This window comes from Oncorhynchus nerka, linkage group LG26 (assembly GCF_034236695.1).
Source record: "Oncorhynchus nerka isolate Pitt River linkage group LG26, Oner_Uvic_2.0, whole genome shotgun sequence".
In the NCBI taxonomy this organism is placed as follows: Eukaryota; Metazoa; Chordata; class Actinopteri; order Salmoniformes; family Salmonidae; genus Oncorhynchus; species Oncorhynchus nerka.
The window spans coordinates 8878214-8938408 of NC_088421.1; the positions used below are offsets into that span (position 1 = coordinate 8878214).

The 60195-nt window shown below is 42.6% G+C and overlaps 3 protein-coding genes across 3 annotated transcripts; 1 reads left to right on the forward strand and 2 right to left on the reverse strand.

Moving 5' to 3' along the window:
- Positions 1–3212: 3212 nt before the first annotated feature.
- On the reverse strand, positions 3213–5552 carry LOC115110190 (eukaryotic translation initiation factor 1b). The gene is made up of 4 exons (XM_029635622.2): positions 5368–5552; positions 4225–4388; positions 4043–4144; positions 3213–3850 (listed from the first exon to the last, which is right to left on the reverse strand). The coding sequence occupies exons 1-4, from the start codon at positions 5396–5398 to the stop codon at positions 3806–3808; spliced, it is 342 nt and encodes a 113-aa protein (XP_029491482.1). The 5' UTR covers positions 5399–5552; the 3' UTR covers positions 3213–3805.
- A 14311-nt stretch (positions 5553–19863) lies between these two features.
- On the reverse strand, positions 19864–24392 carry LOC115109863 (eukaryotic translation initiation factor 1b). The gene is made up of 4 exons (XM_029635110.2): positions 24233–24392; positions 23103–23266; positions 22919–23020; positions 19864–22726 (listed from the first exon to the last, which is right to left on the reverse strand). The coding sequence occupies exons 1-4, from the start codon at positions 24261–24263 to the stop codon at positions 22682–22684; spliced, it is 342 nt and encodes a 113-aa protein (XP_029490970.1). The 5' UTR covers positions 24264–24392; the 3' UTR covers positions 19864–22681.
- Positions 24393–48988: 24596 nt separating this feature from the next.
- LOC115110862 (keratin, type I cytoskeletal 19-like) lies at positions 48989–52549 on the forward strand. The gene is made up of 9 exons (XM_065011055.1): positions 48989–49323; positions 49666–49794; positions 50363–50445; positions 50718–50874; positions 51048–51209; positions 51304–51429; positions 51560–51780; positions 51896–52493; positions 52544–52549. The coding sequence occupies exons 1-9, from the start codon at positions 49069–49071 to the stop codon at positions 52547–52549; spliced, it is 1737 nt and encodes a 578-aa protein (XP_064867127.1). The 5' UTR covers positions 48989–49068.
- Positions 52550–60195: the final 7646 nt, after the last annotated feature.

Below are 60195 nucleotides of genomic sequence, written 5' to 3' on the forward strand. Positions count from 1 at the left end.
GCTACACAACATTTTTTTCTTGAGGCAAGTCGAAGTTCTGATTGATTTATCTTAATTCCAACTTTTTTTACCCCCTTTTTCTCCCCAATTTCGTATCCAATTGTTAGTAGTTACTGTCTTGTCTCATCGCTACAACTCCCGTCCCGGAGGGAGGTCATCCTCAGAAACACAACCCAACCAAGCCGCACTGCTTCTTAACACAGCGCGCATCCAACCCGGAAACCAGCCGCACCAATGTGTCGGAGGAAACACTGTACACCAAGCAACCTGGTCAGCATGCACTTAGGCATGCAACCTGGCCTGCCACAGGAGTCGCTAGTGCGCGATGAGGATATCCCTACCGGCCAAACCCTCCCTAACCCGGACGACGCTAGGCCAATTGTGCATCGCCCCATGGACCTCCCGGTTGCGGCCGGCTGCCACAGAGCCTGGGCTCGAATCCAGAGTCTCTTTTTCTTGTTTTTCAAGAGCAGGTCTTTAGGGAATATTCACCAAACTGAGTTCTACTAGGAGCAAACTGAACCTATGTATGCAGGCGCCTTTAGGACTGTGTGCACACATTGCCTTATGCTCATGGGACGAGAGCCGCAAATTATGATATAATACTTCTGACCTGATCCTATTTATTTAACAGATGATTGTTTTTGTTTAATTTTATATATCTTTTTTTTTTTTTACTCATTTGAAAGATTCCCCGTCTGCGGGCTTATGTTGAAAACGTACATGGCTCGAATGCAATGCAATTTTGTCTGCTATTTCTGGAGAAGTGCAAATATGAACTGTAAATTGGTTCCATGACATTTCTCTTTATATTGGATCTTTGTCCAGCTCCTGTGAAATGTTTGGATGTGCGTAAAACCCTCCATAGCCTAAGTTGCCTTGTCTGTATTATACGCCCACAGGGAGCAATTATGGTGCCTGGAACCGTATTTAGACAAGTTGTTTCATTTTTATTCGAATTTGATTAGAATTATACACTCTCTTCTTAGGCCTCATCAATAGCCGAGTGAATGTAATCTTGCTTATTGACTATGTTTATCATGTTCAGACTGCAATTTACATTAGGCCTAGGCCCTATATCAGTGTGAATGCTGTCAGATTAGATTTTGATCCATCAATGCATGTTAAAGGGAGTTCTTCCCCTCGTCTAGCGTCTATGTTTAACAATGTACAGTATGTCCATATTGAAGCAATGCATGGGGAAGGCTAACGAACTAACATTAGAATTGGAGTTGAAGACAACACAATACAGAGAAGACTGTAAATACACAACTGTATTTATCCATGGAGCACGTTCTGATTGGCCACTGAGGTGTCAAGCCTTGACATACCCACAACCACCGCCAGCTACTGAGCCCCTAATTCCGGTTGTGAAAGCAAAAATATTTCAGACACACCCCAAACCTAATCGCAAGATCGCCAGTGCTAATATTTACCATTGCGTTAGATTTGTTAAAACAGAGTCCCCCCATGTTATATCACAGCTGACACCCCATTCTTTCTGCAAACATGGTTGAATCTTAATTCAGATTAGATACTTAACCATTTTTGGAAAACGTGGTCACATAAAAACTGAGGGAGATTCTACAGTCATTCTGTTACCAAACTTTGCATCTGCACCGTTTGTCAAGTTAATGTGTTTTAGTACAATTGTCAGAGGCAATTGTTAAAGGTTTACTTCTGCATATAGGTGTACGGTTTGTTAAACTTGCAATCAATGGTTTTTGCTTGTTTTACATTTTAAAGTGAGTCTCAGCATCACTCTTATCGTGGAATTGCCCTCCTTCTCCTACCCAACGCTGCGTTCGTAACCAAGTGGCAATTTACCACAATATACAACTGGGAAAAATCTACTTGAACAACCCTCCAACTGGCAATTACCAGTGGGAAACTCATCCACCATCCTGAGCATGCTGACCTCACCTACAAAGGAAATAACCTCGATAACAGCATTTTCGGCAAATGCAACAAAACATTTATTAAAAGCAATTCATTAGGTTTTTTAACACTATAATTTGTTTACAAGTGAATAGCTGTACTTTCAGTTCATGGTTTACACAGCTTGTTAGACATTAGCATTTCTCAACGAGTTCAAAGCACATGAATGCATCCAACTGGCATTTATGACTTCCCAACAGTTGAATTCCCACCTGGTTACGAATGCAGCATAACACACTGGAAAGGCCCTGGAGTCCGCGATTTGACTAAGTGTAGAAAATGTGAAACCCAAAGCAGTTTAAATTATGGATAGGGAAAATTGAAATTACAGCAACAACTATTTGTAACGAGTACTGAAGCTGGCATTGATTAAAGTCTATTTTAAAAACATAAGATTGAAACTCTGCTGTTACAGTGCCCCCAAGTGAGAATGCATAGTATAACAGTACGTTGGTTTGGCGTATTTGAGCTGCGTCATGCAGTCTGGCGCTGTCAGGTCCAAACAGCATCACATGAAGATAAAATATAGCGTTGACTATTTACCAAGCTGTGTGCAGTGTTTGAAACTGCACCATTAGGATTTTTTTCTCATTGTCTTAACCGTTTTCTTTACACATACAATTCTGAGAAAACCAACTGGTCCAAAATGTCTCCCATGAGTCTTCCATTGTATTTTTATTTTTACAAAGGACTGAGAACATGCAGGAAACAAATGGTTGATTTAAAGCAGTGATAACAGAATAACTGGCTTGGTACGCGTTCAAAGAAATTCCCCATATGGTGCGAGGCAAGGACAGATTGGGTAGATGGTAGACCTCGTTAGATACCATCAGATCATTTGATGCTATCTGCACAGCCAGAGAAAAAGTTGTTCCATGCAGCACTAGCATTTCCCACATAAGAAATAGGAGCAGGGGTGGAAACACAGATCGTTCTCCAGACCTAAGTGGAGACACTAGCTGAACCTGTGGCATGTAGCGGTTCACTTCCAGCCCATACCGCTTTTCCTTTTTACATTTAGCAGAAGTTCTAATTCAGCGAGTGCATTCAAAGGGCGGTAAACGGCAACCCATCAACACTTGTATGCAAAGGCACACCACGTACGGCCCCATTCTCTACAAGACGCCAAGTCCTGTACAATATGCAGTTGGCTTTTTGCAACACGTCAATATTGACCAAATCATCTTGGTATGGTCCCTTCAACTTGTATGCATAGTGGACTGTGTCATTTCAAACCCAGCTATGATTAAATAATTGTACCTCAAAACGAGATGTAAATTTCAAATATTTATTGAATAAAATGTGGAATTGTATAAACAAGTCTCCCCCACTCACTTTTCAGTTGGTAGCCCAGCATCAATCCTAACAATGGCTGACTTTTTTTAAAGGAAGAAGCACAACCTTGTAGATGGGGCTGCGATGATCAGAACTACAACACTCTGCTGTAACATGGACGTATGCAGCCCCACAAAACATTGGAACTGCAGTTAAGTGCTTCTACCCAAACTGAACCACCCTTACCTATTCTAACCACCGCCCCCAAATCCCGCAACCACAACAGGATTCCGCATGAGGTGGCGGTTGATCATTTTATTGAAACTTGTACAAAACAAAAAGAGTTACATGGAATTGTGCCCTTCACACAGCAAACTAAAAAATATAAGGAAAAAACTAAATCACCACTCATCCCACATCTGTCAAGCCGTTTGTCCATGTTTGCACTGGACTGCTCCCGTATGAGGGGGGAGTTAAACTGGTAGTAAAAAGTCTCAATTCAGAGGTAATCATTATCTTAAAGGGGGTGCGGTGATTGCAGCACGGGGGAGAGAAGTATCACAACCAGGGGAGAGAGGGCTGCTGAGAGCTTCTAGAATCCGTGGACCTTGAGCTGCTCCTCTTTCGCCAGGCCAATCTGGAAGTGGGATGAGGGCAGAAGAGACATCACACAAAGGAACTCTGAACTCCAGTCACAGAACATTTACAGACAGGTGTTTTTCTATGAGAGCCATCTGTAGGGGCAATGACAGATGGCCGCTTAGTACACACAAGTGTGGAGTATAAGCTGGGTGCAATGTGCTATAGCAGGGACAAGAGTCAAACCTACCTCAATCAGAAACGTGCAGATATTCTTGCGCTGGTCACCTTGCAGCTGAATCACTTCCCCATACTCTGGGTGCTCAATCACTGTCCCATTGCAGGCAAATTTCTGTTGACAAAGCAGAACTAGTCAAACAAGATATGGAACTTTTTAGTTTACCACCTAGTGTAAACTCTGCCATAACATACCTTCTTAAAGGCCTTGACTAGCTTCTTCTTATCATAGTCGATGGCTATGCCCTGGACCGTGGTCAGAGTCTTCCTGCCGTTACGCTGCTGGATTCTTATGTGGATGTAGTCGTCAGTCCCAGATGGGAGTCTGTCATTACCCTTAGTTGCATCAGCAAATGGGTCTGTGGGGAGAACACCATTTTAAAACTAACCACACTACAGTTCAAAAACAATCAGTCATGTAAGATTACAAGGAAGCAACGTAAAGTGATAGCTAAAATGGCAGTGGTATGTTTGACCTAGCTAACAAAAGATTCAGGCCGATGAACTGGTGACGTAACGTCTTAGCCACGAGGCTCAGGCCCAAGCAAAACCCTGCACAGATGTTTGTTAGCAAATTACATGGAATATGGGATTAACGTTAGAGGGAGAAAAAAAATCCCACACAGAGTGGGCGGCTAATCTGCTCAAACCTAGATTTACTCGGAATATTTAGTGACATATTAGATTAGTGACATGGGAGAAAGTAAAATGCCACAGCCCAGATAGAAAATCAATTCGGGAAAACAAGCAGAAATTTCGAAAGGACGTAATTAAATGGTAGAGAAGCCCACAATTCAGCGGCGCTACATTATTTGATCAGGCCACTTACGTTACACTTAAAATAGTTTACGCTTCACCCAAAAGGCCTTCCCGGCAGGGTCGTATTACATACAGACAAAGGCAAAAATTCTACATCTATACTCGGTCCATTGTTGAGAGCTAGTGCCAGAAAAACAACCGGTAGTAAGAACGAGTTACACTCCCAAATCGGTATTGTACATTGATCAATGTAGCCACAATAGACTAGTTTGATATACCGGCTACAAATCCGCGTTCGGGCATAAAAAAAGGAAGTGAACTTCGGCCTAGTTGAAGTCTGATGGATATTGGCCAACATTTGCAAAAAATAAAAAAAATCTAGAGGTTAATATAACTTATTTTCAATCGAGAGGGAATGTTCTCTATAAATAACCAGGATGTTTCATGAACATTTAAAATCAAAACGATATATTTAGTTGGAACGCCGTCAAAATTCTTACAAATGCTAGCTAACGTTAGCAACAGCCCTTCCCCCACTTTTCCGACCCCGCTTTAGCCGAGACGGTTGAAATGTCTTACCGAAAGTTTGGAGGTTCTGGATAGCGGACATACGATAAGATTTCCTTTCCTTTCGGATAATAACTGGTTAGCGATAGACTGGTCTGCTTAATTTATTTTTCTTTCTTTGACTCTTCCGTTTCACTGGGACGACGTTTTAGTCAGCTGAAAGGCTCTCACAAAATGGAGATTGTTTAGCTTGCAAAGTAGAAAACAACCCTTTATAGCGCCTCCCCGCACGTAAGGACGTGCATCACGCCACACCCTATTTTACTGGAAAAATTACGTAATTATCTTGGTATTTCAGAGGGGAAAATACCTGGAACATAGGCTACATAAAAACTATAGCACACATATATAAATTAAATGTGAAGATTTTTAGTTAATAAAGCAATGTTCTTCGTCGATGAAACAATGGTCAGTGGTACATTATTCCATTTTAGGAAATATATTGAAAACAGATGTTTCTGTTTTTGGTATTTCTACACCTGCATTGCTTGCTGTTTGGGGTTTTAGGCTGGGTTTCTGTACAACACTTTGTGACATCAGCTGAAGTAAGAAGAGCTTTAAAAATAGATTTCATTTTATTTGTTTTTAACTGACTAACTATAGGCTTCTCCTAACGTGTAGTTGATCGAGCCCCCTCGGGAGAGTTGCAGATTACAGTAAAACATTCTTATGCCAACTATACAATGTGTTGGCACCTTTAATTAATGTACCTTTTCTCATAAAATAAGTCAATTTCAGCACCCCTCTTGATGAAGTCAGATTCAGAGGGGTTGGGTTAAATACAGAAGACACATTTCAGTTGAAGGCATTCAGTTGTACAGCTGACTAGGCATCCCCTTTTTAAAATCGTTACATCTCAAATGTAAACACGACCTCACTTGAAAACTAGCTGCTGTTTGTCTGTGTCTGATGGGACAGTGCTATCCGGCATCCTTGGGACGTCCCTACGCCAAACTGTAATCTTAACCCCTAACCCCTAACCATTTAAAATGTCAACTTCAATTGGGTAGGGACGTCCCAAGGATCCCTGAAAGAACGGGCCGTGTGTGATGAACTCCCAATGACTGAAATAGGGAAAATATCTGTTGTAGAGTGTACTTAAAAAATGCAGCATGCAATCTGAATTATCTTGATCGTATGAAGATGTATCCCGTTGACCATATTTAGCCAATTTATAGAAAGCTAGCCAATGCTTAGAGTTTGACTAACCTAGCCTGCTACTGCTGTAAATGTACACTGCTAAAAAAAATAAAGGGAACACTAAAATAACACATCCTAGATCTGAATGAATGAAATATTCTTATTAAATACTTTTTTCTTTACATAGTTGAATGTGCTGACAACAAAATCACACAAAAAGTATCAATGGAAATCAAATTTATCAGGTCTGGATTTGGAGTCACACTCAAAATTAAAGTGGAAAACCACACTACAGGCTGATCCAACTTTGATGTAATGTCCTTAAAACAAGTCTAAATGAGGCTCAGTAGTGTGTGTGGCCTCCACGTGCCTGTATCAAATCAAATCAAATTTATTTATATAGCCCTTCGTACATCAGCTGATATCTCAAAGTGCTGTACAGAAACCCAGCCTAAAACCCCAAACAGCAAGCAATGCAGGTGTAGAAGCACCTGTATGACCTCCCTACAACGCCTGGGCATGCTCCTGATGAGGTGGTGGATGGTCTCCTGAGGGATCTCCTCCCAGACCTGGACTAAAGCATCCGACAACTCCTGGACAGTCTGTGGTGCAACCCAGTTGGTGGATGGAGCGAGACATGATGTCTCAGATGTGCTCAATTGGATTCAGGTCTGGGGAACGGGCGGGCCTGTCAATAGCATCAATGCCTTCCTCTTGCAGGAACTGCTGACACACTCCAGCCACATGAGGTCTAGCATTGTCTTGCATTAGGAGGAACCCAGGGCCAACCGCACCAGCATATGGTCTCACAAGGGGTCTGAGGATCTCATCTCGGTACCTAATGGCAGTCAGGCTACCTTTGGCGAGCACATGGAGGGCTGTGTGGCCCCCCAAAGAAATGCCACCCCACACCATGACTAACCCACCGCCAAACCGGTCATGCTGGAGGATGTTGCAGGCAGCAGAAGTTCTCCACGGTGTCTCCAGACTGTCACGTCTGTCACATGTGCTCAGTGTGAACCTGCTTTCATCTGTGAAGTGCACAGGGTGCCAGTGGCGAATTTGCCAATCTTGGTGTTCTCTGGCAAATGAAAAACGTCTTGCACGGTGTTGGGCTGTAAGCACAACCCCCACCTGTGGACGTCGGGCCCTCATACCACCCTCATGGAGTCTGTTTCTGACCGTTTGAGCAGACACATGCACATTTGTGGCCTGCTGTAGGTCATTTTGCAGGGCTCTGGCAGTGCTCCTCCTGCTCCTCCTTGCACAAAGGCGGAGGTAGAGGTCCTGCTGTTGGGTTGTTGCCCTCCTACGGCCTCCTCCACGTCTCCTGATGTACTGGCCTGTCTCCTGGTAGCGCCTCCATGCTCTGGACACTACGTTGACAGACACAACAAACCTTCTTGCCACAGCTCGCATTGATGTGCCATCCTGGATGTGCTGCACTATCTGAGCCACTTGTGTGGGTTGTAGACTCCGTCTCATGCTACCACTAGAGTGAAAGCACTGCAAGCATTCAAAAGTGACCAAAACATCAGCCAGGAAGCATAGGAACTGAGAAGTGGTCTGTGGTCCCCACCTGCAGAACCACTCCTTTATTGGGGGTGTCTTGCTAATTGCCTATAATTTCCACCTGTTGTCTATTCCATTTGCACAACAGCATGTGAAATTTATTGTCAATCAGTGTTGCTTCCTAAGTGGACAGTTTGATTTCACAGAAGTGTGATTGACTTGGAGTTACATTGTGTTGTTTAAGTGTTCCCTTTATTTTTTTGAGCAGTGTGCATTTGCCTGCTGAGGCTAGTGTTTCATTAGCTATCTCTCTGTCAGTGAACACATTTTTTAAATATGATTTGGCATGATTATGGGGTGGTTTTGCGGACACAGATTAAGCCTAATCCTAGACTAAATTGCACTTTTAAACTGGACTAACTGAAATGGAATTTCTCAGACATGGTTGAATATAGCCTCAGAGTTGCTCTAGTCTAGATTTAAAAATCTGATTTCCAGAAGGACTATTAGAGTAAATCTAGATTTAAGTGAAGGCTTAAATTAAACCTGTCCAGAGTCAGGTTTAACTTCAGATTAATGGATGTTGGCCCCCATGTTGACCTTGGCGATGGAGTAAAATGGATTACCCTGGACTAATTCAATGATGATCAAAGAGCACCACCAAGTCCAGACAAAAGGACAGTTATAGACCGGAGCAACTCACTGAATGATTTTGATTAAATCAAATTTCCGTGACTATTTCCTTACGTACAAAGAAAATGCAGCTAACATCATTTGTTTGCTTGAGCCAAGGCTTTTATCTGACTCTCTTAGGGGAAAGCCCATTCCTCCTTCCCTACTGATCACCTTGAGTTTTTTTGGCATCTGCAACCTTCCTCGTGAAACAGGAGATTTGTGTGGTGTAGGTGAACTGACTGTATGCAGAATAGTACACAAAAGTCTGCAATGATATATGTGAACTGAAAGACAATTACATCAAGTTCCCTGATGCTGCGGCCCAAGCCAACTACAAGGTAGAGTTATATGAATATGGGAACTTGCCTGGAGTCATTGGCTATATAGATTGATGTCATATTCCCATTAAGTGTCCCTCTGCAGCAGATGCTGAAGACTACAGGAATCGTAAATCTGGTTCTCAATAAATGTACAAAGTATGTGCACTCCCACTTTGCAGTTCTCCAACATTGTTGCATATTGGAAAGGTACGATTTATGACTCAAGGATTTTCCAAAACTGTATGCTCAGCTTGAAAGAGGACAACATTGTGGAATCATACTTGGTGACAGTGGGTATGCACAGAACAACTTCTTGTTCATCCCCTATCTTCATGCAATAGGACCTGAACAACAACTGTACAACCCAGCTCATATCCACTCCAGAGGTGTAGTGGAGCACATGTTTGGTGTATGGAAGAGTCCTTTCCAGTTTCTCAGAAACACATTGCGCTTTCAACCAAGAAGATGCTGCATTGTCATAATTTCAACAGCAGTGCTTCACAATTACCTCAAACAGCATGGCTGCCCAGATCCTCACACTGAAGATAAGGATGATCCAAACGTTCCCATGGTTGAGGCAGACACCGACAGAAATGGACAAGCCTACAGAGATGCTTTTGCTACGCAGGACTTCTCACAACAAAGATAGCTCAAGTGATTGAAGCAAACATTAGCCACTATTGGGACCATGAACTGGTGCTGGTTCGAGAATAACATTGGCACTGCTGCTGCTTCCTGTTTCTCTCCTCCATCATAGTACAAGGTTCAAATTGATTACAGGGGTCTTCTAAAGACCCCCACCATTGATGATGTTGTTATTAATTTGCTTATGTGCCATTGTACTTATGCTCACTGTATAGCTGAATATTGAGGCCTCTGTCTGTGTCTAGCTCTCTGCCAAAATCCGCAGCCCCGCCTGTGAGAAAAGGTGTGAAAAGGGACTGAGGGTGATAGCGAGAGAGAGAGAGAGAGACAGTGTCTGTTTTTCTATGAAACAAGAGCAGATTTGCACGCCACTGAAAAAGGTTCTCAGAAACCTTGTGTTAAGAATAACTTGTTCTTTTAGCTGCACGCGCAGGTTTTGACATAGGAGATCACACCATAAGGTGCCATCTTGGGTATATAAGATCGTGTCTTTCTTTTCTTCGGGCAGAACATCAGGAGAGGCATCATTTGTATGTCTGATGTTTGATATTTGACTTCTGTCTACGTCTGTATTCTAATTAAAATCGTTGTGATTTATATATGCACATTTTGAGTGTTCCTTATTTGTTAAGTAAATAACAGAGCCCAGAAAAGTGGAACCAACATTAGCCAACTCAACATGAAGGGTGTGCATCTTCATATCATGCTCTTCTTTTAAATACATTTGTTTTTCGCTCATGAAACTAATGTATTTAGCACCAGTTTCTCATTCATGCTCACAGCCTCTTTGTCTTTGTCCTGCTGCCCATGTTAGTGACACAATCTTCCCTCCTGGCTGCTGCAGATGTAGTGAGCTGACCTTCATCCTGTCTTATCCCCTCCAAGCTATGGTGATCATCTGCCTCTAGAAAATGATTACATTGCTGCATTAGATCATATTATTTCTTCAAGAGTTGCATTCATTACATCATTGTTATTATGGAAGTGCAAGAGATGACTGACAACGTTATATATTCCCTGCAGTCCAGGGATGGCACATGTTGAATGAATGTGGTCTACCAAATGAGGATTGCAACAGTCCCCCATCTGAACTGTCCAAATGGTGATCATTGGGGACACCTTCCAGGGGTTGTTGGCTATCAAATATCCCGTTCAACAAGTCCCCCAGCTCATCTGTCTCTGGTCTTACCAGTCTTAAAACACTCCCCACGAGCAACATTTGTCTTCTTTAAGTTGATTGTTATGTTTTTCCACAGGACCTTAGAAAGACAAGACAATATAGAAATTATATTAGTTATTATGCGTGATTTTGTGTGTTACATTTCTGTCTCACGAATACATTTAGGCCCCACTATGTTGTTACACAAGAACAAATTGACTTTGATTTGTAAAAGTGGGCCAACAATTAACTGAAGTTGTTGTAGCGTCCTTTTGTTAACTTTTTCATTTGTGTTGAATTAATTACAAATGGTAGTCCAGACATTATTATTCTTGTTTTCTGTTGATGAATCATGCTATTTGTTCTCGATAATTGGGTGCTTTGACAAAAATCACTTCAAGAAAGTTTTTTCAAAGTTATCGAAATTCTTTTAACGTTTTCTTTTACCTCCGTCCATTGTTTGGTTTAGGTTATTTGTTCCAATTCAACACAATGCTTATGTATTAGTGTCCCATCCTGGTTTTTGAAGCATCATCAGGTCAGTACTAAGTGCAAATTGTTAATCTAACCAGGCTTCAAGTCAATAAAAGATTGACGGAGGCGAGGGACATGGACTGGAAATGAGGAAGGGAGTTTGGATGGCTAACTAAAAAGCAGCATTCCTCAAGAGAGGATGGCTTTCACTTCAGGAGTGATGAATTCCTTAACTTCTTTGACGAAAAGATCAAGATCATGATCATTAGAAAGCAAATTACGGACCCCTCTTTGAATCTGCGTATTTCTCCAAAGCTCAGTTGTCCTGAGTCTGCACAGAACTGTCAGGACCTAGGATTAATGGAGATAATCAAGTTTTTTAATCCTGTATCTCTTGACACATTCATGAAAATAATCATGGCCTCTAAACCTTCAAGCTGCATACTGGACCCTATTCCAACGAAACTACTGAAAGAGCTACTTCCTGTGCTTTGCCCTCCGATTTTGAAAATAATAAATGACTCCCAATCCTCAGGATGTGTACCAAACACACCAAAAGTAGCATTTATGAAGCCTCTCTTGAAAAAGCTAAACCTTGATCTGGAAAATGTAAAAAACGATCAGCCTTTATCGAATCTCCCATTCCTCTCAAATAAAAATAAAAAAGCTGTTGCACAGCAACTCATTACCTTCCTGAAGACAAATAATGTATACGAAATGCTTCAGTCTAGTTTTAGAGCCCATCATAACACTGCACTCGTGAAGGTGGTAAATTACCTTTTAATGGAATCGGACCAAGGCTCTGCATCTGTTCTCATGATCCTAGACCTTAGTTCTGCTTCGATCACCACATTCTTTTGGAGAGATTGGAAACCCAAATTGGTCTACACGGACAAGTTCTTGCCTGGTTTAGATCTTATCTGTCGGAAAGATATCACTTTGTCTCTGTGGATGGTTTGTCCTCTGACAAGTTAATTGTACGTTTCAGTGTTCCTCAAGGTTCCGTTTAAGGACCAATATTGTTTTCACTATATATTCTACCTCTTGGTGATGTCATCCGGAAACACAAAGTCAACTTTCACTGCTATGTGGATGACACACAATTGGCATAGCGTCGTCCGGGTTAGGGAGGGATTGGCCGGTAGGGATATCCTTGTCTCATCGCGCACCAGCAACTCCTGTGGCGGGCCGGGCGCAGTGCACGCTAACCAAGGTTGCCAGGTGCAAGGTGTTTCCTCCGACACATTGGTGCGGCTTGCTTCCGGGTTGGATGCGCGCTGTGTTAAGAAGCAGTGCGGCTTGGTTGGGTTGTGTATCGGAGGACGCATGACTTTCAACCTTCGTCTCTCCCGAGCCCGTACGGGAGTTGTAGCGATGAGACAAGATAGTAGCTACTAACAATTGGATACCACGAAATTGGGGAGAAGAAGGGGGGAAAATATATATATATATTTTAAGGACAGACTTTTTTGCATCTTCATAAAATCAGAAACTTTTTGTCCAAAATGATGCAGAAAAGCTAATCCACGCTTTTGTCACTTCTAGATTAGACTACTGCAAGGCTCTACTCTCCAGCTACTCATATAAAGCACTAAATAAACTTCAGTTAGTGCTAAACACGGCTGTTTGAAACTTGACTAGAACCAAAGGCTAGGGCTGATTTCAAGGTGTTACTGTTAACCTACAAAGCATTACATGGGCTTGCTCCTACTTATCTCTCCGATTTACACGTACGCTACATCACAAAACGCAGGCCTCCTTATTGTCCCTAGAATTTCTAAGCAAACAGCTGAAGACAGGGCTTTCTCCTATATAAGTACATTTTTATGGAATGTTCTGCCTATCCATTTGAGAGACGTAGACTCGGTCTAGACCTTTAAGTCTTTACTGAAGACTAATTTCTTCAGTAGGTCCTATGATTGAGTGTAGTCTGGTCCAGAGGTGCGAAGGTGAACAGCAAGGCACTGAACCAACGAACCGTCCTTGCTGTCTCTGCCTGGCCGGCTCCCCTCTCTCCACCGGGATTCTCTGCCTCTGACCCTATAACTGGGCCTGAGTCCCTGGCTTACTAGTGTTCTTCCATGCCGTCCCTAGGAGGGGTGCGTCACCTGAGTGGGTTGAGTCACTGGCATGATCTTCCTGTCTGGTTTTGGCCCCCCTATACTCAGCCTTGTCTCAGGGTAGTAAGTTGGCGGTCTTTGACATCTGCTGATGTAAAAAGGGCTTCATAAATACATTTGATTGAATGATTGATTGAGATGACGGAAGCAGAAGTGTTGTTTGAAGATGAAAGTGCGTCGAGTACAGTTAGTGAGGAAGATGAGTGGACAACAGTGAAGTCCAAGAACGAAATGAAAAGGGCTACAATTGTTGTGGGAAATGAGTCTGATGAATCATTGCTTGTTGGAGTACGATTTTTGTTTAAGGATGTTCATTTGAGGAAACCCTTTGGAAGTCACGAGGATGGTGAAGAAGGCATTGGGAAAAGTGGACGCAGTCAAAGAAACCAGGAATGGTATGGTGTTGATATCGTGTGTATCCAAAGAGCAAAAGGAGCGTGCATTGTGGCTTGCAAAAGTATCGACTCATGAAGTGGACAGCTTTGATTTTCAGAGCAGGGCATCGGTAAAAGGTGTTCTCTCTGGCGTCTCGTTGGACATTGATAATCAATATCTTAGGCAAAAAAAATGGAGTAGTCATGCACGTCGCTTGACCCGTATGGAGAATGGGAAAAAGGAGCAAAGTTGTATTAATGTCTGTATTATTGATGTTTGGTAAAGAGTATCTACCACCCTATGTAAAGCTGGGATATAAAATATATGCCGTAAGAGCATTCGTGCAAAACCTAATGCAATGCAAGAAGTGTAAAAGGTTTGGCCACGTGTCAAGTGTTTGCAGATGGAAGGAATATTTGATTGTCTTGGAATGTAATATGTTGCAACTGTGGTGGGGATCATATTTCTGAATTCCCTAAGTGCCCTGTTAGGGTGAAAGGGGTTGAGGTGTCGAGGATCAGCGCTGCACAGCAAATCTCCTATGTGGAGTCGGTGAAGAGAGTTGAAAGGGTAAGAGGCCACAGTTCTGTAGAAGATATGGCTGTGGATGCATCGCAACCAGTTGCAAATGTTATACATCAATCAAGTGATCTGGATACATTTATTGTGAAGAAGATGGATTTCGTAGCTTTATAGCCACAGTTATTAATTATGTCCAAGAAGTCCAAAAGCATTATACATAATTATACATCATTATACATCATTATAGCTGCAGCCGAGAACGTTTTGGGCCTCCAAGACTTAACGGCAGAAGAATTGCAAGGATTACTGTCGCCAGAAAATGTCCTGCCCTCACAATCTTTTAAATAGAGACCTGTTCCGAACAGACCCATGGCAACTAGACCCGGCCCGATCCGAGTGAGGGAAGCAGCAGAAAATCTATTTTTTTAAATCAACTTTATTACAATCCCCTAATGTTGATGTCTGCACCTACGCGGAAATATAATTAGAATAATAAACAAATTCCCATAAAAATGTGTCAGTTTAAACTAGAGATATACATTTTTTGCATTAGATGGCATCCGCCTATGTCGTTGCACTTCAGCATCTGCGGTGAAAGGTGACAGAGCTAGAGCGGTGTTTGTCATACCATGAGACATCCTGAAAAACGTTTTTCTCACAAAATCGTCTGTAGCGTCCGAACGGTTTGTTCTACGACCCCCACAAGCATCTTTGGACTAGTCTGAAGTTGGTGTAGCTAATCTGCCAACTTCTGTCAGTAATGTCCGAAGAGTTCGGGCTACACACTAATATGACCCTCTGTGGAAAAGTGAGTCTCACGATTCTCTTGCTATAGGATGCCCACAGTTGAAATAATGAATGGAAATACAGGTATTTAATGGAGACTGTTTAGTGACAGCATGAATGACATCAGTGAGTCCTGCCTTGATGACTGTATTAGGTTTACAATTGTTCTATAGATTTTTGTCATCTTAAATTATTACTTGGAATAACAATAGCTAAAGCTCCCTGTCCCGGAATGACATGCTAAAGTGATACACATTTTCTGCTCCTGCTAGCTAGCAACAGGTCTACTTGTTGTGGCTAGCTAGCTGCATTGCTAGAGTTGCTGTGTTGTAAGTAAAGTTGGGTGTCAACTCTATAACTAAATAGATTACAAATATAAACTTTACCTGACAGCAGTGCGTCAGACAGAATTGAGGTGTTTTTGATGTAACAGGAACGTTATAGGCCTACTATGCTTGGTTATTATATTCGGTTCTGTTATGTAAACTGCAAATGAATCGGTATGTGATCTTGTGAGACATTGTGAGTAGATGTGCTTGTTTTGAGGTCAAAGCTAGAGCTGTATGGAGCCACCTGTGCACATTTGTTCATATTCTTTGCTAGTTAGTGAGTTATTAGCCCAGTTGTAGCTGATTTCTATTCAACAATGGGGGAGTGGTTGCTTCCTACAAGAGCACAAAATGTGTGCATTTCTAGCCATCTTTGAAAAACAAATCAGGTAAAGAGCTTTTGTTATGTCTTAAAGGGGTAGTGTTGTATTTTGAGACTGTCTTGAATAAGCTAAGTAGCCAATAGGCAGAATATAGCATAATTTGTATGAGTTTCTGTAATAATGGCATGGAATAATAATTATTTTTATTTCGTAAAGTGGTTTCTTGCATCAAACAACACATTTTCAGTCACCTCCTTGTCTGAAGGACAAGTAGATAAACAGGTTCATGTCAAGCCCTGCATGTTTTTTTTTTTCAAGTCTCATGGAATGTAGGCCTACAATGAACCACACATTGGCTGCTACTGTAGGCTGAATGATAGAACAGCTATTTCCATGTTAAAATGTTATGGGATGCATTTTCTCCATTGTTTTTTTATGGTAGGACACTCTAGTAGGCCTACATTATGATCAAATGGCAACAGTAGGCTACTTGGCCACTGTTAAAACTGTAACTTAAAGTGGGTACAGACTCAGAGTTCACAGTAAACACTCAACAAAAGTAGCACTGAATTTTCACAATGTTCAAGTTTGCGCACAGAGACCTGAAATTTGCTCAGTGCTGAATTTTTTTGAGGGAACATTTCCTATGACTATGTGGTATAGCTATTTGTAGGCTATGGCCTAGGGGTATTTAACTCTTACCCTCCAAGGTCCGGAGCCTACTCATTTTCTGTTTTAACTGATAATGAATTGCACCTACCTGATGTCCCGGGTCTAAATCCATCCCTGATTAGACGGGAAGAACGAAAAAAGCACAGTGGAACTGCTTACTATCATTGCAATGGTTGCGAGGAGAGGTTTATTGGGAGTAGGCATTTGTGTACATTGTATTGTGTAGCTTACACGCTGTATCATAAATCAGCTTGATCACATGGTTACAATATTCCTTATTAAAGAATAAAATGAAACAGAGATGAACTATTCATAGAATTTATTTGCATAGATTAAACATGCTATCATATCAATTGACCAATTAGTGAACATAAATCATTACTATGTAGAAATGCAGGAAATTCCTTTTAAAACAGCCATAAAAATCAAGCTTTTGGTGTTGTGTATTCATGCATCGCAATAGACTATAATCTAAATGCATTATGACCTCTAACTTGGCCCAATTCACATTTCCAAATTCCCACCCTGACATACCAAGTTAGAATGGGCCCTGTGTCTCAAACAATAGCCCATGTAGGCTAAATATCCCAAGCAGAGCTACAGCAGCTTTCAGAGAGGATCAGGCTCCTTGAGATTTGTGGTTTGGGTGTCCTCAGCAGAACGGTGTCGTTCTGGGTTGCAATGCGCAAGAGGGGTCCATAGAGTTTTATTTTATAAAGGCAAACACAAAGTCAATTAGGATTTTTTCCCCCATGTTCGAATTGGCCAAAGTGGTCAAGCCTCAGACGGTCTTCAGTAGTGCACACACGTAGCCTATAGTTCTTCATCATTCTCACCAGCGCCAGAGAGAAGACAGGGAAGAAACCACAATTTTATACTTCTAGACTGATATACATATTTATTTGGTTTGTCATTCTATCGCTTTTCATGGAATTTTTGTGGAAATGAAATATCATTTATTTAGATAACATTTTCCAGAAATAGTTTTACCAGCTGTGTATTCTCAAATTGAAAAAAGCACTCCGGCAGCACCACACCTCTGCTGGGTAGTTCACCATGTTTTATTGGTTTACTAGTATTTGGCAGCGTTTGCCTGTCCAGAAAACAGAAATAAAAGTATGTTGAAAAAGGGAAGAATTGACATGGGTAACAAATGGAAATTTGTTCACAATAAATAAATATACACAATATATTATATTATATATACCCTGCTTTGCAAAACGTGCGCACCCAAAGATTTTGGTATCTGCACAGACATTGCTGACACATGCCAGATCTTACAATGCCTGGATGAGTATTTCACGCATCAGCTAAACACATAATATGCTCCAGTAATCTGTTGCCAGACAGTTGATGATGTGGCATGCAAACAATGGTTGATGCATGCAACGTCTGATCAGGGAACACAACCTTTACCTCTCCATTCTCTGGAGGTGCATCATGGGTAAACAAATACCAACTACGATACACCTCCTGATACAGAGTTTGAGACAGCGTTATCATCAGCTGGGATGACCTCAAGGACCTTTTGTATAGTTCACATAGTTTGGTGGGTAGGATTGATATTGTAGCCAGGCCTAAGCCTAGTGTAAATTCACTGGTGGTATGGCTGCCTGACCCTAAGTGAACTCTACAAGCCGCACCTTTTGAATTGTCCTCAATGTAGCACCTTGTCAGAACAGTAAAAACCACAACATGTTACAACTCAAACTAACCTTTTGGCTGTATTTTGGAAATTAGTGGGACATGTGACATTTGATGCGAAAAATCATAGATGAACCTTTCTGCTCGAGGTGGTTATAAACATTTAACGCTGATCCTGTGCATCAACTTGTCTCTCTCTTGCCAGGTGGCTTTCTTTCATACCCTAATGCTTTCTGAACTGAGTAGATTTACATATAATTAAAGCAGAATCTTCATCGCATTTGTTCAAATGTTAAATATTTCCAGATCACTTTGGGAGTGTTAGGTATCTACAGTACTTTATTATGATCTGATTATGCCAGTAGAACAATTGGTAAAACACTAACTAACATGCACAGAAAAGTCAAACTCCTCTGTTATGAAATCCATCACCTGACTTGACTACATTCTTTATAAAGTTGAACCTGATGGGTGAATCTAAAAGCATACAGATGCTGCTAACTGTAATAATTTGTAAGTCGCTCTGGATAAGAGCGTCTGCTAAATGACTTAAATGTAAATGTAATAATACAACACTATTTCATAGCCAGGTTTTGTTCGCTGCTCACAGGGTAATGTTTATGTGCTGCAGGTAACACTGCCTGGCCGCTAGACCAGCCCCATATACAGGCACAACTCCTCTTAAATGTCCAATGCTGCCATTTGTATCTCAATATGACATCACTTCTGGGTAGCAATTTAGCTAGGACTGTCTGGAAGTGATCTGAGTGGGGAGGGGAAAACTGAAGACTACGTAACCCTTTCAAAACAACAGGAAATCAGGCCTTGCTGCTAACCTCTACCTTAAAGGTCATCTTATGAGTGACAAAAAGGGATCATTAAGAGATTACGGTTGTTGTACATCATTGTCACCAACAGATTTGGTGTAGTGCCACCAAAGGAGAAAAAGTATCATGAGTGGCATTCTTGCTGTAAACAACACACCCATTGACACTCAATGATCTTGCAGTTAGCCACTGTTCATCCATGCAGTGGGTCCTACAGTTGTTAGTGTCTTTTGACCCCCACAAAAAAAAAAGGAACTGACCTCAACCCACCAATAGGTCCTGACGCACCACTTGGGAAAAACTGGTGTCGAGATAGGGTGGCATCCACCGAGCCACCAGTGGCCTTTATCGTCATTGTCACTTTTCATATCTTCACTTATAAATAATGTCAAGCTGGTCTGATAACATTTCCCCACAGAATAAACAAGCCATTAATCTTTCTGTGGCAATGGAAATTTATCTCATTATGGAAGAAAAGCTGAAGGTGATCATTTGAACTTCATTAAATTCCAAGATTATATGCCGCCGATAGCTAGAATTTAGCTTGAACAGATTTTGTCAGACATAACATGTAAAAAGTACCTGTCATTTTGGGTGGAAATGATTACCTTTCAACAACAAATTAGCTTTAAGCAATGTGTCAACATTTTGGAAAAGAATATTCTTCTGGTGACTTTAGGAGTGTCCTAATTACACAATTAGGCCCGAGAAGGTGTGGTATATTGGCCACATACTACAAACCCCCGAGGTGCCTTATTGCTATTAAAAACGGGTTACTAACGTTATTAGAGCAGTAAAAAAAAATGTCATACCCATGGTATACAGTCTGCTATACCACAGCTGTCAGCCAATCAGCATTCAGGGCTCGAACCACCCAGTTTATAATAAAGAGCGTAATGTTTTATTCAATTTACCACTTAAAATGTGACTTTTGATGTTGCATTATGTATATTTCACTTAACCAGTTAATGTATTTTCACTGTAGGCAACTTAAAAATGTATTTATTGGTCCACTTCCAGAAAGAAAAAGTTTTACAAGTTATTCTGTCTCCATATAGACCTTTTTTCACTGTGATCCTGCCTTCAGAACCATCCAATTTACATTTGAAAGAGAAGAAAACATAATTCCATCATACATACCCACAACTGTTTTTGTAGATCTGTGGTGGGCAGGGTTTCTTCACACCCACCCTTGCTTTCAATAGACAAAAACATGTAACATTTTTGCACAGTTCAAAAAAGCCCTTTATAGCATCACATCAGACCCCAGGTTGGAGGGACGTTGACAGCAGCCGTGACAGCATCAATGCAGTTGTTCCGTGCCAGTGGCGCTAAGCAGCTCTCCCACGACTGCAGAGGGGGACACTGGAACAGTGTTTGTGGTGGTGCAGGAGGTTATTAGACCTTAATGGGGTATGCATCAAGTGTCTCGGGGAGCATGACAAAATTCTCAGGCTCCCTGTGCATCAGCAAGAGGGAGAACCTGGAAGATCTTAATGGTCGCTTTGCGTCCTACACAGAGAATCTAAATTAGATACCTTTTCGCATCACAATTGTAGGGTTTTCTTTTTTCACTGTTAGCCTAAAGAACTACCATTCACTTTCTCCTATCATTAGGTGTAAAAATCAAATGATATTCTGGTCAGATGCGATAGAACGGCCACCCAGTGCATTCAAGTACTCAGTTGCGATTCCTCTCTTAGTGGCTAAAACAGTGAGAAGTCTACCTAGGATGTGTGTTGTATGAATGTGTGAGGCTCGATGTTGTGTGGCTCAGGTGCACTCACTAGAGGGAACCAACACGCAGCTTGAGCTACAGATCAAAGAACATTGGGAGAGAAGATCCCTTGGTGACCGTAAAGAAATGTGTTGCCACTTGGGGATGATCGATAACCTTCAGAACCAGGTAGGTCTACATGGGGACCTATCACTGAACACCTTCCACAGTCTCATTTTGCTCTTAAGTATCATCTCATGACCAGACGACTTACTCTCGTTCATTTGTGACCTGTCACCAAGTAGAATTCTAGCCCATCCTTTCAGCAAACAGTAGTGGGAGGGAAAGTAGATAAGCAAACGAAAGGACCCCACTGGGCACAGACAAATTCAATACAAACTAAATCTAAAGGGGAAAACATTTAAACAGAGATATTGGCACAGCACCGAACAAAAATATAAATGCAACATTTGAAATGTGGAACCAACATTTTACGAGCTGAAATAGAAGCTCATAAACATTTGCCAAAAGCACAAAAAACATTTTCAAATTTTGTGCACAAATTTGTTTACATCCCTGTAAATGAAAGGTTACTGAGGAGGTTGTCTGTAATAAAGCCCTTTTGTCAGGAAAAATTCATTCTGATTGATTGGGCTTGGCTCCCAAGATGGTAGGCCTATGCCCCCCAGACCCACCCATTGCTGCGGCCCTGCCCATTCATATGAAATCAATAGATTAGGGCCTAATTTATTTATTTAAATTGTCTGATTTCTTTTATGAACTGTAACGCAGTAAAATCATTGAAATTGCTGCAGTTATATTTTTATTCAGTGTACATGACCAAAAGTATGTGGACACCTGCTTGTCAATCTCATGAGAATTAATATGGAGTTGGTCCCCCCTTTGCTGCTATAACAGCCTCCACTCTTCTGGGAAGGCTTTCCACTAAATGTTGGAACATTTCTGCAGGGACTTGCTTCCATTCAGCCACAAGAGCATTAGTGAGGTCGGGCACTGATGTTGGTCGATTAGGCCTGGCTCGCAGTCGGCGTTCCAATTCATCCCAAAGGTGTTCGATGGGGTTGAGGTCAGGGCTCTGTGCAGGCCAGTCAAGTTCTTCCACACCGAGCTCAACAAACCAGTCCTGTACGGACCTCGCTTTGTGCATGGGGGCATTGTCATGCTGAAACAGGAAAGGGCCTTCCCCAAACTGTTGCCACAAAGTTGGAAGCACAGAATCATCTAGAATTTCATTGTATGCTGCAGCGTTAAGATTTCCCTTTACTGGAACTAAGGGGCCTAGCCCAAACCATGAAAAACAGCCCCAGACCATTATTCCTTCCCCACCAAACTTTACAGTTGGCACTATGCATTCGGGCAGGTAGCGTTCTCCTGGCATCCGCCAAACCCAGATTCGCCCATCGGACTGCCAGATGGTGAAGCGTGATTCATCACTCCAGAGAATGCGTTTCCACTGCTCCAGTGTCCAATGGCGGTGAGCTTTACACCACTCCAGCCGACGCTTCGCATTGCGCATGGTGATCTGAGGCGTGTGTGCGGCTGCTCGGCCATGGAAACCCATTTCATGAAGCTCCCGACGAACAGTTATTGTGCTGACGTTGCTTCCAGAGGCAGTTTGGAACTCAGTAGTAAGTGTTGCAACCGAGGACAGACGATCTTTACATGCTACTTGCTTCAGCACTTGGCGATCCCCTTCTGTGAGCTTGTGCGGCCTACCACTTCTCGGCTGAGCCGTTGTTGCTCCTAGACGTTTCCACTTCACAATAACAGCACTTACAGTTGACCGGGGTAGCTCTAGCAAGGCAGAAATTTGGCGAACTGACTTGTTGGAAAGGTGGCATCCTATGACGGTGCCACGTTGAAAGTCACTGAGCTCTTCAGTACGGACCATTCTACTGCCAATGTTTGTCTATGGAGATTGGATGGCGTGTACTCTATTTTATACACCGGTCAGCAATGGGTGTGGCCGAAATAGCCGAATCCACTAATTTGAAGGGGTGTCCACATAATTTTGGCCATGTAGTGTATCAGGACAAGGGGAGATGAATGAGGCTGCTGAGAGCTTCTAGAATCCGTGGACCTTGAGCTGCTCCTCTTTCGCCAGGCCAATCTGGAAGTGGGATGAGGGCAGAAGAGACATCACACAAAGGAACTCTGAACTCCAGTCACAGAACATGTACAGACAGGTGTTTTTCTATGAGAGCCATCTGTAGGGGCCATGACAGATGGCCGCTTAGTACACACAAGTGTGGAGTATAAGCTGGGTGCAATGTGCTATAGCAGGGACAAGAGTCAAACCTACCTCAATCAGAAACGTGCAGATATTCTTGCGCTGGTCACCTTGCAGCTGAATCACTTCCCCATACTCTGGGTGCTCAATCACTGTCCCATTGCAGGCAAATTTCTGTTGACAAAGCAGAACTAGTCAAACAAGACATGGACCTTTTTTTAGTTTACCACCTAGTGTAAACTCTGCCATAACATACCTTCTTAAAGGCCTTGACTAGCTTCTTCTTATCATAGTCGATGGCTATGCCCTGGACCGTGGTCAGAGTCTTCCTGCCGTTACGCTGCTGGATTCTTATGTGGATGTAGTCGTCAGTCCCAGATGGGAGTCTGTCATTACCCTTAGTTGCATCTGCAAATGGGTCTGTGGGAAGAACACCATTAAAAACAAATCAATTTACTTAAGACAAAAATAGAGTTCAAAAACAAGCAACCTAAAGTGATACCTAAAAAGGTCACTATTTTGTTTGACCTAGATAACAAATGCAGGCCGATAAACTGGTGATGTAACGTCCTATCCACAAGTCTCAGGCCCAAGCAAAACGCTGCTCAGATGATGGTTAACAGACTAGTACATGGAAATGTAGGTGTTTGACAAACCCCTCCCAAAAAAAGGGTGACTAATTTACGCAGACCTTAGTTTATTTGGAATACTGGGGGGGTTCGTGACACATGGTGAGAGAAAGCAACATTTCACAGTCCAGACAGCCAATCATTCCGGCAAAACACAACAGGCAGAACTAGCTGAAATGTCGAAATGACAGCATGATTGCAACTACGACAGTAGGGGGAATATCATTAGATCTAGCTATTTGTCTGAACTATTTATAGTTTCACCCTGAAGGCCTTCCTGAAAAAAAATGTATCAGACAGATTGGGCAAATAGTTACATTTATACTCGGGCCATTGTTGACACTGTGCCAGAAAAACAACCGGCAGAAACAATTTGCTAACCGAATAACGTTAGATATTGTACGTTGATTAATGTGTCCACAATACAGCCTTGCTATAACGGCTACAAATCCGTGTTGGGACCAAACGTTAAACAAGGACATTAACTTCGTCTGATGATGTCGATAGGTGTTGGTCAACGTAAAAAAAAAAAAAACACACACCTGGCATTCTATTAATAACTTTTTGCAATCTGAAGGGAATGTTCTCGACATAACTAACCAGATGTTTTATGAAGAGATTTATTTACAATTTATGATTAAAATCAAACGTTATATTTAGTTGTAACGTCGTCAACATGTTTGCAAATGCTAGCTAACATTACCAACAGCCATTTCCCCGGCTAATCACGTTAGCCGAGATGGTTGAAATGTCTTACCGAAAGTTTGGAGGTTCTGGATAGCGGACATACGATAAGATTGACTGCTTTCGGATGATAACTGGCTAGCGATCGACGTGTCTGCCCAAATTCTGTTTTTCTTTGAATCTTCCTTGACACGGGGACGAAGCTTTAGTCGGCTGACCGGCTTTCACAAAATGGACATCGTTCAGATTGCAAAGTGGTACACAACCTTTTACAGCGCCTCCCCGAAACTACCGTCACCGACGTTTTTGACGTACGTATGGACGTGTGCTACGCCACCCTATTTTACTGGAAGAATGACATAATTATTTTCGTATTTCTGGAGGGGAAAATATCCACTAGGCTGCATAAAAAAAATATAGCACAAATATCTAAGTTAAATGTGGAGACCTTAGCTAACTCCAAGGTAGAGTTCTATGAATATGGGAACTTTCCTGGAGTCATTGGCTGTATTTAGGGTGACCAGACGTCCCCTTTTTCCGGGGACAGTCCCCGTTTTTAGTGGCCTGTCCCGGCTGGAGCTGTCCCCGGAAATGTCCCCGTTTTTAACTGTGCTTAAAAACAGACCGCAACGTGAAATAGTTTACTTGGCAAGAAAGACAGGGCAGCAGAGCCTACCGGTTGACGTCTCGATCGCGTTGTGCTTGTTTAGGCCAACAGAGGGGGCTGCTCCCTATAGCAGCTTCATTCATTCTTCTTCTTCTACTAACTACTTGCTCGCGATAGTTTTAGAGAAAAATGCTGTGGCAAACTCAGCCAGAAGCTACCAAGTATCAAGTGAATCCACAACATCACCACAAACGTCTTTTCAAGTCAAACAATCGTTTGAGGTACCAGCTAGTGATGTTATAATCTCACAATGTATTATATAGATAGATGATCTGCTGTATAAGGTTTTAAATAGGTAATGCTAGCTAACACTAGCTCTGTAGACTAAGTTAGTTAGCTACTGTTATGGTAGCTAGGTTAAAAAACATGTAAACATGCAGTGGACGGGCTATTTTGAAAATATGATAATATTAAATGAATGCACAATTAATTCGGAGAATATTTTTGTAGATTACAATTTTAATGGTTTGTCATTATAAGTAGTGTGAAAATATATTTAGAAATGTTCATGGATAACATTAGCAGTGGAGAGGAAGGAGAGGAGGAAGAAGAGTGAAGGAGACAGAGGAGGAAAAGTAAAGATAAGGTTACAGAGCCTCCCAATTTATTATTCCAAACAATGTTTTAGAGATTAAATACAAAAATGAGGAAAGCAATGGGAATCTGTTAACCAAAGTATTTTATCTAATAGTATGCTATTTATTAATACAAATTGGAGAGGAAGGAGAATGAAAAATTAAGGGAGTAAAAAGAGTGAAGCAAGGAGAATGTAGAAGAGTGAGGTGGAAAGGTGAAGAGAAGGAAAGGAAGACGAGTGAAGAAAAGAGGAGGAGAAGAAAAAGTTAAGAGAGTAAGAAGAGTGACACAAGGAGAGTGAAGAACAGACAGGAGATACAATGACTCTTTCCAAGAAACGGAAATGCGCTGTTTATGAAAAACATGAGAGAATTTCCATTTATACGCTCAGGTCAAGACGATAGAATGGTTCACTGCACCCTTTGTAATTCCTCTCTTTCAATTGGCAGCCGGAGAAGAACGGCAGTGGTAGAACATCAGCAGACGAAAAAGCACAAAGCCTCTCTGGTTGCCCGTGTTGGTATGCCCTCTGTCACCACATTCTTCAAGATGGTAGAGCCTTATGGTTTAGCTGTGCAGGGGGTGTCTTTGCATACTACACTATGCAACACAATCATAGTTACAGATCTATGGACTGCACAGCACAACTGACACAGAAGCTTTACGAGCCAAAGTTTACATGTGCTAGGACAAAATGTGACGCCATAGTGAGTAACGTGTTAGCAACATGGGCAACTACTTTGGTAACACAGGACCTAGACCAGGTTGAATTTGTGTCCCTGTCCATTGATGTGTTCATTCATGGACATGTAAAGTTGCTGTCAATAGTAGTCAGATATTGTAAGATATATGGTGGCAACACATCTGTGGAAACAAAACTGCCTGATTTTGTTGAATTGAATGGAAAAACAGCAGAGGAAATTGCAGCTGAGGTCTTGGTGGTCATCCAAAAATGTAACCTGGAAAACATTCTCTGCAACCTCTGTGTGAAGAGATCCAGAAGGCAGCAGTCACACTGCAGGAAAAATGCCCCAATGTGACCATCAATGACGATGCATTGTGTGACGAGGTTACTGGCCAGCAAGAGTTCCTAAAGGGGGGATCGCTTGAAGAATGGAAAACATCTGAGGCACCACTTAGTCAGAGATGGAGCACGGTGGTTACCCACTTCAAAGAGAATGACATCCCACACATAACCTGGCTAGATTAGCGTCTGTTGTCATGTGCTTATCTGGAGGTAATGCACCAGTCGAGAGAGTGTTCTCCCAAATGAATGATCTATGGACAGCAGCAAGAAATAGGTTCACTGTTCCTACCATCAAGGCCATTCTTATTGTGAAGACAAACTTCAACCTCCCCAGCCAGGAGTTCAATGGAGAACCTGGCCAAAGACAGCAATCCTGAAGAAAATACATTCTTCTGAGAAACATACAGATTAGGTTGGAATAAGTATATTATGTAGTTACCAATTTCATCAGCATCTTATTTCTTTATTATGTTGTTAAGTATTTCACATATACTATTGTCTCTTTTTTCAATTTTGCTCATGCTCTCTTCTGCTCTTATTCTAGCAGGACCACTGAATGGCTGTTCAGATCGGACAGTTCTGTCTTGTCTATAGTGTTTCTGTAGTATAGTTTTTTTCTCTGTATCACAATGTGCCTATTAGACTAAATACATGAAACTGGAATTGTCCCCCTTTTTTATTTCATAGATAATAACATTGGATATTTTTTCATTTCAGAAATCTGGTCACCTTAGTATAGATGGATGTCATATTCCCATCAATCAATCAATGAAATGTATTTATAAAGCACTTCTTACATCAGTTGATGTCACAAAGTGCTGTACAGAGACCCAGCCTAAAACCCCAAACAGCAAGCAATGCAGGTGTAGAAGCACGGTGGCTAGGAAAAACTCCCTAGAAAGGCCAGAACCAATTTGTAAGTCGCTCTGGATAAGAGCGTCTGCTAAATGACTTAAATGTAAAAAAATGTAACCTAGGAAGAAACCTAGAGAGGAACCAGGCTATGAGGGGTGGCCAGTCCTCTTCTGGCTGTGCCGGGTGGAGATTATAACAGAACATGGCCAAGATGTTGAAATGTTCATAGACCAGCAAGGTCAAGTAATAATAATCACAGTAGTTGTCGAGGGTGCAACAGGTCAGCACCTCAGGAGTAAATGTCAGTTGGCTTTTCATAGCCGATCATTCAGAGTATCTCTACCGCTCCTGTTGTCTCTGGAGAGTTGAAAACTGCAGGTCTGGGACAAGGTAGCACGTCCGGTGAACAGGTCAGGGTTCCATAGCCGCAGGCAGAATTGTTGAAATTGGAGCAGCAGCACGACCAGGTGGACTGTGGACAGCAATGAGTCATCAGGCCAGGTAGTCCTGGGGCATGGGCCTAGGGCTCAGGTCCTCAGAGAGAGAGAGAGAATTAGAGAGAGCATACTTAAATTCGCACAGGACACCGGATAAGACAGGAGAAATACTCCAGATTTAACAGACTGACCCTAGCGCTTTCAACCAAGAAGATGCTGCATTGTCATAATTTCAACAGCAGTGCTTCATAATTACCTCAAACAGAATGGCTTCCTAGATCTTCGTATTGAAGATGAGGATGGCCCAGATAGATGTTCCCATGGTTGAGGCAGACAACAACACAAATGGACTAGCCTGCAGAGATGCTTTTGCAATGCAGCACTTAGCAAACAATAGCCATGGATTCACAAATGGAAATATCGGGACCCCAAACTCGTGCTGGTTTGAGAGGAACATTGGTACTGCTGCTGCTTCCTGTTTCTCTCCTCCTTCATAGACAACTCAACATGAAGGGTGTGCATCTTCATATCATGCTCTTCTTTTAAATACATTAGTTTTTCACTCATGAAACTAATGTATTTAGCACCAGTTTCTCATTCATGCTCAGCCTCTTTGTCTTTGTCCTGCTGCCCATGTTAGTGACACAATCTTCCCTCCTGGCTGCTGCAGATGTAATGAGCTGAGTGCAAGAGATGACTGACAAAATTGCATATTCCAAGTCCAATGATGACACTTATTGAATGAATATCCTACCAAATGAGGATTGGAATGGTCCCCCATCTGAACTGTCAACGGCTGAGTTTAGACAAGCAATTATGATATTTTTTCCACTAATTGGTCTTTTGGCCAATCTGTCTCTGGTATCTCCAGCCTTGAAAACCCTCCATACAATCAACAGCTTTTGTCTTCTTTAAATAGATTTTTATGTTTTTCCACAGGACCTTAGAAAGACAAAACAATATATACTTAACACAAATATAAAACGCAACATGCAATAATTTCAATGATTTTACTGAGTGACAGTTCATATCAGGATATCAGTCAATTAAAAATAAATTCCATAAACCCTAATCTATGGATTTCACATGACTGGGCAGGGGCGAAGCCATGGGTGGGCCTGGGAGTGCATAGGCCCACCCACTTGGGAGCCAGTCAGGCCCAGCAAATTAAAATGAGTTTTTCACCACAAAATGGCTTTATTACTGACAGAAATACTCCTCAGTTTCATCAGCTATCTGGGTGGCTGGTCTCAGACGATTCCGCATGCGAAAAAGCCAGATGTGGAAGTCCTGGGCTGGCGTGGTTACACGTGGTCTGCGGTTGTTAGGCCGGTTGGACTTAATGCCAAATTCAATGACGTTGGAGGTGGCTTTTAGGAGAGAAATTAACATTACATTCTCTGGCAACAGCTCTGGTGAACATTCCTGCAGTCAGCATGCCAATATGCGAGTTCCGTTAAAACTTGAGGCATATGTGGCATCGTGTTGTGTGACAAAAGTGCACATTTTAGAGTGCATTTTATATTCCTAAGCAAAAAGTGGCCTTTTATTGTCCACAGCACAAGGTGCACCTGTGTAATGATCATTCTGGTTAATCAGCTTCTTGATATGCCTCACCTGTCAGGTGGATGGATTTTCTTGGGAAAGGAGAAATGCTCACTAACAGGGATGTAAACAAGGGGAGGGGGGGATATTTTATTTCAGCTCATGAAACATGGGACCAACACAATATATGTTGCGTTTATATTTTTGTTCAGTGTAGAAATGATTTTAGTAAGTATGTATGATATGGTTGTGTTAAATTTCTGTCACACAGAACATTTACAGAACATTTAGGCCTCACTGTGTTGTGTTACACAAGAAAACTAACATTTCAAAGTGACACTGATTTGTAAAATGGGCCAACAATACAGTATTTTACCTGAAGTTGTTATAGTGTCCTTTTTGTTTACTTTTTTCATTTGAGTTGAATTCATTACAAATGGTAGTCGAGGTATTATTTTTGTTTTCTGTTGATGAATCATGCTGTTTGTTCTCGATAATTGGGTGGTTTGACACAATTCGCTTCAAGAGGATTTTTTTTAAATCACTGAAATCCTTTGAACGTTTTCTTTTACCTCCGTCCATTGTTTGGTTTAGGTTATTTGTTCCAATTCCACACAATGCTTATGTATTAGTGTCCCATCCTGGTTTAAAAAAAATCATCCTCAGGTCAGCACCAAGTACACATTGTTAATCTAATCAGACTTCATAAAGATGACCTGGTTATTCCTTACTTACCTTAGTCTGGGACTCCCTAGTGTAGAACTAATTAAACTGAAGTTAAGCAACGTCTCAGAAAACCATTTATTTTATCTGGGTTAATTTAAGTAGAATTAGCCTAGTCCCAAATTAAACTCTGTCCATGAAACCCCACTATATGTCTAATTTCAAGCAATTAGCTGCAGGCTTAAAGAAACATTCAATCATATACTTTGCATCGAAACCCAAATAAAAGCATGTAGATACTGTATAGAAAGGTGTGTGTGTGTGTGTGTCATGTTCTTTGAGATTGGGTTGACGGAGCGCATCCAACTTTCAGGTGCATACACTGCCACCTACTGTACTGGACTGTGAGGCCATTCACAGCCTGTCTACACTAAATTCCGGTAATACAAATTTGGGAAAAAGGAAAATGACCCTGCCAACAACTAGCCCTCTCTAGAAACCCCCCCACCCCATTCCACTATTTAACCCTGTCTAATCCTACTCCTGACTAACGGTCTGAGAGGACAGTAAAATACCACTCAACACCCCCTGCAAATCTTCTGCAGTAAAATGCCTTCCCAAGAACTTCTCTGCAGCTGCCACCACAACCTCTATTTTCAGTGATTTACGTTCAATTTCTGCAGTACAGTTGACAACCATGGCTATGAATGCTAAGAAACCCACCTTACTGAAGCACATATTATTCCCATCCCTCTATTGGTCTCTGCCTACTCACACAGGAATCCTCTTAGTATCCCTCACCCTGTAACCATCTTCCTCTACCACTCTCTTCACCGCTTCGGCATACAACACTTTCTGTACTACTGTAACCCTGGCAACCTCAACCTGCTTTTCTCTCACCAGACACCTCCGATCTCCAGCCCCATGGGTACCCTCACAGTTTACACACACAACTTTCTCCACCGATACTACACATTCCTTCATCTCATAGCCTCCTGCACACTTCTTACATCTAGGAACCGCTATCCTATACACTACTGCAACATGACCATAAGCTTGGCGCCTAAAACGCCTAACACCCCCCCCCCTGTTATCACTCTTTTCAACGGCGCCCTGCTCACAGTTCTAGTCCATAGCCGCGTGGTCCGGAGAGCCCGCTCCCTCTGGACAGAAGAAACACAATAAATCATCAGGAGTTCATTTCGCGTTACTTTCACCAACTCAACAGTACCCAACCTTCTGGATCAACCAGAATACAAGGATCCATTCTCTCCACAAATTTCACTCCCACTGGGCCAGAATCATCCTTTTCATCATTGGGACAAGGCACGAACTCGGCGATCCTCACCGCAGGTACTTTATCCTCACCTTCGTCAGGTTCCATCTCTGAACTACTGGAGCACGTATCCTTCTTTTTTCACTTTACGCCCGTCGCCAACTGTGTGTCATCCTTGCTAGAATGGAGGTTTAAAAACGACAGCTGCATATTAGAGGTCTTCACAGGTCCAAGTTCTGATATGGACCTGAGGCTTTCCAACCGGGACCCGATATGCATAAATCAAAAATGTAAATATAGAGACCCGTTCCAAATGGACCTATGGACAACTAGACCTGTTCCGTATAGACCTGGTTAGATACAGACCCAATCCCATTCGAGTGAGGGAAGCAGCAGAAAAATCATTTTTTAAGCTACTTTATTAACCAGAGCTGATAAATCGCGAGAGGAGGAAGAGAGAGGTGCCTCCCTCAGGCAGGGGCCATCCTGTCAGCCAGTGATACGGGGAGCAGGGAGGGAGAGATGAGATACAGCAAACAACCAAGCCGACTCACGCTATTTTAGACTAATAGCTGCCATAGTTAGGTTATTTATCATCAAATATGATTAAGTAGTACCTGTCTTGACTGCATCAAACCAGAAGAAGCTTGTTAAGTTAGCTAGCTAGGCTAATTGAGGGTGCAGTGCATCTGCTTTCTCATCGTACAGTTACAAATAACAACAATTCCATTCAGAATATTAAGTAGAAGCCTACCTGTTGGCTCTTGGTCGTTATAGCCTATCCTTATAATTCAACTTTAATTCCATCATTTTAATTCCATCTTCCATTAATTAGATATCTCCTAACTTTTGCCACACACAGAGAATCTGTGACGGTAGCCTTTTGCCACTTTGATTACTTATGATTGGCCAACAACAAGCTACATGCGCCACACTCCACTCTTGTGAAAAGCAAGAGCAGCAGCATAAATTATAAAATGTCTCTCTTTCGCTCTACTGTAGCGGTCGTGTTTGGATCTGTACAGGCCCTTCCCGACAAGTCAGTTAAAATGACATATACCCAAAACCCCTGACAATCATATCAGATCTGACCCAGACCCGTGACATTATTTCCCGATTCGGGTACAGGTGGATCCGTGAAGACCTCTACTGCATATGCATATTAGCCAACACAGCATATCCTACACATATAGCATAACTTGCAATATAATCTTCTCTAAAAACAGCTGAGCAAAATGTATAGCTTACAATGTGCTCTGCAATATGATGACCAGGATTTGATTCTAAACCGGATGAGTTCTCAAATGTCAGCAGTTGCCCAATACCATGGTCGGTATGGAGAAGGTATGGAGAATGATAAAGGGTCTGCAGGATTACAGAAAAAGCATTTGGGAAATGAATGTTGAAGTTTCAAATACAAAATGTTCAGTGAATGTGAATATATTTAGTGGGTTTAAATGATTAGCCCAACTTTCCAACTAACCTAAAAGTTGACAGTGCCAAATTCTTGCCAATCCATTATTCTACTACTATGACAGAGTGTTAGGCATATTGTCCATAATGTGCAAAATAGCAAAGGTGTCTCAGGCAGTATATAAAGTATCTACAGTTGAAGTCGGAAGTTTACATACACCTTAGCCAACTACATTTAAACTCAGTTTTTCACAAATCCTGACATTTAATCAGAGTAAAAATTCCCTGTCTTAGGCCAGTTAGGATCACTTTATTTTAAGAATGTGAAATGTCAGAATAATAGTAGAGAGAATGAGTTATTTCAGCTTTTCTTTATTTCATCACATTCTCAGTGGGTCAGAAGTTTACATACACTCAATTAGTATTTGGTAGCATTGCCTTTAAATTGTTTAACTTGGGTCAAACATTTCAGGTAGCCTTCCACAAGCTTCCCACAATAAGTTGGGTGAATTTTGGCCCATTCCTCTTGACAGAGCTGGTGTAACTGAGTCAGGTTTGTAGGCCTCCTTGCTCGCACACACAAATTTTGAGATCAGTGCTTTGTGATGGCCACTCCAATACCTTTTGCCACAACTTTGGAAGTATGCTTGGGGTCATTGTTCATTTGGAAGACGCATTTGCGACCAAGCTTTAACTTTAACTGACTGATGTCTTGTGATGTTGCTTCAATATAGCCGCATAATTTTCCATCCTCACGATGCCATCTATTTTGTGAAGTGCACCAGTCCCTCCTGCAGCAAAGCACCCCCACAACATGATACTGCCACCCCCCGTGCTTCACAGTTGGGATGGTGTTCTTCGGCTTGCAAGTTTCCCCCTTTTTCCTCCAAACATAACAATGGTCATTATGGCCAAACAGTTCTATTTTTATTTCATCAGACCAGAGGACCTTTCTCCAAAAAGTACAATCTTTGTCCCCATGTGCAGTTACAAACCGTAGTTTGCAACTGCACATTAAAAATGAAATAGATTCACTGTTGCTATAGAAGTCATTCCAAAGGGTAGGTTTAACAGAGCAAATGAAATGTGATCATACTTCATCCCGCATCATCAATGATGCTATTTAGTGCTACATCGCATTTGCAAAGTCATCAACAGCTATTGTTTCAATTCAACCCAGAAGTCAACTAAAAATAGACAATACAATAGGCCAAGGGTTTCATGCTCTGGTTGATTTCCAATGTAATGACATTTAGTGTTATAAACTGAGTGATTCGAGCCCTGAATGCTGATTGGCTGACATCCTTGGTATATCAGACCATATACCAGAGGTATGACAAAACATTTATTTTTACTGCTCTAATTACATTGGTAACCAGTTTATAATAGCAATAAGGCACCTCGGGGGTTTGTGATATTTAAGTGATAATGCCCGAGAAGCCTGTGTTCGGGTGTTATTAGGCCCGAGACAAAGTCGAGTGCCGACAAACCGTGCCAATATATCTTCCAAACACAGGCTTCTCGGCCATTATCACTTAAATACCACAAACCCCCTTGGGTCAATATGAATTGTGTAATACAGTAAATAGCCTAAAGTTTAAGGCTATCTTTCAAACTAATGTATCATTCAACCTTAAAATGAGTAACACATCCATGGACACATTGAGGTTACTGTAACTGTCTTTTTAATATGTAATCATATAAAGTGTGCATGTTCAAGATAGCATGCATAGGTTGTCGCAGGTCTGTGGAGATCTTCACAACTGTTGTAATAATCTGCACAGAATCTAGAATGGCATTAATCACTTGCAACATGTACCTTAAATGTAATCCAAGTCACTTGGTTCTGCTGTGAGCTGAAGCACAGTGATGACACAATCTGTGCATTTAATTTTTTTTATTTATTTCACCTTTATTTAACCAGGTAGGCTAGTTGAGAACAAGTTCTCATTTGCAACTGCGACCTGGCCAAGATAAAGCATAGCAGTGTGAACAGACAACACAGAGTTACACACGGAGTAAACAATTAACAAGTCAATAACACAGTAGAAAAAAAGGGGCAGTCTATATACAATGTGTGCAAAAGGCATGAGGAGGTAGGCAAATAATTACAATTTTGCAGATTAACACTGGAGTGATAAATGATCAGATGGTCATGTACAGGTAGAGATATTGGTGTGCAAAAGAGCAGAAAAGTAAATAAATAAAAACAGTATAAAAACAGTATGGGAATGAGCTAGATGAAAATGGGTGGGCTATTTACCAATAGACTATGTACAGCTGCAGCGATCGGTTAGCTGCTCAGATAGCTGATGTTTGAAGTTGGTGAGGGAGATAAAAGTCTCCAACTTCAGCGATTTTTGCAGTTCGTTCCAGTCACAGGCAGCAGAGTACTGGAACGAAAGGCGGCCAAATGAGGTGCTGGCTTTAGGGATGATCAGTGAGATACACCTGCTGGAGCGCGTGCTACGGATGGGTGTTGCCATCGTGACCAGTGAACTGAGATAAGGCGGAGCTTTACCTAGCATGGACTTGTAGATGACCTGGAGCCAGTGGGTCTGGCGACGAATATGTAGTGAGGGCCAGCCGACTAGAGCATACAAGTCGCAGTGGTGGGTGGTATAAGGTGCTTTAGTGACAAAACGGATGGCACTGTGATAGACTGCATCCAGTTTGCTGAGTAGAGTGTTGGAAGCCATTTTGTAGATGACATCGCCGAAGTCGAGGATTGGTAGGATAGTCAGTTTTACTAGGGTAAGCTTGGCGGCGTGAGTGAAGGAGGCTTTGTTGCGGAATAGAAAGCCGACTCTTGATTTGATTTTCGACTGGAGATGTTTGATATGAGTCTGGAAGGAGAGTTTGCAGTCTAGCCAGACACCTAGGTACTTATAGATGTCCACATATTCAAGGTCGGAACCCTCCAGGGTGGTGATGCTAGTCGGGCATGCGGGTGCAGGCAGCGATCAGTTGAAAAGCATGCATTTGGTTTTACTAGCGTTTAAGAGCAGTTGGAGGCCACGGAAGGAGTGCTGTATGGCATTGAAGCTCGTTTGGAGGTTAGATAGCACAGTGTCCAATGACGGGCCGAAAGTATATAGAATGGTGTCGTCTGCGTAGAGGTGGATCAGGGAATCGCCCGCAGCAAGAGCAACATCATTGATATATACAGAGAAAAGAGTCGGCCCGAGAATTGAACCCTGTGGCACCCCCATAGAGACTGCCAGAGGACCGGACAGCATGCCCTCCGATTTGACACACTGAACTCTGTCTGCAAAGTAATTGGTGAACCAGGCAAGACAGTCATCCGAAAAACCGAGGCTACCGAGTCTGCCGATAAGAATATGGTGATTGACAGAGTCGAAAGCCTTGGCAAGGTCGATGAAGACGGCTGCACAGTACTGTCTTTTATCGATGGCGGTTATGATATCGTTTAGTACCTTGAGTGTGGCTGAGGTGCACCCGTGACCGGCTCGGAAACCAGATTGCACAGCGGAGAAGGTACGGTGGCATCTGACATTTTATTCCCATTTGAACTTTGCTGTTGCTTTTAAATGGTTGAATGCACAGTGATAGACATTTGGGTGACAACTAAACTGAAAATCAGACATTGTTTTTCCATTTGAATTTGGTTGTGCTTTTAGATGTTTGAAAGCATAGTGATAACATATTGGAAATTCAACTTTTGTCTGTTTTTTCGAGTGGGTGATTATAGTGATATTTTCCTGTGGTGTCAGGAAAATAACCTCACACTCAACGTCAACAAAACTAAGGAGATGATTGTGGACTTCAGGAAACAGCAGAGGGAACACCCCCCTATCCACATCGATGGAACAGTAGTGGAGAGGGTAGCAAGTTTTAAGTTCCTCGGCATACACATCACAGACAAACTGAATTGGTCCACTCACACTGACAGCGTCGTGAAGAAGGCGCAGCAGCGCCTCTTCAACCTCAGGAGGCTGAAGAAATTTGGCTTGTCACCAAAAGCACTCACAAACTTCTACAGATGCACAATCGAGAGCATCCTGGCGGGCTGTATCACCGCCTGGTACGGCAACTGCTCCGCCCTCAACCGTAAGGCTCTCCAGAGGGTAGTGAGGTCTGCACAACGCATCACCGGGGGCAAACTACCTGCCCTCCAGGACACCTACACCACCCGATGTTACAGGAAGGCCATAAAGATCATCAAGGACATCAACCACCCGAACCACTGCCTGTTCACCCCGCTATCATCCAGAAGGCGAGGTCAGTACAGGTGCATCAAAGCTGGGACTGAGAGACTGAAAAACAGCTTCTATCTCAAGGCTATCAGACTGTTAAACAGCCACCATTGAGTGGCTGCTGCCAACACACTGTCATTGACACTGACCCAACTCCAGCCACTTTAATAATGGGAATTGATGGGAAATGATGTAAATATATCACTAGCCACTTTAAACAATGCTACCTTATATAATGTTACTTACCCTACATTATTCATCTCATATGCATACGTATATACTGTACTCTACATCATCGACTGCATCCTTATGTAATACATGTATCACTAGCCACTTTAACTATGCCACTTTGTTTACTTTGTCTACATACTCATCTCATATGTATATACTGTACTCGATACCATCTACTGTATGCTGCTCTGTACCATCACTCACTCATATATCCTTATGTACATATTCTTTATCCCCTTACACTGTGTATAAGACAGTAGTTTTAGAATTGTTAGTTAGATTACTTGTTGGTTATTACTGCATTGTCAGAACTAGAAGCACAAGCATTTCGCTACACTCGCATTAACATCTGCTAACCATGTGTATGTGACAAATAAAATTTGATTTGATTTGATTTGATTTATAGGTTGTAATCTCATTGATCAACGTCTCAACTAAATATTAGCCAATTGTCCACGTTGAAATGATGTGATGTGCCCAGTGGGTAGTTTATGCTAGAAATGGACATCCTGACATGTTGCAACTACTAGGCTACTAGGATAAGGACAGAGTCAGGGTAATTTGCATCCTATTCCAACTTAGGTACAGATTGTTACACCAGATAATGTGATTTAACCAAAGATTTTTGGTATCCATTACTGGGAGTTACAGGAAAGGTAATGTTTGGTGTAGCACAGAGACGTTTTTGGACAAACCTTAGCTTGGTGATACTGTTTGTGTCCTCAATTCATGGAAACAGGAGTCTTATAAAAAGTCTGTATAGAGTTGCAGGGTGTCTGCTTGAATGTAGAAAAATGCTCTGTTTATCAGGTTTGAAGGTAAGACCCAGATGCAGACTGGAAACAGGAGACAAAGGGCTGTGAGAAATGGGTTTTACTCTAGACACATGAAAGGTGGGATGTACACTACCGTTCAAAAGTTTGGGGTCAAATAGAAATGTCCTTGTTTTTGAAAGAAAAGCTATTTTTTGTCCATCAAAATAACATCAAATTGATCGGAAATACAGTATAGAAATTGTTAATGTTGTAAAGACTAATGTAGCTGGAAACGGCTGATTTGTAATGGAATATCTACAAAGGCGTACAGAGGCCCATTATCAGCAACCATCACTCCTGTGTTCCAATGGCACATTGTGTTAGCTAATCCAAGTTTATAATTTTAAAGGGCTAATTGATCCTTAGAAAACCCTTTTGCAATTATGTAGCACAGCTGGTAACCATTGTTCTGATTTAAATAATCAATAAAACTGGCCATCTCTAAACTAGTTGAGTATCTGGAGCATCAGCATTTGTGGCTTCGATTACAGGCTCAAAATGGCCAGAAACAAATATCTTTTGCTGTCTACTACTCCCTTCACAGAACAGCGCAAACTGACTCTAACCAGGAGTGGGAAGCCCCGGTGCACAACTGGGCAAGAGGACAAGTACATTAGAGTATCTAGTTTGAGAAACAGACGCCTCACATATCCTCAACTGGCAGCTTCATTAAATAGTACCCGCAAAACACCAGTCTCAACGTCAACCCTGAAGAGGTGACTCCGGGATACTGGCCCAGGATTCGGCTAGGAACGCTGTGCCTCCTGGAACTGTTTCCCTATACCCCAGCTGAGTGCCGCTGCCAGACACGAGGTGGGAAGGATGGTCTCTGGCTCATTATAGCCCCACAGTAATAGCCGTGGGGCTATAATGGCGAGACAGTGCATCCGGCTTGACATTCTTGGATCCAGGCCAATATGAGAGGGAGAAGTTGAACCATGTGAACAGCAGGGCCCAGCTAGCTTTGCCTGGAGTTGAAGCATTTGGCAGTGCGGAGATACTCCCGATTTTTGTGGTCGGTCCATACGATGAACGGATGTTCCGCCCCTTCCAGCCAGTGTCTCCATTCCTCCAACGCCAACTTCACTGCGAGAACTGACCATTTCCCACATCGTCGCTTGTCTCCGTGGCGTTGAGGCGATGGGAGAAGAAGGCACAGGGATGTAGCTTCAGGTCCAGGGTAGAACGCTGGGACAGGACCGCCCCCACTCCTACATCCGACGCATTGGCCTCCACCACGAACTGACGGGAAAGGTGGGGGGGACTGTCACCCATCGATTCAGATGGTCAAAGTGATGGGGGAATCGAGATCCGTAGGTAACTCCTGAGCAGCAAGCACGTCCTTGACCTCCTCTGAGACGCCGTGCAGGAACATATATCGAACAGTGCTTCCTGGTTCCAAGCACTCTCTGCTGCCACTGTTCCTGGTTCCAAGCACTCTCCGCTACCACTGTTCCTGGTTCCAAGCACTCTCCGCTGCCACTGTTCCTGGTTCCAAGCACTCTCCGCAACCGCTGTTCCTGGTTCCAAGCACTCTCCGCTACCACTGTTCCTGGTTCCAAGCACTCTCCGCTGCCACTGTTCCTGGTTCCAAGCACTCTCCGCTACCGCTGTTCCTGGTTCCAAGCACTCTCCGCTACCACTGTTCCTGGTTCCAAGCACTCTCCGCTGCCACTGTTCCTGGTTCCAAGCACTCTCCGCTACCGCTGTTCCTGGTTCCAAGCACTCTCCGCTACCACTGTTCCTGGTTCCAAGCACACTCCGCTGCCACTGTTCCTGGTTCCAAGCACTCTCCGCTACCACTGTTCCTGGTTCCAAGCACTCTCCGCTGCCACTGTTCCTGGTTCCAAGCACTCTCCGCTACCACTGTTCCTGGTTCCAAGCACTCTCCGCTACCACGGTTCCTGGTTCCAAGCACTCTCCGCTACCACTGTTCCTGGTTCCAAGCACTCTCCGCTACCACTGTTCCTGGTTCCAAGCACTCTCCGCTACCACTGTTCCTGGTTCCAAGCACTCTCCGCTACCACTGTTCCTGGTTCCAAGCACACTCCGCTACCACTGTTCCTGGTTCCAAGCACTCTCCGCTACCACTGTTCCTGGTTCCAAGCACTCTCCGCTACCGCTGTTCCTGGTTCCAAGCACTCTCCGCTACCAACGTGCGGAAATCCACAGCGTAGTCAGCCACACTGCAGGAGTCTTGCCGAAGGTGCAGCTTCTCTCCCGGAGAACGGGGCATAAAAAACCTTATTCACTTCTCCCACGAACCCCTCCAGACTAACGCATATGGCCGGCTGCTGTTCCCATACAGCAGTAGCCCAGGTGAGAGCCCTCCCGGACAGCAGCGTATCTTGGAGCGATCTGAGGGGAAGGAGGAGGGCTGAAGCTCGAAAATGAGGGCACACTGAGCTAGAAACGCCCTGCATAGGCCAGCATCCCGGAGTCGCCTCTTCAAATCAAATCAAATCAAATGTATTTATATAGCCCTTCGTACATCAGCTGATATCTCAAAGTGCTGTACAGAAACCCAGCCTAAAACCCCAAACAGCAAACAATGCAGGTGTAAAAGCACGGTGGCTAGGAAAAACTCCCTAGAAAGGCCAAAACCTAGGAAGAAACCTAGAGAGGAACCAGGCTATGTGGGGTGGCCAGTCCTCTTCTGGCTGTGCCGGGTAGAGATTATAACAGAACATGACCAAGATGTTAAAATGTTCATAAATGACCAGCATGGTCGAATAATAATAAGGCAGAACAGTTGAAACTGGAGCAGCAGCACAGTCAGGTGGACTGGGGACAGCAAGGAGTCATCATGTCAGGTAGTCCTGGGGCACGGTCCTAGGGCTCAGGTCCTCCGAGAGAGAGAGAAAGAAAGAGAGAATTAGAGAGAGCATATGTGGGGTGGCCAGTCCTCTTCTGGCTGTGCCGGGTGGAGATTATAACAGAACGTGGCCAAGATGTTCAAATGTTCATAAATGACCAGCATGGTTGAATAATAGTAAGGCAGAACTATTGAACTATTGACGTTGAGACTGGTGTTTTGCGGGTACTATTTAATGAAGCTGCCAGTTGAGGACTTGTGAGACCATATGCATTTCCCTCTTCGCCACCTACTTTAATTTTACTAATCTTACTTTAATCTAATTCATCTTAATCACTTTTGAGACATGCTACTATTTAGCATGTTTTGTCAGTGAGAACTTGAAGCTACCTAAGGGAATAGTCCAGATGCGTAAGTGCTGGAAGTTTAAGAATAATCCTGACTAATTTGTTTTGAGATGTCTGCAATTCATTTTTTTTTTTATCTTGGGGGCACTATTGTACCAGGAAGAGCATGCATAGTCAAAGTGACACTGAACAGGAGCCCCTGCCAATGTCCCCATTGCATTCTTGTCCAGATATTTGGAGGTTCTAGCAAGGAACCTGATTTTATGGTTCACTTTGGTCGATAACATTTTGTGCTATGCTCTCACCTGGTGTAACAATCTTTAGCTAACTCCAATTAGTGGGGATAATGGGCAATGTATTATTTGTCAGCATGAATGAAGTCAGTGAGTCCTGCCTAGATGACTATTAGCTTTACAACACTTGTCCTATAGATTTTGTCTTAAATTATTACTTGAAATAATTATAGCTAAAGCGCTGTCCCGGAATAACATGCTCGTAGTGATAAAACGATGTGCTCCTGTTAGCTAACAACAGGTCAGGAACAAACAAAATACTTTGCAGTAGGCCTATATAGCCTAATAGACCTATGACTATGTGGTATAGCAATTTGTAGGCTATAGCCCAGGGGTATTCAAGCTCCTGTTACCGAGTCTAGTTGATAGGTATTCGACTAGCCGGACTGTTCCCCGGACTCCATGTGTAGGGATTTGTACAATGCACAAACAAGGCTATTGAACTTGACATTGGTGTCTGTCTTTATTCCTTTATCCACCATATCATACCGAAACAGCTCCCTCCGTTTTCTCCGGCACTGCGCACGTCGATACAGAAGTAACCACTCTGGCAGCTTTATGAGACTAGTCCAACTGGTGAGCAATCAGCCCCTTGATTACTCACCAACCACAATCAGCCCCAATTAGTCCTGGTCTGAGAGTCCGTCAAGACCTGGCACATCCAGCAGAGGGAGCCACCGCCGCGTGATGTAGACTCCGTCGGTCACCAGTCTCTCCCTGGTGGCTAACCTGGTGTACGCCACACTGCATAGAAATGCAGGAAATTCATTTTAAAACAGCCATAAAAATCAAGCTTTCGGTGTTGTGTATTCATGCATCGCAATAAACTGTAATCTAAATGCATTATGACCTCTAACTTGGCCCAATTCACATTTCCAATTGCCCACCCTGACATACCAAGCTAGAATGGGCCCTGTGTCTCAAACAATAGCCTATGTAGGCTAAATATCCCAAGCAGAGATACAGCAACTTCCAGAGAGAATCAGGCACCTTTAGATTTGTGGTTTGGGTGTCCTCGTCAGAACAGTGTCGCTGTAAGTAAGTGATCACATATTGTTCTGGGTTCTACAGCACAAGAGGGGTCTGTAGAGTTTTATGAACATCAAGGAAGACACACAGTGCATTTTGTTCTGATTGGCTAAAGTGGTCAAGCCTCAGATGAGCTTCCGTCGTGCACACACACGTAGCCTATAGTTCTTCATCATCTTCACCACCGCCAGAGAGAAGACAGGGGGGAAAAAACACCTTTTACATATTTCTGCACTGCCAAACATATTTATTTGGGTTGTCATTCTAGCGTTTTTCATTGAATTTTTGTAGTAATTAAATATGATTTATTTAGAAATGTACCAGAACAAATTTTCCATAAAAAGTTTGACCAGCTCAAAAAAAGTGAGAGAGTGCCGCTCCTCTTCGCTCCGGCAGCAGTACACACCTGCTGGATAGTACACCATTTTTTATTTCTCTACTATTTAGTACTTGGCAGCATTTGCCTGTCTAGCTAGAGAACATAAAAGTATGTTGAAAACATTTGCTAAAATTGACATTGGCAACAAATAAACTTTTGTTTACAATGAATAAACACACACAATATTTAAAAAAACAGCTCCTACTCGCCAGAGACCGACCATCACGAAAACTAAAGCAGATACGATGCCCCAACCCATCTCCTAATAGTTTTGCATGACCTGGTCCCCCAGCTGTTGCCTGGGTGGTAGGAGTTAGCACTCGATTTGCAATTGAATGCTAAATGCCCCTCTCAAGAAAAAGAGTGAGAAAAACAACAAGGAAATGCATGTGGTGGATACAAATGAACTTCTAATCATTGATTAACAAAAATTTCAACAGCCATTTGCATTTCAACAGCCATTTGAGGCTAATGGAACAATGTCCTGCTGCTGTCTTTTTGATCTGCGTGATCATCTTTCTCTTCTGTTGTTTCATTTAGTTACGACATTCACCACTCCCGGCTGTGTAAAACGTGCACACCCAAAGATTTTAGCCGCTGCTCAGACGTTGCTGACCATGGGGTAAACAAATACCAACTACGATACACCTCCTGATACAGAGTTTGAGACAGCGTTATCATCAGCTGGGATGACCTCAAGGACCTTTTGTATAGTTCACATAGTTTGGGGGGGAGGATTGATATTGTAGCCAGGCCTAAGCCTAGTGTAAATTCACTGGTGGTATGGCTGCCTGACCCTAAGTGAACTCTACAAGCCGCACCTTTTGAATTGTCCTCAATGTAGCACCTTGTCAGAACAGTAAAAACCACAACATGTTACAACTCAACCTAACCTTTTGGCTGTATTTTGGCTGACATTTGATGCGAAAAAAATCATAGATGAACCTTTCTGCTCGAGGTGGTTATAAACATTTAACGCTGATCCTGTGCATCAACTTGTCTCTCTCTTGCCAGGTGGCTTTCTTTCATACCCTGATGCTTTCTGAACTGAGTAGATTTACATATAATTAAAGCAGAATGTTCATCGCATGTGTGTTCAAACGTTAAAGATTTCCAGATCACTTTGGGAGTGTTAGGTATCTACAGTACTTTATTATGATCTGATTATGCCAGTAGAACAATTGGTAAACACACTAACTAACATGCACAGAAAAGTCAAAAGTCAAACTCCTCTGTTATGAAATCCATCACCTGACTTGACTACATTCTTTATAAAGTTGAACCTGATGGGTGAATCTAAAAGCATACAGATGCTGCTAACTGTAATAATACAACACTATTTCATAGCCAGGTTTTGTTCGCTGCTCACAGGGTAATGTTTATGTGCTGCAGGTAACACTGCCTGGCCGCTAGACCAGCCCCATACAGGCACAACTCCTCTTAAATGTCCAATGCTGCCATTTGTATCTCAATATGACATCACTTCTGGGTAGCAATTTTGCTAGGACTGTCTGGAAGTGATCTGACTGGGGAGGGGAAAACTGAAAACTACGTAGCCCTTTCAAAACAACAGGAAATCAGGCCTTGCTGCTAACCTCTACCTTAAAGGTCATCTTACGACAGTGACAAAAAAAGGACAGTAAAAACCACAACCCAACATGTCACAACTCTAACCTTTTGGCTGTTTTTTTGGAAATTAGTGGGATATTTGACATTTGAAGTGAAAAGCTGTAGATGAACCTTTCTGTCCTCTGCATCAACTTGCCTCTCAACGTTAAAGATTGCCAGATTACTTTAGGAGTGTTAGGTATTTACTTTCCTCTGATATCATTATTCCGGTAGCAGAATTCATTGGTAAACATACTGTAACTAACATGCACAGGAAAGGAAAACTAATCTATGTTAGGAGGCTGCATGAGACGATGGACTCCATCACCTGACTTGACAAGACTTGTCTACTTTCTTTATGAAATTTAACATGATGGGTGAATTTAAAAGCATTCATATGCTGCTAACGGCAATAATAATACTCTATTTCCTAGCCCTAAACAGTAATAAGACTTGTAATGGAGAGAGAGACAGACAGACAGACCAGGTTTTGTTCCCAAGCTCACATGTTAATGTTATGTCCTGCCGGTGACAGTACTTGGCCGCTAGACCAGCCCCATGCAGGCATAAATCCTCTTAATGTTATTTTGACCTTTACAAACAACAAGTCTTTCTGCTTACCTGATTTGGCCTCGTTTTAGATTTGGTTCATTATGAAATGCTAGCAGACATAACTGAATTCAAACATGAGTTGGTTTCGGGGTGTGGTTTGATGTGGGTGTCTCTTGTGTGTGTTCGCCGACTTAGACTAATTATTCCGGCAATTAGCTTCAACTGGTTTCAACTCGCATTTCCCCACAGAATAAACAAGTCATTCATCTTTCTGTGGCAGTTTAAATTACTCTTGGAAGAAAAGCAGAAAGTGATCTTTTGAACGTAAAGATTATATGCTGTTGATAGCTAGAATTGTGTTTGTCAGAAATTACAGGCACTGGTGTACCACACACACCCCAGCAAAACGGGGTTGCCCTCAAGCTTTTAGGGGGCCCCCAACTCCCCCCAAAATATAAAAAATTATTGAAAGTCAGGACAGTCCTTGCCCGGTAAGAAAACATATATTTTTTGTATAGTTTAAAGAAATGTATTTTGTTGCATTATTTATGCTTCAAATGTACATTTAGGGAATTTTATAACAGAAAGATTTGATTTGGGAATTTTCAAAATACTTTCAATGTTATTCATTTTCATGCCGGCTCTTTGCCTATAAATGCCCTTGTCCGAAGTGAAGGATCCCAATTTCAAACTCTCCAAAAAAGTGTTTACAATTGGCAAAAATGTATATTAACTGAAAAATGATGGTATGTACACTGAACAAAAATATAAACCTAACATGCAACAATTTCAAAGATTTTACTGACTTAGTTTGAATTTAAATAAATAAATTAGGCCCCAATCTATGGATTTCACACGACTGGGAACACAAATATGCGTCTCTTGGTCACAGGAATTGTGCACAGATCCTTGCGACATGCATTATCATGCTGAAACATGAGGTGATGGTGTGGGTGAATTGCATGACATTGGGCTTCAGGATCTCGTCACAGTATCTTTTTGCATTCAAATTGCCATCGATAAAAGGCAATTGTATTCATTGTCCGTAGCTTATTCCTGCCCGTACCATAACCACACCGCCACCATGGGACATTCTGTTCACAACATTGACATCAGCAAACCGCTCGCCCACACCACGCCATACACTCTGTCTGCCACCTGCCCGGTACAATTGAAACCGGGGTTCATCCATAAAGAGCACATTTCCCCAGTGTGCCAGTGGGCATCAAAGGTGAGCATTTGACCACTGAAGTCGATTACGATGCCGAACTGCAGTCAGCTCAAGACCCTGGTGAGGATGACGAGCACGCAGATGAGCTTCCTTGAGATGGTTTCTTCGGTTGTACAAACCAGCAGTTTCATCAGCTGTCCGAGTGTGAGGCCGGTTGGATGTACTGACAAATTCTCTAAAACGTATGTTGGAGGAGGCTTATGGTAGAGAAATGAACAGCTCTGGTGTATATTCTTGCAGTTAGCATGCCAATGGCACGCTCCCTCAAAAAATGAGACATCTGTGGCATTGTGTTGTATCACAAAACTGCACATTTTAGAGTGGCCTTTTAATGTCAGGTGGGTGGATTATCTTGGCAAAGTAGAAATGCTCATTAAACAGCTCATTATATTTTTTGTTCAGTATAGTTTCTTGCTATATTCCTCTGTGACTTTAAATAATATTTCTCAAAACTTAGATTCCTAAAAAAATGTGTCCGGAGATTTTGTTTACTCCGTCAGATTTGTCTAAAATCCTAAATGAATCAGGAATGGGCAGGGTCAGCTATACCATAAGGACCCCTTATTCATGTCCTCAGTACATGTAGTGCAACAAGACCACTCATGGTTCTGTAAAGTTCTCTACTTTTGATAGATTTAAACAAACAATACTGGAATCATCATGGTCACAACCAGAAACTGTCAACTCCGTCTTCCTTATAGATTAAAATATGCAATATGCATTTTGGTTCAAATATGTTACATCTAATTAGGTTTTAGAGTCATAAATCATCTGAAGAAAAAACAAATTGTTACTGTGTATACCACTTGAATGAAGAAGAAAAATGCAATCTTCGTCATCTCCATAAAATATAAAATATAAAAATAGATTTTTGTCTAACGTCAACTCCGTCAGAGTGCTGAAAGATTTGATAGAATGGTTGTGTTTTTTTGGGCGATTTTCAAATTAATAATTTTCTATATTTTACAAATGTAACTCCGTCAGTGGCTTGTCAACTCCTTCACTGATGGCTAACCCCCTTGTTTTTGTCAATATTATGATTATGATTATTTTGTTGTAATCAACTTATGCTTAAACAATTATTTGTATTATAAGTATTTGCTGTGCTAGACCTAAGGGATAACATGTTTTATACATGTTATTTTAGGTTCTAAATCTTTTTTTAAACATGCCTAAATGCTAAAGAAATTAGCCCTGGAGCATTTAGTGGTGCTATAAAACTAAACAAAAATAAATGTGGAGATTTGTTTTACATATTTGAATAATCTAATGTTAGAATTTAACAGTTAAGGCCTTTAAACAGTTGTTGGACCATGGTAAAAATGAAATTACTTTTATGGTGACTGATAGAGTTGACATAAATCCAGTTAGTTGCAATTTATCAACAAAACAAAATATTGGTTGTTCATTTACATGGTGTGATAGTTAATACTTGGGTCAATCAAAATGTATTTCATTATTATATTTATATTATTAAAACAAATATTTTAGATGGTAATTTCTTTCAAGAATCCCCGAGCTCTAAAACAGCAATATTTTCTCTCAACCTTATTGCAAAAAGGTGCAAAACTGCGCTACGCCGCTGATAATAGGGTAAAAAAAATACCTGTCATTTTGTGTGGAATTTTTTTAACGTTTATTTAACTAGGCAAGTCAGTTAAGAACAAATTCTTATTTACAATGACGGCCTACACTGGCAAAACCCGGATGACGCTGGGCCAATTGTTCGCCGCCCTATGGGACTCCCAATCACGGCCAGGTGTGATACAGCCTGGAATCAAACCAGGGTGTCTGTAGTGACACCTCAAGCACTGAGATGCAGTGCCTTAGACCGCTGCGCCACTCGGGAGCTCCTATTATAACCTTTCAACAACAAAGCTTTGAGCAATGTGTCTACGTTTTTGTCAGGAATATTTTTGGGGTGACTTTGGGACAGTGTCCTAATATTGAATAAAGAGCGTAATGTTTTATTAAAATTACCACTTCAAATGTGACTTTGATGTTGCATTATGTATATTTCACTTAACAGGTAAATGTATCCTACTGCGAACAGACGTCCATTCAATGTCTATTCCACATTGGTTCAATCTAATTTCAACTTTTTTTATTACACATATATATATATATATATATATATATATATATATATTTTGTACCCCCTTTACTCCCCAATGTTGATCTTGTCTCATTGCCACGGGAAGCGTGGTCGAGTCATGCGTCCTCTGAAACATGACCCACCAAACCGCGCTTCTTAACACCCGCCCGCTCAACCTGGAAGCCAGCCGCACCAATGTGTCAGAGGAAACACTGTTCACCTGATGACCGAGGTCAGCCTGCAGGTGCCCGGCCCGCCACAAGGAGTCGCTAGAGCGCGATGAGCCAAGAAAAGCCCCCCAGGCCAAACCCTCCCCTAACCTGGAAGATGCTGTACCAATTGTGCACCGCACTATGGGACTCCCAATCACGGCCGGTTGTGATACAGCCGGGATCGAACCCGGGTCTCTATTGACGCATCGCGATGCAGTGGCTTAGACTGCTGCGCCACTCGGGAGGCCTGCGAATCAACGTAATTTCATTGAAGTGTGTGCCCAAAGGGTATTTTTCACTGTAGGAAACTTAATCCAATTTATTGGTCCACTTCCCAAAAGAAAACTGGTTTTACAAGGGATTCTGTCTCAGTATTGACCTTTTTGACTGTGATCCTGCCTCCAGAACCATCCAATTTACATTTGAAAGACAGAAGAAAACATAATTCCACCCTAGACATGCCCACAAATGTTTTTTTGTAGATCTGTAGGCCTATAGTGGGCAGGGTTTCATCACACCTACAATTGCTTTCAATAGATACAAATATGTAAGCTCTTTGCACATTTAACAAAAGCCCTTCATAGCATCACATCAGATCCCAGGTTGGAGTTGTGTTGACAGTAGTCATGGCAGCATCTGCGCAGGAGATGGCACCCTGGCAGGTGTACCTTGCCAGTGGCGCTAACCGGCTCTCCCATGACCACAGAGGGGGACGCTGGAACAGCGTTTGCAGTGGTGCGGGAGGATATGGAACCCGCATCTCAATGGAATATGCATCAAGTGTCCCTGTGAGCGTCACCAATGTCTCAAACTCCCTGTGCCTCAATGAGAGGGAGAATATGCAAGATCTTAACGATCGCTTCGCCTCCTACCTGGAAAAGGTAAATGAGATACCTTTTCACTTAATATTTGTTTCAAACGCCTCAGGTGAAATAATTTCCTTTAACAAATTTAACAAATGTAGGGTTTTCTTTTTTGTGATGTTAGGAGAAAGTTAGCTGCATATTCGTTGAGGAATTAACTGAAATCGAAGGAAGATATTCTGGTCAGATACGACGGCCACCCACTGCTTTTAAGTACACTCAGCCTTTTAATTTAAGTACACTCGGCCGTCAGTTGCTCTGGTGTGATTCCCCTCTTAGTGGCTAAAACAGTGAGAAGCCTACCTAGGATGTGTGTTGTATGAATGTGTGAGGCTCTATGTTGATGTCTGTGTGGCTCAGGTACACCAACTAGAGGCAGCCAATGCTCAGCTTGAGCTACAGATCAAGGAACATCTGGAGAGAAGCTCCCTTGGTGACCGTAAAGACATGGGTGGACACTTGGGGATGATCGATAACCTTCGGAACCAGGTAGGTCTACATGGGGACCTATCAATGAACACCTTCCCAAGTTCACATTCTCCTCTTAAGCATCATCTTGTGACCAGACTCATTCTCCTGTTCCTTTGTGACCTGTAACCTCTGATTTAGAAAATACTTGCCAGATATAGAATTGTATCCTTTCAAACAAACAGTAACAGGGAAGAAGGGAAAGCAAATAAGCGAAGGAAGGAATCCACTGGGCACAAACGTCAATTCAACATCTATTCCACATTGGTTCAATGTAATTTCATTGAAATGACGCTGAAACAACATTGATTCAGGCAGTGTGTGCCCAGTGGGAAGGAAGGTGTAACAGAGTTGTGGGATACAGCCAACATCTCATGGGGGAAACATTTTAAAAGGCTAAGGTCTTGGCACAGTCCTTTTATGTCAGGTTTTGACTTGAGTCCATGTGCATGTGCTCTTAAAATAAAATGTTAGATGACTCATTTCATTGGAACAGTTTAACTGCATCACTGACTTGCAATGACAAAGACTGATAGTAAACATGCTAATGAAATATATTATCTTCTGCCTATCTGTGTTTCTCCTATAGATTTCTGAATGGTACACAACCCATGCCCAACTCAGGCTGCAGGTCGCCAATGCTCAACTGGAAGTCTATGGCTATAAATACAAGTTAGTTTGTTTATAGTGTATATGTGTGGAACCACTGTGTCCTGTGGGTTCACCGAGAATGATTACGCAAACAAGGGCATGAACTTTGGTCACAAATAAATTGCATTATTTTCCTTGCTCATGTGATCTTTGAAAGGTCACACGTGTATGGGGAAGAATGAAATTCACACACACACACACACACACACACACACACACACACACACACACACACACACACACACACACACACACACACACACACTCTAAAGTTAATCTTATGTCTGGTATAGGTGTGAACAGGAGGAAAGGCGTCTCTTGGCAGCGGAGGCAGAGCTGAGCCACCTGCAGAGTATTCAGCATGAGTTCATCGATAGGGAAGGAGATCTGCACATCCAACTGGATGGAAACCTGGAGGAAATGGACCTCCTCAAGAGCAACCATGAGGAGGTGGGGTCTTTATACTGTTACTGTTTCAATGACATTTTTTATATTGTATGGTTCCATAGGTTTAGTACCATTACGGCACATACTGTTTGCATTGACTTTCTATTGTCAATGTTGTTTCAGAGCTTTTGGAAACAACAATGACATCCACGTTTGTATTTCCTGTGTCTGTATAGGAAGTGCAGGGAGTGATGGCCCAGATGTCTGGGTTGGTTAATGTGGAGATGGACTGTGCTCACTCAGTGGACCTGAATGAGAGTCTCAGTCGCCTAAGGGAGCAGTGTGGGGCGATGGTCCTGAAGAACAAAACAGAGGCTGAGAGCTGGTTTCGGAGCAAGGTGGGCCACTGTCAACACAAACACTGAGTCCTGAAGATGTTATAGATACAGAATTTATGATAAGATATTCTCCACGTTTGTTTTGACCCTTCAGGTGGACAGTATGAAGACCCAGGTGACCGTCTGTTCCGATGGGTCCGAGGTTAGGCAGACAGAGATAGATGACCTAAAGAGAAAAGTCCAGGACCTAACTCTGGAGTTGCAGCTATTGGAGACCCAGGTAACATATACCCAAAAAATGTACACAATGAAGTTTGCAGTCTTTTTTGTTGCACTGAAACTCTGGAGACAGAATCAGAGAGTTACAGGTTTAAAATGGCTGCTCTTTCACTTTACTCACTCGCTTACAGAATCTGTCAATGGAGAGGGACGAGATGGAAGTGAACGAGCGATACAGTATTCACCTCAGTCGGCTTCAGAAGCACTTAGACAGCCTGGAGGTGGAGCTGCTGCAGCTATGTACAGCCACAGAGCAGCAGGCTGTCCAGTACCTGATGCTACTGGACATCAAGACCAGGCTGGAGAGGGAGATTGCTGAGTACAGGAGACTGCTGGATGGAGGGGGAGCCAGGTAAGGCCAAGAAAAGGGTTGTCACTAGTGATTATCCAAGAAAAGGGAGCAACGGGTGTTTTGACAGAAGCTAAATTCATGTCTGAGGTCTGACAGATATTTATGTCTTCAGCAGGAAATCAAGCCCCAACGCCATGGCTAGTGTCACGTCTCACTGTGCAATGAGCAATGGAACTGCCTTCCAACACGTCTTCATGCCAATTCAGAGTTCCTCCATTAGTGTACCAACAGCAAGTGTACCAATAATTTGTGTACCAAGAGCAAGCGTGTCAAGTATTAGTGAGACCTCAAGAGAGACCTCAAGCAATTTAGAAAACGGAGGACAAGTGGTAGGTGCAGCCATTGGGGAGCAGGTTACCCGTGTGCAGAAAGTGTTTCTGTATAATGCCTCCGATAAAACAGTGCAGAGTGTACAAACTTCCAATCAGGTTAGCACTGTAAAAGAAGTCCAAAGCAAGTGTTTAGAAAGTGGGCATCGGGTTGGATATTCAGAGAGCAGCGCTAACACCAGCTTTGCACAACATGGATCTAGCACTAACACCAGCTCTGCACAACATGCATCTAGCGCTAACACCAGCTCTGCACAACATGGAACTAGCTCGAACACCAGCTCTGCACAACATGGAGCTAGCACTAACACTAGCTCTGCACAACATGGAGCTAGCGCTAACACCAGCTCTGCACAACATGGAGCTAGTGCTAAAACCAGCTCTGCACAACATGGAGCTAGCGCTAACACCAGCTCTGCACAACATGGAGCTAGTGCTAAAACCAGCTCTGCACAACATGGAGCTAGCGCTGACACCAGCTCTGCACAACATGGAGCTAGCGCTAACACCAGCTCTGCACAACATGGAGCTAGCGCTAACACCAGCTCTGCACAACATGGAGCTCACGTTGTGAGTAGCGTTGAGAATAAAACCACCACTGTCAGTAGAGTCAATGACAGACCACTTGATAATATCAGTGTGATTATCTCAACAGCTCAGATTAGCGAAGATGCATCTCAGATTAAAGACACAGAAGTTGTTCAGATCACTAGTAGTGATGTTGATGTTACCAATGTTAACTGTGGAGGACAGACTGCTAGCAAGGTGAATGAAGAAGAGATAAGCATTGCCGATGACACAGTACAAGTTAGCAGTGAGGAGGCCGTAGTGGTGGTTGGTGTCAGTGATGTAAAAAGCACAGGTCAGATAAAATGTAGGGAAACTGAGGTCCAGGAGAGAAGTGTGGAAAGTGAGACTAACATTGGCAGTGAAAATCAGATTGTTAGTACTGTGCATGATGCTCGAATGATCTCCGCAGAGGAAGAAAACCAATTCAGAAGTGAGGAGACTCAGATTGACAGCATGGAGGTTAGGAGTCAGATGAATAGCTGTCAAATTGAAACTCAGATCAGTGGAGTTCTGAGTGTTTCGGAAAGTGTTGCTCAGATAACCCGTGTAGGAAATGGCAGTCAGATCAGCTGTGTTGAAACTGGAGCACAGCTCTGCTCCTTGGAGATAAACATCACAGAAAATGAGGTTCAGCCAAGCAGTCAGCCAACAGAAGTAAATATCACCCAATCGGAAGACAGATTTGAGATGATAAATGCTGAACATGGAGAGCATGTTATTATGGAGGAAACTATCATTGAGGAGACAAGCTGTATATCCAGAAAGAGTGACACTGTGGAGAGCAGCAGGGTTGAAAGCGTAGGACCGGTTGATGAGCTGGAAGTCACAGCTGTAGTTGGTGATGCAGACGACGAAGGTCAAACAAACTGTGAGGAGAGTAGAGGTCAGATAAACATTGCTCGGGGTGGTGACCTGACGAGCACAATCATAACAGCAAGTGTGGTTGAAATGACGAGTGCTGATGAGGCTGATGACCTGACAAGAAGTGTGGTTGAGATGATCAGCACAGAAATATCAATGGCATCCAGCCCTGTGGAATTTGAGGTTCCAATTGTCCACAGGGAGTACAGAGCTCAAACCCCCTTGATGGAGAGTGAAGGTATGATTAGCAGAGATGTTCAAATGATTGACCACGTCTCTACAGGTGACATAAGCACTGTGGAAACTGTAGTAGTCTCGTTCCCATCCGTGTCTCAGACAACTGACAGCGATAATGCTAACAGCATGGGATGCGAGGCTAAGGAAACTGTGATCCAGGTGAAGAAAGTGGAAGGTCCAGTTCCAATCAGCAGTGCAGAACATCGGGGTCTGATCACCAATGTTGTACAGATTAGCAGCGCTGCAAGTGACAATACGATCAGCAGTGCCACAGGTGTAGCGGTAAAAGTGCCAGCTAGCACAGTGGCAAGTGCAGTGGAGATCATCAGTGATATGAGAAGTGGAAGTATGATAAGTACTGGAGGTATGACTAGTGTAGGCAGTGGTGGTTTGATCAGCAGGACAGAAAGTGGCTATATGATGAATAATGTGGTAAGTGGACAGATGATATCTAGTGCAGGAAGTAGACACATGGTAACTAGTGCAGGAAGTGGACACATGATAACTAGTGCAGGAAGTGGACACATGGTAACTAGTGCAGGAAATGGACACATGATAACTAGTGCAGGAAGTGGACACATGGTAACTAGTGCAGGAAGTGGACAGATGATAACTAGTGCAGGAAGTGGACAGATGATAACTAGTGCAGGAAGTGGACAGATGATAACTAGTGCAGGAAGTAGACACATGATAACTAGTGCAGGAAGTGGACACATGTTAACTAGTGCAGGAAGTGGACACATGATAACTAGTGCAGGAAGTGGACACATGTTAACTAGTGCAAGTAGTGGAGGAAGTGGAGAATGGTTGGTTTATGGTGGAGGTACAGGCAGACTCAGTGGTCCAGGTAGTGGAGGCAGACTCAGTGGTCCAGGTAGTGGAGGCAGACTCAGTGGTCCAGGTAGTGGAGGCAGACTCAGTGGTCCAGGTAGTGGAGGCAGACTCAGTGGTCCAGGTAGTGGAGGCAGACTCAGTGGTCCAGGTAGTGGAGGCAGACTCAGTGGTCCAGGTAGTGGAGGCAGACTCAGTGGTCCAGGTAGTGGAGGCAGACTCAGTGGTCCAGGTAGTGGAGGCAGACTCAGTGGTCCAGGTAATAGTAACGGCAGTGGAGTCTGGACCCATGTGAATTCCGAAAGTGTCTCTCAGTTTAACAGAAACACGAGCAATGAAAGGACTGGTAGACTTAGCAGTACAGGAAGTGGAGAATGGAAGGTTTATAGTAGAAGTAATGGACAGATCAGTAAGGCAGGAAGTGGGGGAAGAATCAGCAGTGCCGGAAGTGGACACATGATCAGCAGTGCTGGAAGTGGACACATGATCAGCAGTGCTGCAAGTGGAGGTAGACTGAGAAGCAGAAGCACAGGAAGTGGAGGTGGACTAAGTAGTGCAGGTAGTGGACATATGATCAGTAGTGCAGGAAGTGGAGGTAGACTGAGTGGCAGTAGCACAGGAAGTGGAGGTAGTGGACATATGATCAGCAGTGCAGGTACTAGTGGACAGAGAATTAGTAGTACAGAGGGTGGTGTCAGGATCAGCAGTGGGGGTAGTCGAGTGATTACCAGCAGTGGTGGTCCAGCCAGCAGCCCCAGCAGAGTGACCATCAGGAACACAGGAAGCGGAGGCGGTGGAGGCAGAGAGCGGATCAGCGTCTGTAAAATGGCTGCCCTCTCCATATCAGCTGCCGTGAAAGAAAGAGAAAAGGCCCAGGAGGTCCGTCGGGAATCCTACACAAAACAGGTGTCAGGTGAGAACCCCAGTTTTCAAAGTGGGTTAAACAGAGAAACATTTTCAGCTCGACAGTTCTTGTAAAGTCGCATTCAATATAAGATTAATTATTGTTATCGATAAAGCACATGGGTGTTCTTCACAGTGCATTCTCTCCCTGTCTCAACCTCTCAGTTCACCCTGTGTTTTTCTTTCCTTCACTCCCTCTCTCACTTTGCATTCCCCAGCCACCAGTCCTCGGGTCCAGCGGTGGATGAGAACATCGGTAGAAGAAACTGTGGACAAGTAAAACTGATGACAACAGTGTGCCATTCTGAGTGGACAGAGGAGCAAGGCATAATGACAAAAATAGTCACACTACTTATAGTCAATACACATCTATTACATTGCATTCCATCAAAGGAGCGTTAATACCTTTAAATGACCAGTATCACAATGCACCTTCATGTTAGAAAACATGTTTTCACAGGATCTGTCTGCAATAATTCCTGTTACTGTGCCTTTCATCATTGCTGTGAATAAGTAATGCACTGAGTTCTGTTTGAACAGTAATCTATAAAGTTCTGAAATATACTCTGACATAGTTATAGGGACGCAGGGGTGATGCAATTTGTTCTACGCCAAACAATTTGATCTTATTGGAGTCGGTTTCCTTGTAAAGCGCTTACACTTACATTTATCCAGAAGATGTCAGTATATGCATTTAGGTGATCAGTTGTGGAGCGAGTCAACTAGTCATCTCATTTGACACATTTACGCAAGTTAGTATAACCTGTAGATTTTATTTTAGTAGTTTGAAGTCAATGTATCAAAGCTTAAATAAAGCTTCTGATGACTTATTACTTTATATTGGTTTTGATGATGAAGAAAAGATTTTACTGTTATTACTTCACACTTATGAAAACAATTGTTCTGAAATATTATTATCATCTTATTTCGTTTTATTGTGATACATTTCAAATGTGTATTTGAAAGTGTTCTTATAAAGTTACAATAAAGTTTTACTTAATTCAAACATGAAACAAACTGGCTTTGGATGTGTTCGGAAATTCACTCTGGCTAACTACTCCGATTTCAGAGCACTCTCGTCTGAGTGTAAACATCTGCAAAAAAAACAGATTTAAATTGTTTCCAGCAGCATAGTTAAAGTCACCAACGCTCTAGAAAACATGAAAACAGCTTAACCAGCTCTGCTACAGTTGAGTGAAATGGTCAGAGTGAAGTGTTCTCTCATTTGTGTCTGGAAGTAAGTAGCTAGCAAACTAGCCAACTTTAGCCAGTTAGCTTGAGTGCTTGACTGCAGTTGTGAGGTCAGAACGCTCTGATCAACTCTACTCTTCCGCCAGAGCGTCCTGTGTGTGCTCTGAACTGCTCCTGAAAATGCTCTGAATTTAGGAACGCCCAGAGGCAACTCTGAGTGAATTTACGAACGCACCCTTAGTTGGCTCATGCTATTTCATTCCAATGAAACAGTCTAAACAGCTGACAGAAAAAACATGTTTAGTGAGGTAGTAAGGCACTGTCTACACTACAGAGCTCAGGCCATGAAAGAACAGTGTTGGGGAAGCTACTCTGAAAATATACACTGAAAAGATATATAAATGCGACATGCAACAATTTCAAAAGATTTTACTGAGATACTGCAGTTCATATAAGGAAATCAGTCAATTAAAATAAATTCATTAGGCCCTTATCTATGGATTTCACATGACTGGGAACACAGATATGCATCTGTTGGTCACAGATACCTTAAAAAAAATAAGATAGGGGCGTGGATCAGAAAACCAGTCAGTATGTGGTGTGACCAACATTTCCCTCATACAGCACGATACATCTCCTTCGCATAGAGTTGATCAGCCTATTGATTGTGGACTGTGGAATGTTGTCCCACTCCCCACTCCTCTTCAAGTTAATGGATATTGGCGAGAACTGGATCACGCTGTCATACATGGGTGACATGTCTGGTGAGTAGGCAGGCCATGGAAGAACTGGGAAATGTCAGCATCCAGGAATTGTGTATAGGACCTTGCGACATGTGGCCGTGCATTATCATGCTGAAACATGAGGTGATGGCGTCAGATGAATGGCACGACAATGGGCCTCCGGGACCTCTTCACGGTATCCCTGCGCATTAAAATTGCCATCAATAAAATGCAATTGTCCGTAGCATATGCCTACTCATACGATAATGCAGGGTTTCCCCCTAGCACAACACGGTTGATTCATTATTAAGGCATCTTTACCTCAATGTCTGGGTCCCATGAAACATGGGACCAACACTTACCATGTTGCGTTTCAATTTTTGTTCAATGTATTCAAATATATATATTTTTTTTTGCTTGGGGGGGGAGTGTTGGCTGTGCATTTGGCCAATGACAGGCATTCCACATTTAATCCCACCCATATGTGAAAATCTACATTTCTACTTGTTTTTTAGTTTATATGCAAAAAACGAGATAACTGAAAAATTGCTAGATTTTTGTTTTCCAGTTTATGTCTAACAATAAAACATTTATTAAAAAACAGGCAGTTCTCATTCATTCCTGCTCCATTTGAATGCAGAAAAGGACCTGTAACACTGCTGTAGATATACTTCTGCCATCTCCACTTCCCTTATGTAACACTGTCATCTGCACACTGCAGAGCTATCCACACACTCCACACTGCCACCATGCGTCGCTGCGACACACTCCTGTCATTTCTCTCTACCACACTGGAGCTTTTAACATCATGCTCTCTACACTCAGAATTCTATTGTATGCTGATATTTCCACCTACAGTAATAACTGAGTTCTGTATGTGTAGATCCATCTTTTTAAAGGTTAGATACATATGATTTCAGGCAATTAAAACCATAGTGGTGTAAGGAAGTAGGAGTTGCATAGAATGGTTGAGCAGTGACTTGAGCAACTTGTTCATTCATCAAAGGGCCGGGATGACATGAGGCAAGGCCAGAATGGGAGTAGATGAATGGGAGGGATTGTAAGCACCTGGAGGTGGCTCATCAAAATGTCCATGACTTTGTATGGAGTTGACTTTTGGTATGTAAAAGGCAGGATGAACAAATATGAACACACCCCTTACACACAGCTCAAAAGAACATGGGCACAAAAGCAGCCGATGTGTGTTGATCACATGCCATTCTTTCAGCCCCACACTCAAACAACATACAAGGAAGTAGCGGAGTTCTGTGCGGGTTAATGCGATTTAATGTGCATTGGAGGCTGCTCCTTATTACTGTTAAATAATGCTATTGTTCAACATGACCGTTCAAATGAGAATTTGAAACAGTTGTGTGACCTTGCCTGACGCTATATTGACACACAAAAAAAAGATCAAGCTGAACTTGATGACAGTACAAGTCAAAACAAGGGAGTTTTTCCTAGCCACCGGGCTTCTACACCTGCATTGCTTGCTGTTTGGGGTTTTAGGCTGGGTTTCTGTACAGCACTTTGAGATATCAGCTGATGTACAAAGGGCTACATAAATACATTTGATTTGATTTGATTTTGATTTGATTTGAAGTCAATGTGATTGAGAGGAATATAGCATGGGACTGACGCTTCACATCAAGCGGCTTCGTTTGAAGTGACACCAGTGTTAAATGCAAATTAGTCAATGACAGACAGAAAAAGATAAAACCTGTCTGTTCAGAATCTCTGTGGTGGGAGGTTTCTCTCTCTCTGTGCCTGTATAAACCTCAATCATGCCTGTGGTTTCATAGCCACTCCATTGTCAAAGGAGGACCAATGAACTGGGGATGATGATTCACTACTGCAGTTTGCTTGGTAGCACAAATGGGTGACTTTCAAGGAGATCTACAGTACCAGTCAAAAGTTTGGACACACCTACTCATTTAAGGGTTTTTTTCATTTAAAAAATGTTCTCCATTGTAGAATAACAGTGAATACATCAAAACAACATATGGATAACACGTATGGAATCATGTAGTAACCAAAAAAAGTGTTATAAAATATACTTTGATTTGTTTATTTGAGATTCTTCAAAGCAGCCACCCTTTGCCTTGATGGCAGCTTTGCACAATCTTGGCATTCTCTCAACCAGCTTCACGAGGAATGATTTTCCAACTGTCTTGAATGAGTTCCCGTACTTGTTGGCTGCTTTTCCTTCACTCTGCGGTCCAACTCAACCCAAACCATCTCAATTGGGTTGAGATCAGGGGATTGTGGAGGCCAGGTCATCTGATGCAGCACTCCATCACTCTCCTTCTTGGTCAAATAGTCCTTGGTCAAATAGTCCTTACACAGCCTCTACACAGAGGTGTGTTGGGTCATTGTCCTGTTGAAAAACAAATGATAGTCCCACAAAGTGCAAACCAGATGGGATGGCGTATCGCTGCAGAATGATGTGGTAGTCATGCTGGTTAAGTATGCTTTGAATTGTAAAGAAATCACAGACAGTGTCACCAGAAAGCACCCTCACACCATCACACCTCATCCTCCATACTTCACGGTGGGAACCACACATGTGGAGATCATCCGTTCACCTACTCTGCGTCTCACAAGACACGGCAGTTGGAACCAAAAAATCTACAATTTGGACTCATCAGACCAATGGACAGATCTCCACCGGTCTAATGTCCATTGCTCATGTGTCTTGACCCAAGCAAGTCTCATCATCTTATTGGTGTCCTTTAGTAGTGGTTTCTTTAAAGCAATTTGACCATGAAGGC

Coding starts and splice junctions, on each gene's coding strand:
- LOC115109863 (XM_029635110.2), bottom strand. CDS start 24,263: ATGTCCGCTATCCAGAACCTCCAAACTTTCG. Junction 23,267..24,232: donor CCAGAACCTCCAAACTTTCG/GTAAGACATTTC, acceptor TTCTTCCCACAG/ACCCATTTGCAGATGCAACT. Junction 23,021..23,102: donor TAGTCAAGGCCTTTAAGAAG/GTATGTTATGGC, acceptor CTTTGTCAACAG/AAATTTGCCTGCAATGGGAC.
- LOC115110862 (XM_065011055.1), top strand. CDS start 49,069: ATGGCAGCATCTGCGCAGGAGATGGCACCCTGGCAGGTGTACCTTGCC. Junction 49,795..50,362: donor TCGATAACCTTCGGAACCAG/GTAGGTCTACAT, acceptor TTTCTCCTATAG/ATTTCTGAATGGTACACAAC. Junction 51,210..51,303: donor AGAGCTGGTTTCGGAGCAAG/GTGGGCCACTGT, acceptor TTGACCCTTCAG/GTGGACAGTATGAAGACCCA.
- LOC115110190 (XM_029635622.2), bottom strand. CDS start 5,398: ATGTCCGCTATCCAGAACCTCCAAACTTTCG. Junction 4,145..4,224: donor TAGTCAAGGCCTTTAAGAAG/GTATGTTATGGC, acceptor CTTTGTCAACAG/AAATTTGCCTGCAATGGGAC. Junction 3,851..4,042: donor TCTGCACGTTTCTGATTGAG/GTAGGTTTGACT, acceptor TCCCACTTCCAG/ATTGGCCTGGCGAAAGAGGA.